General features: G+C 44.1%; 1 non-coding gene across 1 annotated transcript; it reads right to left on the reverse strand.

Annotated features, from left to right (window-relative positions):
- Window positions 1-34,447: 34,447 nt before the first annotated feature.
- Trnas-uga (transfer RNA serine (anticodon UGA)) lies at window positions 34,448-34,522 on the reverse strand. The gene has a single exon. It is a non-coding gene; the product is annotated as a tRNA-Ser (tRNA).
- Window positions 34,523-72,089: the final 37,567 nt, after the last annotated feature.

A 72,089-nucleotide genomic window follows, 5' to 3' on the forward strand; every position in this document is an offset into this window, starting at 1 on the left:
ACTAATGTCTGAAGTAGTGCTGGGCGGAACTGACACCGTGGCTGGCCTTAAATCCGTAAGGGTACGAGGAGGTGGAGATCTCTTCTGAACAACATGTCGCAAGGCATCTCAGATATACTCAATAATGTTCATGTCTGGGGAGTTTAGTGGCCAGCGGAAGTGTTAAAACTCAGAAGAGTTTTCCTCGAGCCACTCTGTACCAATTGTGGACATGTGGGGTGACGCATTGTTCTTATGCAGCACATTTTTTTTCTCGGCCAATTTTGGTTGAAAAAAACCGGAAATTTATTGTGGAATATTTTCAAACATTCCCGCTCCGTCTCGTATAGTTTCATTGACTTCCGACATGTGGCAGCGCTGTACGGAGCTGTTAAAATGGCGTCTGTAACGGATGTGCGTTGCAAACAACGGGCAGTGATCGAGTATCTTTTGGCGGAAAACCAGGGCATCTCAGATATTCGTAGGCGCTTGCAGAATGTCTACGGTGATCTGGCAGTGGACAAAAGCACGGTGAGTCGTTGGGCAAAGCGTGTGTCATCATCGCTGCAAGGTCAAGCAAGACTGTCTGGTCTCCCGCGTGCGGGCCGGCCGTGCACAGCTGTGACTCCTGCAATGGCGGAGCGTGCGAACACACTCGTTCGAGATGATCGACGGATCACCGTCAAACAACTCAGTGCTCAACTTGACATCTCTGTTGGTAGTGCTGTCACAATTGTTCACCAGTTAGAATATTCAAACGTTTGTTCCCGAACTTCTCCTTCTTCATGACAACGCAAGACCTCACACAAGTCTTCGCACCCGAGAGGAGCTCACAAAACTTCAGTGGACTGTTCTTCCTCATGCATCCTACAGCCCCGATCTCGCACCGTCGGATTTCCATATGTTTGGCCCAATGAAGGACGCAATCCGTGGGAGGCACTACGCGGATGATGAAGAAGTTATTGATGCAGTACGACGTTGGCTCCGACATCGACCAGTGGAATGGTACCGTGCAGGCATACAGGCCCTCATTTCAAGGTGGCGTAAGGCCGTAGCATTGAATGGAGATTACGTTGAAAAATAGTGTTGTGTAGCTAAAAGATTGGGGAATAACCTGGTGTATTTCAATGCTGAATAAAACAACCCCTGCTTCAGAAAAAAAAATGTGTTGCATTACTTACTGAACTGCCCTCGTAATTGCCCAAGTCCGTCGGAATGCTCAGTGGACACGAATGGATGCAGGTGATCAGACAGGACGCTTACGTACGTGTCACCTGCCAGAGTCCTATCTAGACGTATCAGGGATCCCATTTCATCCCAACGGCACACCATTACAGAGCCTACACCAACTTGAACAATCCCCTGCTGACATGAAGGGTGCATGGATTCATGGGGTTGTCTCCATACCCATACACGTCCATCCGATCAATACAATTTGAAACGAGACACATCCGACCAGCCAGCATGTTTCCAGTCATCAACAGTCCAATGTCGGTGTTGACGGGCCCAGGCGAGGCGTAAAGCTCGGTGTTGTGCAGGCATCAAGGGTACACGAGTGGGCCTTTGGCACTGAAAGCCCAAATCGATGAGGTTTCATTGAATGGTTAACACGCTGATATTTACTGATGGCCCATCACTGAAATCTGCAGAAATTTGCGGAAAGGTTGCACTTCCTCACGCTGTACGATTCTCTTCAGACGTCGTTGCTTCCGTTCTTTCAGGGTCTTTTACCGGCCTCAGCAATGTTGGAGATTCCTGATACTCACGGTACGCCCGTGAAATGATAGTACGGAAAATCGCCACATGATCACTACCTCGGAGATGCTGTATCCCATTGCTCCTGCGCCGACTATAGCACCACGTTCGAACTAACTTAAATCATGATACGTGCCATTGTAGCAGCAGTAACCGATCTCACAACTGCGCCAGACATTCGTCAGCGTTGCGACCGCAGCACCGTATTCTACCTGTTTATATCTCTGTATTTGAATACCCATGCCTATACCAATTTCTTTGGCGCTTCAGTGTACGCCACTTGGCAATAACACATCATACCGAAGTCACATATGTCCTCAAGTTTTGTAAAAACATTATGTGTTTTATAATGTACGGTTGCGACTAAACTCCTTGTAATACTAAGGGAACTGTGGATAAAACGCGGCGAGCGAAAGATTTTTTACGGAAACCAGGCTACAGTTATAAAAGTCGAATGACATGAAAGGGAAGCAGTAACATAAACAAAAGAAAACAACGACAATAGAATGTAGAGGAATTACATTAGTCGATACTAAGAGAATTACAGTAGGCCATGAGACACTAAATTTACTAAGTAAATTCTGAAGGTGGCAGGAGTAAAATACAGGGAGCGATAGATTATTTACAGTTTGTACAGAAACCAGATGGCGGTTATAAGAGTCGAGGTGCATGAAAGGGAAGCAGTGGTTGGGAAGGGAGTGAGACAGGGTTGCAACCTATCCCCGATGTTATTCAATCTGTATATTGAGCAAGCAGTAGAGGAAGCAAAAGAACAATTCGGAGTAGGAATTAAAATCCATGGAGAAGAAATAAAAACTTCCAGGTTGGCAGATGACATTGTAATTCTGTCAGACAGAGCAAAGGACCTGCAAGAACACTTGAACGGAATGGACAGTGTCTTGAAAGGAGGGTATAAGATGAACATCAACCAAAGCAAAAAGAGGATAATAGAACGCAGTCGAATTAAATCGTGTGATGCTGCAGGAATTAGATTAGGAAATGAGACGCTTAAAATACTAAATGAGTTTTGCTATTTGGGGAGCAAAATAACTGATGATGGTCGAAGTAGAGAGGATATAAAATGTAGACTGGAAATGGCAAGGAAAGCGTTTCTGAAGAACAGAAATTTGGTAACATCGAGTATAGTTTTAAGTGTCAGGAAGTCGTTTCTGCAAGTATTTGTATGGAGTGTAGCCACGTATGGAAGTGAAACGTGGACGATAAATAGTTTAGACAAGAAGAGAGTAGTAGCTTTCGAAATGTGGTGCTACAGAAGAATGCTGAAGATTAGGTGGGTGGATCACACAACTAATGAGGAGGTATTGAATACAATTGGAGAGAAGAGAAATTTGTGGCACAACTTGACTAGAAGAAGTAATCGATTGGTAGGGCATATTCTGAGGCATCAAGGGATCACCAATTTGGTGTTGGAGGGCAGCGTGGAGGATAAAAATCCTAGAGCCAGACCAAGAGATGAATATACTAAACAGATTCAGAAGGATGTAGGTTGCAGTAGGTACTAGGAGATGAAGAAGCTTGCACAGGATAGAGTAGCATGGGGAGCTGCATCAAACCAGTCTCTGGACTGAAGATCACAACATCAGTTTCGCTATTTGAAGATTAATAGCACGTTATACTGAGAATGTGGTGTCACCGCCAGACACCACACTTGCTAGGTGGTAGCTTTTAAATCGGCCGCGGTCCGTTAGTATACGACGGACCCGCGTGTCGCCACTGTCAGTGATCGCAGACCGAGCGCCGCCACACAGCAGGTCTAGAGAGACTTCCTAGCACTCGCCCCAGTTGTACAGACGACTTTGCTAGCGAAGCTACATTGACTAAAACGCTCTCATTTGCCGAGACGATAGTTAGCATAGCCTTCAGCTACGTCAATTGCTACGACCTAGCAAGGCGCCATAGCATTTGATAATTAATATTGTGAAGCCTGTACAGTAACGAGAGATGTTCACCAATTATGGAATAAAGTTAAGTATTCCAAGAGCTTCGTACTTCATTTGCTACTATAATTTCCATTAACTGTTCCAGACCTCACGCCAGTCTGCGTGAGCTTAATCGCGTGCCTTTCGGCTTCCTCCAAACTCCGTGAATTGGCTCCTGCCAATTCACAACAGAGAATGTACGTTTTGAGCCCAGGGAGTGTGGGAAAATCGGAACAGAAGAGAATCGAAGCCTTTGAGCTGTGGTGCTACAGACAGATGTTGAAAATTACGTCGACTTATGAGAGAAGAAAGGAGGTTTACCGCAGAATCGGTGAGGAAAGGAACGCATGGAAAACACAAAGAGAAGGAATAGGATGATAGGACATCTGTTAAGACATCAGAGAATAATTCCCATAGTGTTACAGGGAACTGTAGAGGGTAAAAACTGTAGAGGAAGACAGAAGGTGGAAAACATTCAGCAGGTAACTAATGACATAGGTTGCAAGCGCTGCTCTGATATGAAGAGATTGGCACGGGAGACGAATTCGTAGTGGCACGCATCAAACCAGTCAGAAGGCTGATGACTAAAAAAATTTTTAAGAAAAGGATTTTATTCCAGAATATTAATAATTTTCATCGATTCAATCAAGTATTATGTAGAAGAAACTGAGACCTCGATGGAGTAATGTCTGTCATACTTTCCTTCGTCTTTTAAATAAAACAAACGAGCTTCCTTCGAGTTTTTCGGACTCGTCTTTCTCTCGTCTATTTGTTTTAATTAAGGCGTCCGTGTTTGTGCTCTTAAACTGATTTCAATTAATAACAATATTTTTTGACATACACTGAGTAAAAGTTCATTGCTAATTGCGTAGTCTTTGACCATTTCCGCTGTCGCTACAAAGCATAAATTCGGTGACGTGATCATTCCACGCCTTCCGTGCTACCTGCTTAATTACAGCACTTGTTTTAGAACCTGCAGTCTGATTTGTTTTAAATGCGAAGTCTGATTAGTCTTACTGTAAAATGCGAAATATTTCGTCACACTATGCAGCAGTTTCACACGGCCACGCATCACCCAACTGTTCGCCTGACTCCATCAAAGGAGCAGGAATTTTATTCAGAATCTGTTTCAATTCGAAATTAATTGGAGTCATTTCCACACTCACTGCAGTTCTTGTAATACAGGTAATACATGTATATTCCACCACAGAACAATTAACATTCTACGAAATCTTTTCATAAGATTGTCATTGGCTATACATTGCGTAATTTGATCAGTCGCTAGTAAGAAAATTAGATTACGACATAGAACACTGAAAGCAGAAAATGAGTTTTGCTATTTGAAGATGTAATGCAATTTGAGGATGTAATGCAATCAGATCAGTCGATGATAAGGAAATTAGGAAATGAGACACTGAAAATTGTAGACAGTTGTGGTATTTCGACAGTAACATAACTGATAAATGGGTAAAGTAGAGAGGAAATAAAATGTATACTGTCAACTAACAAGGAAAGCACTTCTGCAAAAGAGTAGGATGTTATAATGTAATTTAAAATTAATTAAGCGGACCTTCTTCTGAAAGTACTTGTCTAGAGTGTAGTCTTCCATCTTTATTCGTGCAAAAGATACACTCTTTGAAATATGATGCACCGTGTAACCCGCGAGTGACGTAATTGTTTTCCAATAAGCCTCCATCCTCAGCTCGAGTTTTTGAGGAATTGAACTCCCACATATCAAATAGAAAAGCTAGTTCTTCTTGCATCTAAATTTTTTGCCGCCATATCTCCTCAACTAAATGAAACACGATAATGTAATTTTGCCGGTACTTTCAGTGCTATATGTGGATACGGTCTCAAAAATTTGTTGTGAATGAACGCCATGCCCAGTGCTGAAATTCTACAGCATGAACAGTGAAAATATAGTAAGCGATGATCTTTATTCCTTTCATTATTTTGTGAGGCCGTCAGCAAGAAAAAAAAACTGGAAAAGATTTGAAGTTGTGTGTGAACTTTGTCGGAAGTCTCCAAGTACTTTTATTCTCAGATCCTGGATGGTCACAGTCCGGGCTATCTGCGCACCATACGTTACACATCCTTAAGAATACAAAATTTCTGTACTTGACTGAATATGTTAAGCCTTTAACGCAAGGTTATACCTATAAAATAGTAGATAGTGACGGTATTTTACGTTTTTAAAGTAGATCAGTGATGACATGAAAAACTTGAAAACAAATTTGTTTTTCTCTTGAAAGCCGTTAGCGAGACAATCCGCTACTGGTGTCGTGCGACCGTTTTACGCATTTAGTAAAGTAAACGCTGTAGAGTTCCCTAGTTTTCTGCTCCATTCGTGTGTGGTGCTGATAAGTCTTCACGTGGGACCCACATTCCGAAATTTTTTACTAATGCTCATTTCGCGGTGTTATGTAGGGAGAATTAGTGTTAGAGCTCATTTTATTACTTCTCTTCAAATCACATTAATCATGGAATGGAAACACACAGCAACAGAAGGTACTAGCGTGACTTCAAACACTTTGTTACAGGAACTGTTCAAAATGTCCACCGTTAGCGAGGATACATGCATCCACCCTCCGTCGCATTGAATCCCTGATGCGCTGATGCAGCCCTGGAGAATGGCGTATTGTGTCACAGCCGTCCACAATACGAGCACGAAGAGTCTCTACATTTGGTACCGGGGTTGCGTAGACAAGAGCTTTCGAATGCCCCCATAAATGAAATTCAAGAGGGTTGAGGTCAGGAGAGCGTGGAGGCCACGGAATTGGTCCGCCTCTACCAATCCATCGGTCACCGAATCTGTCGTTGAGAAGCGTACGAACACTTCGATTGAAATGTGCAGAAGCTCCATCGTGCATGAACCACATGTTGTGTCGTACTTGTAAAGGCACATGTTCTAGCAGCACAGGTAGAGTATCCCGTATGAAATCATAACGTGCTCCATTGAGCGTAGGTGGAAGAACATGGGGCCCAATCAAGACATCACCAACAATGCTAGTACGGTAGAGCAATGAGTCGCATGTCAACACAAGCACCGAAGTCAACATTACTTTCCTTCAATTGGGCCAACTGGCGGTGAATCGAGGAAGTACAGTACGTACTGACGAAACTGAAAGTTTAGCCGTACCTTTCTGTAATACGAACATGGTACACATATCACTTACTGTATATGAGTGTAAGAACCACTTGTCTATTAAGGGGGCAGGGGGTAAGTGAAAAGCAAGTGTGGCCCACGGCGTAGGAACACCAGACTTTATTCATCCAATATTAGTGATTGAGAGCACTTAATGATAGGCAAGAAACTATACGCATAATTTCAGAACTTTCGAAACTTTTTCTTGCTGATTACCCCCGGAAAACGACGAAGGGGGAAAAAAGTTATCGCTTATGACATGCAGATAAACTGCCGCATCATGCACGGCATTAAAATTTGTTAGTTCTTTATTATTAATTTTATTCGCAACACATTTCGCGAACAGTATACGCATATGCCGCTGAATGTACCTACGAAATTATATCTTTGTACGACACATAATTCCGGAGATAAAATGGTTCAAATGGCTCTGAGCACTATGGGACTTAACATCTATGGTCATCAGTCCTCTAGAACTTAGAACTACTTAAACCTAACTAACCTAAGGACAGCACACAACACCCAGCCATCACGAGGCAGAGAAAATCCCTGACCCCGCCGGGAATCGAACCCGGGAACCCGGGCGTGGGAAGCGAGAACAATACCGCACGACCACGAGATGCGGGCAATTCCGGAGATATGATGTCATAAATAGTGAGCTGCGTGTAAACGAAACTGCACAACGAAATTCGCTATACAAGTGAAATATGTGTACAAATATGCGTGAAATATTTTTAGTTCAGGGTGAGTCACTAACTATTGCCACCAAAATACGTTCGAAAGTATAATAGAAGCTGAATAGTTAGTAAGGCAAAAGTTGCATGGGAAAACGGGGGCCATAATATGACGTTGATTTTTTGATGCTAGGTGAGGTTGTTTAAGAAATATGAAGGTCAACTTTTTTAAATGGGATGCTATAGTTTGGCATTTATTTTCTGATAGCGGCTATCGAGACCAACCCAATGATGTGTAATAGGAAAGTCTTTGAAGATCAACGAATATCCCAAATGTGGCAAAAAAGACCATAAACAGAAGGTGTTCGAAGTAATAACGATTGGTATCAATGCAGAGCTGTAATCTTCTTATCATGGATTGAGTGGTATTCCTCATCACATCGGCACTTACCGAAGCACATGCTGTGACAATTCTCCCTCGCGTATCTTCAGATGTAGTTCAAACATCTTTGTAAACAATGTCTTTTCCGAATCCCCACAAGCAAAAAATCCACAGGCGTCAAGTCTGGCGAACGAGCCAACACGTCACATCTTCTCCGCGTCCAATCCAACAATTTGGGAATTGTCTCTGCAACTCATCTCTAGCCATCTGTGAAAAATGTGCCGGACACCCATCGTGCTGTTTCCACATTCTGTTCCTTGTTCCTAAAGGCATTTCTTCCAACAACAGACCTAATGATTCTTGCAAGAATGCGGTTACTTCTTACCATTAAGATTTCCTTCGATGAAATAAGTGCCTATAATTCTGTCCTTCAGAATCCCATACCATACATTTACCGACCACAGTTTTTGGTGTGCGACTTGCCGCGTCCAACAAGGATTTTCAGTTGCCCAGTAATGCATGTTATGCAAATTAACATTTTCATGGTTCGTGAATGTAGTCTCATCAGTAAATAAAATCAAATTAATAAATGTGTGAATCTGAAGTTGAGACCTTCGGCAGAATCAATGCGACCCATACAATCCGTACCAGTTAATTCTTAGTGGAGAATGATGTGGTATGGACGATATTTACGGCGATGCAGAACACGAACAACACCACTCTGGCTAAAGCCAGATTCCCTTGCGATTTGACGCGAACTAACACAAGGATCTCGAACCACAGTGGCAAGAGTACCAATTCCCGTTTCCTCCTTAGGAACTTTCCTTGCCGGATATCTTTACGATGCGTTAAAGATCCAGTTGTTCTGAATTTATCATATACATATTTAAAGGTACGACGTGTAGGGTGAGAACGTTGAGAATATCTCCCAGCGTATTAGTCTCTAGCTCTCACTGAATTTCGTTGTCATTCTCCGTAAATGAGAAGCATATCGACTTGTTCTTCGAAGGAATACATGATTCACATTCACTTCATGCGACTGTAGTAATCTTAACGTTCCTACTGGTGTTGTATTGCGAAATCGTCGACTGGTGTTTACATGTCAATGGCACATTACACGGATACGCCGTATTCGGTGAATATTTACTATCTGCACGATATACGAAAGAGAATTGTCAGAGCATGTGCTTCGATAAGTGCCGAAGTGATAAGGAATACCAAGTGATCCATGATAAGAAGACAGCAGCACTACATCGATACCAGTGGTCATGTCTTCGAACACCTTCTGTAAATGAACGTTCAACCACCTTTTCAATCTTCTTTGACCTTCAAAGACCTTACTATTACACGTCATTCGATTCGTCTCGATAGCTGATTTCAGAAAATAAGTACCAAACTATAGCATCCCAAAAGAAAAAAAAAGTTGACCTTCATATCTCTGAGGCGACCTCACCTAGCAACGTCATATTATGGCCCGCACTGTCCCACAAACTTTCCAGATACTGTCATACTTTCGGAGTTATTAGGTGGCAATAGTTAGTGACTCAACCTGTATAAGTGAAATATATGCAGCCTGTGGGTACGTGGGCAAACCCCTGCGTAGAAAGCTCCTCATAAATACCTGGATGGATTTCAACCAAACTTGGGGTACATGTTGTTTAGAAATACTAGAGGGGTAAGAACCAGCAGCCTCAGAGCAGGGTAGAGTGATAATGTGGAGAGAGAAGGTGACAGGAAGAGATGGACAAATAGCCGGTTAGAGTGGCCGAGCGGTTCTAGGCGCTACAGTCAGGAACGGAGCGACCGCTACGGTCGCAGGTTCGAAACCTGCCTCGGGCATGGATGTGTGTGATGTCCTTAGGTTAGTTAGGTTTAAGTAGTTCTAAGTTCTAGGCGACTGATGACCTCAGAAGTTAAGTCGCATAGTGCTCAGAGCCATTTGAACGATTTTTAGATGGACAGATAGAGAGGGAGAAGGAGATAGATGAATACAGATAGGACTAGGAGGAAATGGAGAGGAGGAGGTGGAGAGTGAAAGGAAAGAGGAAAATATGGACAGAGAGAGAGGGAGCAGGAAGGTGGGGAAAACGAGACAGACAGAGACAGGGAAAAGAAGAAATTGACAAAAAAAACTGAAGGAGATGAAAAGAGAGGTGTGTGTGATGTCCTTAGATTAGTTAAGCTTAAGTAGTTCTAAGTTCTAGGAGAGTCATGACCTCAGATGTTAAGTCGCATAGTGCTCATAGCCATTTGAACCATTTGAAATTAGCAGTACCATAATGAAAAGACAGTATTCCGCATGTAAATTATACAAAGGTCTACAATTTCTCCTATATTTCTGTTTAAAATGCTATACAGATGTGATGTACTGTACGTAATACATTGAAAATATCTAACACACACAACCACAAAATGTCACTAACTAATACACTATCATTCCACTTGCCGGCCGCGGTGGTCTCGCGGTTCTAGGCGCGCAGTCCGGAACCGCGCGACTGCTACGGTCGCAGGTTCGAATCCTGCCTCGGGCGTGGATGTGTGTGATGTCCTTAGGTTAGTTAGGTTTAAGTAGTTCTAAGTTCTGGGGGACTGATGACCGCAGCTGTTAAGTCTGATAGTGCTCAGAGCCATTTATTATTCCACTTACGTACAATTTAACTTTCTAATATTTTACAGTCACAGCAAAGACAGTGTTCTTTACTCTTTTTATTAGTGGGTTTAAATTTAAAATACAATACAGTAACGGATATCACACTGTTCTACTTAATGTAATCAGTTATTTTTGGTTGAAATGGCTCTGAGCACTATGGGACTTGACATCTGAGGTCATCAGTCCCCTAGAACTTAGAACTAACCTAACTAACCTAAGGACATCACACACATCCATGCCCGAGGCAGGATTCGAAGCTGCGACCGTAGCGGTCGCGCTGTTCCAGACTGAAGCGCGTAGAACCGCTCGGCCACATCGGCCGGCAGTTATCTTTGGCTGCTCTTTGTATTTAAGATGTGCATTTGGCTATTCATTCGTTTTAACGCCTGATTTGGAAACAAACAATCTACAGGAAACAAGGGTACGAAAATAAGCGTCGTATGGTTACAAATATACAATTCGTTTAGATAGTGTCCCAAAACCGGATTACGCAAACGGATTTACCAACACCGCTTTTGGTTGGTCACGTAAACGTAACAAAATCTATTCTGGAAATCCGTTTCTTGCTGTCGGTTTTCCACTTTCGCAGTCGATTTTCGTTACCACGTAAACGCACAACTGTTTTTGATACGTGCTTGGGCTGTCAGATTACGACTTGTTTCAAACAATTTCATGTACTGCAGACAGAGTGATTTCTTGCACTGTGAACGAGAAGCAGAGATATGACACTGAGTATCAATCTGTCTACTTCTAACATTTAATTTACGAGAAATTGCTATTATTCCAATTAAATAAAGAACCGGAACAGCTGATTTCCACACGCCGTATTTTACTGGACTAGAAAATCCGCTTCAGGCCTTAACACGTAAACACGAGAGACAAAAACGGTTTCCGAAATTCCGTTTTCGTCTTCCGGAAGATGTGTCTCATGTAAACGTAGCAATAGTTACTCTTTCAGTGACGTCTGTGACCCGCACGCAGCGGCCTAGCGCACTATCACAGCTGCCAGGGGAACCCCCAGAGGTCGACAAACACTGTTTGGCGCCAGCCGTTACGTGTGGGGAGGTGTGGCTGGAAGTCCGACATGCTCGAACTAGGGCTCTTTCTAAAATATCGATACCTCGAAATTTTGACATGTCTTCCAAGAAATATCGATATTTAACTGCGGTATCCTATACATCCATTTGAAATGGCAATATCGAGAGCCGATATTTTAATTTCATATCATATTTCTTTCGCAATTTCTGGTAAATATTTGAAAGTGTTCTTTTGAAACATAATTTTACTTTCACTGTGTGAAGCAGTCTCATTACTTTTTGAGCTTTCATCTCGTCCAGTTTTTCTCTTCGACTGTGTGAAGCAAGTATAGGTGGCACAAAAAAAGAAGTCCTATTGAACTGATGGGTGGCAGTGTGAAAGGAATAAATGGATTTCCAAAAAAAATTTTCAACGCAACTAGTGTGCTATTTCCTCACCTCGGGAATCTTCAAAAACAGTAGCTGAAACTGATCAATAAAAGTTCAAACGACAAAATTGGTCTTTGCGATTGGTGGGTGCGTTGGAGGGTAAATACTAACGAAATCGCCGCGTTTGCAGAAATGAAACCGATATCTGTGAAACCAACGGAGCCACCGGGCACCTGTTATTGTACCAATACCTGCAGTTACCATCGTCAGCAAAGTGGTTATCTCAAAGCGTGAACGTCCATCGTTTTACTTCCAATTCTTGCCCGAGGACGGATAAGCTTGTTGATGTACAGAATATCTAAAAGTAAATCAATACTTAAATGTTGTTGTTGCGGTCTTCAGTCCATAGACCGGTTTGATGCAGCTCTCCATGCTACTCTACCCTGTGCAAGCTTCTTCATCACCCAGTACCTACTGCAACCTACATCCTTCTGAATCTGTTTAGTGTATTCATCTCTTGGTCTCCCTCTACGATTTTTACCCTCCACGCTGCCCTCCAATACTAAATTGGTGACCCCCTGATGCCTCAGAACATGTCCTACCAACCGGTCCCTTCTTCTAGTCATGTTGTGTGGCAAATTTTTCTCTACAATTCTGTTCAATACCTCCTCATTAGTTACGTGATATACCCATCTAATCTTCAGCATTCTTCTGTAGCACCACATTTAGAAAGCTTCTATTCTTGTCTAAACAATTTATCGTCCATGTTCCACTTCTATACATGGCTACACTACATACAAATACAGTTAGCAACAACTTCCTGACACTTAAATTTATACTCTGTGTTAACAAATTTCTCTTCTTCAGAAACGCTTTCCTTGCCATTGCCAGTTTACATTTTGTATCCTCTCTACTTCGACCAACATCAATTATTTTGCTCCCCAAATAGCAAAACTTCTTTACTACTTTTAGCGTCTCATTTCCTAATCTAATTCCCTCAGCATCACCCGACTTAATTTGACTACATTCCATTATCCTCGTTTTGCTTTTGTTGATGTTCATCTTATACCCTCCTTTCAAGACATTGTCCATTCCGTTCAACTGTTCTTCCAGGTCCTATGCTCTGTCTGACAGAATTAGAATGTCATCTGCGAACCTCGAAGTTTTTATTTCTTCTCCATGGATTTTAATACCTACTTCGAATTTTTCTTTAGTTTCCTTCACTGCTTGCTCAATATACAGATTGAATAACATCGGGGAGAGGCTACAACCCTGTCTCACTCCCTTCCCAACCAGTGCTTTCTTTTCATGCCCCTCGACTCTTATAACTGCCATCTGGTTTCTGTACAAATTGTAAATAGCCTTTCGCTCCCTGTATTTTACCCCTGCCACCTTCAGAATTTGAAAGGGAGTATTCCAGTCAACATTGTCAAAAGCTTTCTCTAAGTCTACTAATGCCAGAAATGTAGGTTTGCCTTTCCTTAATCTATTTTCTAAGATAAGTCGTAGCGTCAGTATTGCCTCACGTGTTCCAACATTTCTGCGGAATCACCGAGGTCGGCTTCTACAAGTTTTTCCATTCAAATGGTTCAAATGGCTCTGAGCACTATGGGACTTAACATCTGAGGTCATCAGTCCCCTAGAACTTCGAACTACTTACACCTAACTAACCTAAGGACATCACACACATCCATGCCCGAGGCAGGATTCGAACCTGCGACCGTAGCGGTCGCGCGGTTCCAGACTGAAGCGCCTAGAACCGCTCGGCCAACCGAGCCGGCTTTTTCCATTCGTCTGTAAAGAATTCGTGTTAGTATTTTGCAGCCGTGGCTTATTAAACTGATAGTTCGGTAATTTTCACATCTGTCAATACCTGCTTTCTTTAGGACTGGAATTATTATATTCTTCTTGAAGTCTGAGGGTATTTCGCCTGTCTCATACGTCTTGCTAACTTAAACATACACCTCTTAAACTGGCAGTGTCTTTACAATGTGCAGCCGATATTTTTATAGGCCGATGTGTCGATTTTTTTTCCATCGGTATGTCGATATATCTATACGTTTTCCCACCATATTGATGGACAATATGTCATTTATTTAACTATCGATACATCGGATTTCTGGTATTTTTAAAAATATTAACAGACCTAGTATGGACGACACATGGAAATGTAGTGTGAAAAGTTCGGTTTATCCATTAAATGTTACAGTGTTCGTGGAGGGCACTGATATAATATGTCGCGTGACGAGGGCCTCCCGTCGGGTAGACCGTTCGCCGGGTGCAAGTATTTCCATTTGACGCCACTTCGGCGACTTACGCGTCGATGGTGATGAAACGATGATGATTGGGACAACAAAACACCCAGTCCCTGAGCCGAGAAAATCTCCGACCCAGCCGGGAATCGAACCCGAGTCCTCAGGAATGACAGTCTGTCGCGCTGACCACTCGGCTACTGGGGGCGGGCACGGCGCTGAAAACTCATCAATACTTGAACCGAGTAATTAGCAAACATTGGTAGAAGCAATATTTATTTCATAAAAGTAACAACAAGCCGAAATGAGAGTAAATGTGAGTACATGTTGTTAGCTCTCAGTTTCTGTTTCTGTATGAAATTTATTCCAAATTTACGTCCTACTCTATACAAGGTCCACGTTTTACCAAAATAATGTACCCACAAACTATTACTCAACTACAACTCGTATGCTAACGTTTGACTAAATAGAACCAAAATTGCATTGAACTGTAACTAGTCTGAATACGACTTGTCTTTATATTCAATGCACAACTGAAGTAAAAGAATTATCCGGCCCTAATCAAAATGTCCATTTACCCGACGTCTTAACAACGTTGTTGCAGATTTCTCGAAACCGCAATAACAAATAGCAAGCAGGCAGCGTGTAAGTTAGATTTCTATTTTTAAACAAAATTTCCAAACAGCACTCAAAATGCAACATACACATGGTGCAAAGTGGTAATGCGTAATGATAAGCCTTCTTTAAACAGTGGGATGGGGAGATTGACTACTCCTATAAAACGATATTGCAAGACGACGATTTTAGAATGCTGTATGTGTTCAAAAAGAGCAAAACTTGGCGTGGTCTTGACACATAACATTGATCTGAACAGCAGTATGTTTAACAAAGTGAACAATGATTTAAAAAGGGTACAATGTGAACAGCAGATTTCTATAAAAACCAAACAGCGTAATCAGCTGATATTTACTGCATGACTCAGAATAGTGAGGTGGTGGTTCCCTCAGCTCTGAGCAAGTTAACTAGCTGACCATAACCATTCCGACAAACTTGCTGCAGCTTACCTCACACTTCCTCTCTCTCTCTCTCTCTCTCTCTCTCTCTCCCTCCCTCCCTCTGTCTCTCTCCCTGTTCTTTTCTTTTTGAAGCATTATTCAAAATGTACCGGGTGATCAAAAAGTCAGTATAAATTTGAAAACTGAATAACTCACGGAATAATGTAGATAGAGAGGTACAAATTGACACACATGCTTGGAATGACATGGGGTTTTATTAAAACCAAAAAAATACAAACGTTCAAAAAATGTCCGACAGATGGCGCTTCACCTGATCAGAATAGCAATAATTAGCATAACAAAGTAAGACGAAGCAAAGATGATGTTCTTTACAGGAAATGCTCAATATGTCCACCATCATTCGTCAACAATAGCTGTAGCCGAGGAATAATGTTGTGAACAGCACTGTAAAGCATGTCCGGGGTTATGGTGAGGCATTGGCGTCGGATGTTGTCTTTCAGCATCCCTAGAGATGTCGGTCAATCACGATACACTTGCGACTTCAGGTAACTCCAAAGCCAATAATCGCACGGACTGAGGTCTGGGGACCTGGCAGGCCAAGCATGACGAAAGTGGCGGCTGAGCACACGATCATCACCAAACGACGCGCGCAAGAGATCTTTCACGCGTCTAGCAATATGGGGTCGAGCGCCATCCTGCATAAACATCTTACGTTCCAGCAGGTGTTTATGAGCAAGGCTGGGGATGATGCGATTCTGTAATATATCGGCGTACCTCTCACCCGTCACGGTAGCAGTTTTGCTGTCCAGTGTCATCTGTCGGATATTTTGTAAACTTTTTTTTTTGTTCTAATAAAACCCCATGTCATTGCAAGCATGTGCGTCAATTTTTACCTCTCTATCTACATTATTCCGTGGTTTATTAAGTTTTCAGATTTATACTGACTTTTTGATCACCCAGTATATTCTTTCCGCATTTTAATATATACGTAATATTCATCCATGCTGTCCTTTACAATAAATCTTTCTCCATCTAACAGATATAATCAAAGGTCAACACAGCAGTACTCAATAAGTCCTTCACCTCCCACACTTCAACTAAGAATGTATCAGACTGCTCAGAGGCAAAGCCTGTGCCACAACAAGACTAAACGTTGTTTAACAGTTACATTGAAAGGGTACAGTACCGCCCGACATTGAAAATAGGTACAACATACTTCATTATTCTTGTCAGAACAACATATTTTTTGTAAAAATAACTCAATTTCAATTAATACAGCGAAGCCGGATACCAGTGTGGGAAAGAATGACAATTTATTTATTTAACTGATCACATTTGCACTCCCACAAAATAAATCCCTACATCCAGTTTGGTGAGATCTGTGAAATGAATGAATGTATGGTCGCCTGCTAACAGCAGATAGTGAATGTGAATATATGATCATCTTTGAGACGATCCTTTGGCTACCTTTGGTGGAACTAAAGAGATGAGATTTACCGGAGCTTTGAGTGCCTGAAATGTGGCTGACCAATACGGTAGCAAGGTGCTCCCCCACTTCGGCAGAGGTGCGAGAGGACCTGAAGAACGGCCATGTTTCAGCTCTCTGCCGCAGGATCTAGTGTTGGTAAGACCTGTCTTAGGTGTGCTCCGTAAAGACAAAAGAGTGGAGACATGGTATGCATGTGAAATACTTAAGAGTAGGTTGGAATAATAATTTCTCTATTTCAGGAACTTTTGTGGGGAGAATTAAATGTCAGACAGGTAATATTAAGGGGATCGTAGTAATCTTCGGAAGTGACCAACGGTCACAATGAAACCACGTGTAGTAATAAGTTGAAATACTTCTGAGTGCTTAAGTTAAGCTGAATTACTAGCGTGTCTACTATAAGTTGGAAATATTTAAGAAATGGCGTGTGCAGGACTTGAAATTAGAGACGAGTACATCCACGTGGTGAGTACTGTGTGAGTCTCAATCTGTGTATGAGACAAAGGATAAAGAGAAGTACTCGTCCATGGTATCAGTTGAGGACTCGCGTATGTGATGAATATGTTCTTAATATTACTTTGCGTGTTATGTTTCTGTGTGACGCTTGATTCAAACTATAATACTCTGAGAGAGAAGCAAGGTGAGTCAGCCGTCTATCCAGCAACGCCACTTGGCTTGCATTGCACAGGAAGACGTGCATATATCCTCCAGAGTTCATAGTAGGAAAGAAAAATTACGAAGTGGGGCAGTGTCGTGTGAAACTGGGATAAATACTAATTGAAGTGGGAAAGCTGAAAGTGATAATGTTGTGATTATTCCTTGTGTTGTATTCTCCATGTTGCAGTGTGGTGTATGTCGTGTAATTTAAGTATGTGTGGTTTGCATGGGAGAGTAGCAAGGTAGTTTCAGGGGTAGTGGGTTATGCATGTTCCTTTTGTACCGCTCGGTCTGGAGGAAAGTTTCGTGATGATGGTTGTGAGAGTCGAAGTGTGAGATATAGCAAAAGATCCACCATCCTATCCAGAAAGTGCACTGTAGCGTTAAATAATTAAGAGACCATAAGATAGAGAATCACCAATGTAAAGCCATACCCACTGGGCGGAATTTCTCATGTGTTATTGTTGTAGGTTATAGAATTTGTGTGTTTAGGTTATAGAATTTATCGGAATAAATAAGATAGTGAAAAGAAAAAGATTGGTGGCCTTTTCCTTCGAATAGTGTGTTGCCATGATACCCAGAATTTATAATGTGTGCGCCATTCATATGCAGTGCGATGGCCACGTGTTGATCAAAGCCATTGCATAAGAACGAAAATGTGGTATTGCCAGTGCGTAGTGAACAGTCAGAGTTGTGTAAATTACTAATAGTCAGATGTGCGTTTCCGTTGCGTAATATCCAAGCAGGAGAATAACTTTTAACTTAATTGTGAGTACTAGAGTTCATGTTACTTGATAAATAAAAAATGAATCCACTCGCTTGGCAGACCACACATCTTGCAGGCCTGACTGCTTGATGCCACAGTATGAGCAAGGCATGCGGGTGCCTCTCAACATAACGTCCTCCTTCTCTGGCGAGCACTTAGATAACTAACAAAAATCAAAATGACATGCCCACCTTACAGTGTACACAGAAAATTTAGGAGCATATACCGTGCCTTGTACTGGAGACAATAAACCTATCATGTCTCTGAAGTGCAAAGTTTACTTTCGAATCCTCTTCATGTCTATTAGATCTAACTGAGTGTGGAGATTTGTAATGGATAGTGAGTTGATTTTGGCACGGCATCTAGCGGTAGGCACGCGGTCCCGTTTTTGGTCTTCAGGTGCATGTTCCTCGGATTAAGATGTCCACTTTAGGCTGTGCAGCATGAAGATTGGTCCGATCGTCGTGGTTATATCTTCACAGCTGATTGTAGAGAGAAACATGGCCGTGGTAGATAGGAATAAGCGGAGTAGGCATCTTATGGTGCTACGTTGTCAGTAATCCCCAAATACGCAACAAACAAATGAAGATTGGAGGTTATGGCCTATATATTTCTACGAAAATGTAATAACAAATACGTCGTTATATACGATAAGTCGCAATAAGCGCCGTCGTACGGGTGCACAATCACCATCAAAGAGCCTTGCGGATAGTATAGCAAGTCCATGAACCACCACTTGTGCACTCACAAAAATTTTTTTTGAAATGTCCGTAGAACCAGAAATGCTGTTAACCAGTCCCTTGCTGATTTATCAACACACGTGCAAACGATAACAGTCCCCTTTTTTTTAACTTCTCACATATTATGCATATACTATGACCAACAGAAACGTGTGCAGTGAAATGAAACTTAATCCTAGGACGCCCAAGCCTTTTTTCTAACTTGGATGCCTAAGGAGGGGGCGGGGGGGGGGGGGTGTTCGGCGAGCCCACACGTATTAAATAAGTTTACTGACGAAAAATTACAACTTTCAAAACGGTTTATGTATTTTAACTAAGGCGCCGGTTTATAAATGTTGTTAATTGTTATAAATATTGGATTTAGTGAATAAAAAATTGACATATTACAAAACAAAATACAGATGCGTTCTTATACAATAGACTACTCTGAGTCCTCAACTTCAAGGCAAGAGACACACTTCACAATTTTTTCTGAATGTGTGTTACACACATGTTTATGACACTGTCCACAATACTGTTTTGGTTTACTTAGATTGTTGTACTTCTGCTTCTTTGTTTTAGCTTTTCTTACACAAATATGGCACCGACCTTTCCCTGCAGGAGGCTGACGTGCTTCTGTTGTCACTTATTTGATTTTCTTTTGTAGAATAGTCTCCATTGATTGAACAATTTGGTTAGATAACCCTCTTGCATTGGCACTTCTTTCTTCTACCTGCAATTTCACTAGTTCCATCCCAGCTTGCAGAAGACAAAGTTTCCGTTTGCTGTGTTTCTTTTCATTCCATCTTGGATGTTGCTGGATGAAAATAGTGGTTGCATTGATAGACAAATGTCGATGAGAGAGTAAAATACAGATAGAGGCCATCTCTTTGTTCCCCTCTTGCAGGTGTACATACGCGCCACTTTATCAGTGGTATCAACTCCACCTTTAGTGGAATTATAATATGCATTTATCTCGGTTTTATTCTTCTCTCCTCCAACAGTGCCTTTACCTTGGTGCATTGTTGACAACATCAGTAAGTTTTTACTTGGTTTCGTTTTTGCAGTGTAGGACACCAAAGTTACTGGAGGCCTACGTGTTGGGAACTGCACTAACTCACTGCAAGTTTACAAGATAAATAACAGCTGACTGACATCAACAATCACTTCCTCTGAAAGTAAACCGATTGTTGTGAATATCAAGATTACCAACCAACAAGAAACTAACTTGCATTGTTGTAGAGATGAGAAATACGAAATCCTACTAAGGGAAATTTTCTATAGCATGGAAGCCTAAGAGGGGGGGGCTATGTTGGACCCATAATAAGTTTATTTATTTTTTCTTTCAAAGCAGGAATTTTCTATAAAATATATTGACACTAACGTTTCATAAAATAGCCAACAAACAATAACTCAAAGGGAATATGTAGTATGAAAGTTACTTGGGCAAAAGCAGGGGACATAAAAAAATTGTGGGTTCAACGAACCCCCGCCTTAGGTGTCCTAGGGTTGATTTGAAGAAACTGTGTCTATACGGTTACAATGGTACAAAATACATCATTCGTTTTTCACACGCCGTAATTATCACGTGTTTCACACGATAACAAGAAAAGCACAATTTGAAGAGCAAAAACAAGAAAACACATTAACATTGCAGTGAAAATAATATCTAATTAATTGAAAGGATGGCTGCGAATTTTTTTGGTGCAAACCTACATGCATGCCACAACTGTTTTACAGTATAACAACGAAAAACTACAACTACAAAGAAGATTCTCTCTACAATTACTCTAGCAATAAACAATAGCTACACTAGTTACACAAACTACAAGAAAAAATCAGAAGATTCCAGTGAGGTATCCTCGGCTAAGGGTCGACATATGAAACATCCCTTAGACAACTTTATAAATGACAGTGCTGGAAAACCTCTACGTTATCTGATTTTCAAACAGCTGAGCAAAACTGAACGTACTCAGACATTTCTCTAATTACTTATTCTGATCAACACTAAACTGACACACAATATTTTTAGCGCAACGCAATCTGACTTTCAATAATCCCTACAAAAGAATGGCCCTGACTAACAATAATCTATACCTTTCATGAATCACTTACCTCAGAAAAATCTTCGTTACTCAAACTACTGCAATACAGCGAGCGCCAATACTGCAAGCTAAGTAAAAGATTCTAACTACGGAAGGCACTAACTACTGATAGGCATAGTCAGAAAATGAAAGATTTTGATACCGAACAAACAATGTATTTACCTTAATAGTGTTCAAAAGTCATAATATATATATCAGCTCATGACATCCAGTCTTACAAATTTCCTTTTTCTTACAGACACACGTCCAGATCGTCCGCACTCAAAACTCTGCCATCTCTCTCGCCACATCCACCACTGTTGCCGGCTCACCTCCAACTGCACAACGCTACGCACTGTTCACATCCAACTGCCCAACACTACACACGCAAATATTCCAACAATGAGTCCAATCAGCCACAGACTGCACACAGCACAGCCAGCGATTTTCATACAGAGCGCTATGTGGCGCTAGCAACATAGAAACCTAAACAGCCTACTTACAGTACTAAGCGACGTTTAAATATATAGCGTTTCCACAAGATTTAGACTGTACCATTACATTTCTCTGTTACGGGGAAGAAAACGGAATTATTTTTCAAAGGCTGTATATTTTAAAATTGTTTGCAAGACAACCTATCCTCTTCAAAATACTCTCCATTAGAATTAAAATATTTGTCCTACCAGTGCTTCCACTGTTCGAACCATTTTTTGTAGTCATATTTAGACATAACCGACAGCTCCTCCCTTGTTTTCTTATTGACTTCTTGTATGTTGTCAAATCGATGTCTTCTCATAGCCCTTTTCATGCATGGAAATAAGATAAAGTCGCACGGAATCAGATCAGGCGAGTAAGGTGCTTGGGGCAGCGAAAGCCTGCCATTTTTAGCCAAAAACTGTCTAACAGAACTGCCTGTATGTGCAGGTGCATTGTCTTAGTGGAAGAAGCAGTCACTTGTCTGCCACAAATCGTGTCTTTTTTTGACGAATACTGTTCTGCAATCTTCTGAAAACTTCTGTTCTTGGGGAAGAAACTCTTGGCATCAAAAAATGTAAATCAGCATTATTTCGATGTTTGATTTGACTTGCTGACTTTTGATGGATGGGGTGACACTGATGCCTTCGATTGGCTTTACTGTTGCTTTGTTTCTGGGTCGTAACCACAGCACCATGGCTCATCACCAGTAATGCCGATTGACAGAATATTTGGATCAGTTTCAAGCTAGCTGTTGCTTCAAAGCGCGACGTGTTTCAACTCCACGTTCTATTTGATTGTCGTTCAGAACCCGAGGAACAAACTTGGCGGCAACACTTTTCATTCCCAATTCTTCCGTTACAATTCGCTGAACCGAGCTACAAGATAATCTCTGACTATTGATCAGTTCTCCGTCGATGGTCTGTGAGCACAAGCTTTCGAATTTTTTTAAACATTTTCGTCGATTGGAGCAGCTGATGGACGTCCAGCACGAGATTCGTCATCACTCGACATGTCGCCTTTTTTTAAATCGAGGAAACCACGCGTACACTTGACTTTTTCCCATAGCGTCACCTTCGTAAGTCGTTTTCAACATTACAACAGCTTCAGCAGCATTTTTAGCGAGTAGAAAAACAAAATTTCACAGCTTCACGTTGTTCACTTGAACTTCCCATCATATAATAGGAAACAATGACAAAACAGCCCTAGCAAAAACAGTCACTGCAGATGAACAGAACAAGCCAGATCAACAACACAGAGGACGCTGAACTGGCAATGAGTTGCTCTACTCACTCATAGCGGCAAAAATGCGTACTACATAAGCTCCGCCCACAACAATGTTACTCCGGATTTTCTTTTTTCTGGTACCTCCTCGTATGTCTACATCTACATCCATACTCCGCAAGCCACCTGACGGTGTGTGGCGGAGGGTACCTTGAGTACCTCTATCGGTTCTCCCTTCTACTCCAGTCTCGTATTGTTCGTGGAAAGAAGGATTGTCGGTATGCCTCTGTGTGGGCTCTAATCTCTCTGATTTTATCCTCATGGTCTGTTCGCGAGATATATGTAGGAGGGAGCAATATACTGCTTGACTCCTCTGTGAAGGTATGTTCTCGAAACTTCAACAAAAGCCCGTACCGAGCTACTGAGGGTCTCTCCTGCACAGTCTTCCACTGGAGTTTATCTGTCATCTCCGTAACGCCTTCGCGATTACTAAATAATCCAGTAACGAAGCGCGCAGCTCTCCATTGGATCTTCTCTATCTCTTCTATCAACCCTATCTGGTACGGATCCCACACTGCCGAGCAGTATTCAAGCAGTGAACGAACAAGTGTACTGTAACCTACTTCCTTTGTTTTCGGATTGCATTTCCTTAGGATTCTTCCAATGAATCTCAGTCTGGCATCTGCTTTACCGACGATCAACTTTATATGATCATTCCATCATGTCGTTAAAAGCGGTGTCGCTACAAATGCAATCGACTAGATAAGTAAAGAAACATGAGAGGAGCACGTCAGATTTTAAGTTTCTCGTTTGAAGTAAGCAATAGATTTGGCAACTGAGAGCTGCTCAGAAAGAAAAATTATTGTAGCCCCGACTCAAATCACGCGAAAGTTCCTAATAGCAGAAAAGCAATCCGTGAGCGGGACAAGTGAAGTACGCCCATAGATGCGAACAGTAGATTCCCACAAGCGCTTTCCAGCTGGCCAGTCTATTGCAAAAGGCTCCGCCATTCACAAGTCTCCGGCCGGCCAGTGAACCTGGTCCTATTGTGCGTCCCGCGTGTATTGGTGCCACCACAGCTGGCTAATAGTCGTAGCGTGACTGACAGAAAGCGAAAGTGTCTGTCAGCACTGTGCAGAAAAGAAAAGAAATGGTGTCGAAACCTAAGTGGGCGTGTTGGGTAACAGTTAGCAGAACGAAGACAGGTGACACACTCAGCGTAATGTTGCTAACCTAGATAGAAAACTGTACTCTGCCAACACGTCACTTTCGCAAGTGGATTATAACTGTAGAAACGTATGCAACGTACCAGCTGAGGAAATGTTTTCGTACGGCGAAAACTGTCAATAAGATATCGACTTTTTCGATCATTACCTCCATTCTTGTAATGCGTTTGACTGTAATGCATCAACACTTACCAAGAAAACGACGATCTTAAGAGATATCAAGTGCTATTTGAAACTACATTCAGAATTTATTCGCAGGGAGGACGCAGCATCCTGTCATGGATACAGTCACCGTGAGATGTAGAGGTAACTTCAGGCGTGTCTCAGCCAAGTGGTTGAGTCGTGCACTTTGCGTATTGTATATCAGTTACCTCGCAGTCCATATCAATCTCTCTACATGAATGCGCGAGGTATTATAACGAGTGTACAGACTTCCGGTTAGTCAGTCTGCATCAGTCTGTACCAGCCTCCATTTGTCTGCGCCAGTTTGTACAACTCGAGAATTGTCTGTACCAGTGTATAGTCAAGTTTCAGTCTGCGCCCAATGATGCCGTTAGCTGTACTGTGTATTAACATCTACATCCACATTATACTCCGCAACCACCTAATCGTGTGTGGTGGAGGGTACTTTACCTACCCCTAACGGAGCTCTGAATGGTTGTCGATAAGGCTCTACATTGCCTCTAATTTCTCGTATTTTCTCCTAGTGGTCATTACCCGAGATGTATGTGGAGGGGGGGGGGGGGGGAATAATACACTACCCGCCATTAAAATTGCTACACCACGAAGATGACGTGCTACAGACGCGAAATTTAACCGACAGGAAGAAGATGCTGTGATATGCAAATGATTAGCTTTTCAGAGTATTCGCACAAGGTTGGCGCCGGTGGCGACACCTAGAACCTGCTGACATGAGGAAAATTTCCAACTGATTTCTCATACACAAACAGCAGTTGACCAGCGTTGCCTGGTGAAACGTTGTTGTGATGCCTCGTGTAAGGAGGAGAAATGCGTACCAAAACGTTTCCGACTTTGATAAAGGTCGGATTGTAGCCCATCGTGACTGCGGTATATCGTATCGCGACATTGCTCCTCGCGTTGGTCGAGATCCAATGACTGTTAGCAGAATATGGAATCGGTGGGTTCAGGAGGGTAATACGGAACGCCGTGCTGGATCCCAACGACCTCGTATCAATAGCAGTCGAGATGACAGACATCTTATCCGCATGGCTGTAACGGATCGTGCAGCCACGTCTCGATCCCTGAGTCAACAGATGGGGACGTTTGCAAGACAACAACCATCTGCACGAACAGTTCGATGACGTTTGCAGCAGCATGGACTATCAGCTGGGAGACCGTGGCTGCGGTTACCCTTGACGCTGCATCACAGACAGGAGCGGCTGCGATGGTGCACTCAACGACAAACCTGGGTGCACGAATGGCAAAACGTCATTTTTTAGGATGAATCTATGTTCTGTTTATAGCATCATGATGGTCGCATTCGTGTTTGGCGACATCGCGGTGAAAGCACATTGGAAGCGTGTATTCGTCATCGCTATACAGGCGTATCACCCGACGTGATGTTATGGGGTGCCACTGGTTACACGTCTCGGTCACCTCTTGTTCGCATTGACGGCACTTTGAATAGTCGACGTTACATTTCAGATGTGTTACGACCTGTGGCTCTACCCTTCGTTCGATCCCTGCGAAATACTACATTCCAGCAGGATAATGCACGACCGCATGTTGCAGGTCCTGTACAGGCCAGCACATTCTTCAGATCTCTCACCAATTGAAAACGTCTGGTCAATGGTGGCCTAGCAACTGGCTCGTCACAATACGCCAGTCACTACTCTTGATGAACTGTGGTATCGTGTTGAAGCTGCATGGGCAGCTGTACCCGTACACACCATCCAAGCAGCGTTTGACTCAACGCCCAGGCGTATGAAGGCCGTTATTACGGCCAGAGGTGGTTGTGTTGGGTACTGATTTCTCAGGATCTATGCACCCAAACTGCGTGAAAAGGTAATCACATGTCAGTTCTAGTATAATATAATTGTCCAATGAATACCCGTTTATCATCTGCATTTCTTCTTGGTGTAGCAAATTTAATGGCCAGTAGTGGATTATAGTTACCTCGCAGTCCATATCATTAGCAATCTCACACTTTTCTCAGATGATGCCGTTAGCTGTACACTGTATTAACATCTACATCTACATCATACTCCGCAGCCACCAAACAGTGTGTGGTGGAGGGTACTTTTACTACCCCCAACAGAGCCCTCCAACCCTGTTACACTCTCGAACGGCTCCTGGGAAGAATGTGTGTCGATAAGGTTCTACATTGCCTCTGATTTCTCGAATTTTCTCCTGGTGGTCATTACGCGTGATGTATGTGGTGGACGAGGGGGGGGGGGGGGGGGAATACGAGGTGCATTCAACTTCTAAGGCCTCCGATTTTTTTTTTCTCCGGACTGAAAAGACATAGAAACATTACGCATTATTTTAAAATGAGGCCGCGTTCATTGTCAATACATCCCAGAGATGGCAGCACCGTACGGCAGATGGAATTTTACCGCCAAGCGGCGAGAATGAGAACTGTTTTAAATACTTAAAATGGCGACGTTTTCCTTACTTGAACAGTATGCAATCATTCGTTTTCTGAATTTGCGTAGTGTGAAACCAATTTAAATTCATCGACAGTTGAAGGAGACCTGTGGTGATGAAGTTCTGGATGTGTCGAAAGTGCGTTCGTGGGTGCGACAGTTTAATGAAGGCAGAACATCGAGTGACAACAAACCGAAACAACCTCGGGCTCGCACAAGCCGGTCTGACGACATGATGGTGTCCATGTTCTGGGACAGCGAGGTCATAATCCTTACCCATTGAGTTCCAAAGGGCACTACGGTAACAGGTGCATCATACGGAAATGTTTTGAAGAACAAATTCCTTCCTGCTCTGAAACAAAAACGTCCGGGAAGGGTTGCGCGTGTGCTGTTTCACCAAGACAACGCACCCGCACATCGAGCTAACGTTACGCAACAGTTTCTTCGTGATAACAACTTTGAATTGATTCCTCATGCTCCCTACTCACCTGACCCGGCTCCTTGTGACTTTTGGCTTTTTCCAACAATGAAAGACATCCTCCGTGGCCGCACATTCACCAGCCGTGCTGCTATTGCCTCAGCGATTTTCCAGTGGTCAAAACAGACTCCTAAAGAAGCCTTCGCCGCTGCCATGGAATCATGGCTTCAGCGTTGTGAAAAATGTGTACGTCTGCAGGGCGATTACGTCGAGAAGTAACGCCACTTTCATCGATTTCGGGTGAGTAGTTAACTAGAAAAAAAATCGGAGGCCTTAGAACTTGAATGCACCTCGTAATATGTTGTCTGACTCTTCCTGGAAAGTGCTCTCGCGAAATTTCAATAGTAAACCTCTCCGTGATGCACATGGCCTCTCCTGTAACGTCTGCCAATGGAGTTCCTTGAGCATGTTCTGTAACGCTCTCGCAGCGGCTAAACTACTCCGACACGAAATGCGCCGTTCTTCGTTGGATCTTTTCTATCTCCTCTATCACTCCTACCTGATAGGGATCCCAGATAGATGAATAGCACTCAAGAATCGGTCGAACAAGCGCCTTACAAGCCACTTCCTTCGTATGAAACTAAATCTAGCATCTGCTTTTCTCACCATTTGTTTTATATGGCCATTCCACTTAAGATCGCTATGGATAGGTACTCCTATACATTTTACGGCAGATGTTGTTTCCAGCGGTTTGTCATCTGTAGTGTAGCTGGATTTGTTTTCTAGTGTATACGCAGTTACATTTATTTACGTTCCAGGTCAACTGTCAGTGCCTTCATCATTCGTTCACTCTCTGGAGGCCATTCTGCAAGACCTTACTATGTTGTATCGTTCCTACTCAGTTACAGACAACCGAACAGCCCTAGACAGATTCCGATACTTTGTATTAGATCTACATCTACATATATACTGCTCCGCTAGCCCCCCCCCCCCCCCCCCTCTGTTCCACTAGCGGATCACAAGAGGGGAAAACGACTGTCTGAGCGCCTCACTACGAGCTCTAATTTCCGTTATCTTTGAACGATGATCATTATGTGATTTGAAAGTTGGTGGTAATAATATATGCTCTACGAGGTGCATTCGAGTTCTAAGGCCTCCGATTTTTTTTCTAATTAACTCCTCACCCGAAATCGATGAAACTGGCGTTACTTCTCGACGTAATCGCCCTGCAGACGTACACATTTTTCACAACGCTGACGCCATGATTCCATGGCAGCGGCGAAGGGTTCTTTAGGAGTCTGTTTTGACCACTGGAAAATCGCTGAGGCAATAGCAGCACGGCTGGTGAATCTGCGGCCACGGAGGGTGTCTTTCATTGTTGGAAAAAGCCAAAAGTCACTAGGAGCCAGGTCAGGTGAGTAGGGAGCATGAGGAATCACTTCAAAGTTGTTATCACGAAGAAACTGTTGCGTAACGTTAGCTCGATGTGCGGGTGCATTGTCTTGGTGAAACAGCACACGCGCAGCCCTTCCCGGACGATTTTGATGCAGTGCAGGAAGGAATTTGTTCTTCAAAACATTTTCGTAGGATGCACCTGTTACCGTAGTGCCCTTTGGAACGCAATGGGTAAGGATTACGACCTCGCTGTCCCAGAACATGGACACCATAATGTTTTCAGCACTGGCGGTTACCCGAAATTTTTTTGGTGGCGGTGAATCTGTGTGCTTCCATTGAGCTGACTGGCGCTTTGTTTCTGGATTGAAAAATGGCATCCACGTCTCATCCATTGTCACAACCGACGAAAAGAAAGTCCCATTCGTGCTGTCGTTGCACGTCAACATTGCTCGGCAAGATGCCACAGGGGCAGCCGTGTGGTCGTCCGTCAGCATTCGTGGCACCCACTGGATGACACTTTTCGCATTTTCAGGTCGTCATGCAGGATTGTGTGCACAGAACCCACAGAAATGCCAACTCTGGAGGCGATCTGTTCAACAGTCATTCGGCGATCCCCCAAAACAATTCTCTCCACTTTCTCGATCGTGTCGTCAGACTGGCTCGTGCGAGCCCGGGGTTGTTTCGGTTTGTTGTCACACGATGTTCTGCCTCCTTAAACTGTCGCACCCACGAACGCACTTTCGACACCTCCATAACTCCATCACCACATTGCACGCTGTTCAAGTAAGGAAAACGTCGGCATTTTAAGTATTTAAAACAGTTCTCATTCTCGCCGCTGGCGGTAAAATTCCATCTGCCGTACGGTGCTGCCATCTCTGGGACGTATTGACAATGAACGCGGCCTCATTTTAAAACAATGCGCATGTTTCTATTTCTTTCCAGTCCGGAGAAAAAAAATCGGAGGCCTTAGAACTTGAATGCACCTCGTACATCCTCGGTGAAGATTGGATTCCGGAATTTAGTGAGCAGCCCCTTCTGTTTAGCGCGTCGTCTATCTGCAAGTTTGCCCTGTGGTGTCACCGCTAGACACCACACTTGCTAGGTGGTAGCTTTTAAATCGGCCGCGGTCCGCTAGTATACGTCGGACCCGTGTGTCGCCACTGTCAGTGATTGCAGACCGAGCGCCGCCACACGGCAGGTCTAGAGACACTTCCTAGGACTCGCCCCAGTTGTACAGCCGACTTTGCTAGAGATGGTTCACTGACAAAATACGCTCTCATTTGCCGAGACGATAGTTAGCATAGCCTTCAGCTACATTTGCTACGACCTAGCAAGGCGCCGTATTCAATTGCGATCGAGATTCTATTAATGTATCATCAAGAGCGATGTTCTACAAATGTGGATTAAAGTTAAGTGTTCCAGAAGCTACGTACTTTTCTTTATAGCATTCATTACGTATCCTGATTGAGACCTCACGCCAGCCTGCGTGAGTTTAAGCGCGTGCCTTTCGGCTTCCTCTCATTATGTCTAGGCTCTCTTGTCTAGACACAACATGCCCCACTTCAAACTTTCTATGAGATTTGTAACGCTCTCTCGAATCTTGTCGCTCTTCTTCGGACGTTCTCAATTTCTTGAATCAGACCCAACTGGTAAGGGTCCCATACAGACGAACAATACTCTAAGACTGGACGAACTAACGTATTGTAAGCTATTTCCTTTGTTGAAGGACTGCGTCGCTTCAGGATTCTACCAATAAACCGCAATCTAGAGTTCGCCTTGCCCGTTACCTGTATAATTTGATCATTCGATTTGAGATCATTTCGAATAGCCACACCCAGATACTTGACTGATGTTAACCGCTTCCAAAGACTGATCATTTATTTTGCACTCATACATTAATGGGGATTTTCGCCTTGCTACACGCAGTAGGTTACACTTACTAATATTGAGAGATAACTGCCAGTCATTACACCACGCATTTATTTTCTGCAAATCCTCATTGATTTGTTCACAATTTTCGTGTGATACTTCTTTCCTGTAGACTACAGCATCATCGGCAAACAGTCTAAGGCCGCTGTCAATACCATCAACCTGTTCGTTTATGTAAATCGTAAAAAGCAGAGGGCCTATTATGCTGCCCTGGGGCACACCTGATGTTACGCTTGTTTCTGCTGAAGTCAGCCCGTTCAAGACGACATACTGCTTCCTGTCCGTTAGAAAACTTTTGTATCCAACCGGTAATGTCACTGGATAGACCGTAAGCGCGCACTTTTTGTAGCAAGCGACAGTGCGGAACTGAGTCGAACGTCTTTCGAAAGTCGAGAAATATGGCATCAACCTGGGAGCCGGTATCTAGATCCTGTTGTATATCGTGCACAAAGAGTGCCAGCTGTGTCTCGTATGACCGCTGGTTCCTAAAACCGTGCTGGCTTCTGCAGACGAGCTTCTCAGAGTCTAGAAAGGTCTTAAATATATTGTGAACTGTAACGGTCCAATCACACTACCTTGGTGTACTGTAAATACACTCCTGGAAATGGAAAAAAGAACACATTGACACCGGTGTGTCAGACCCACCATACTTGCTCCGGACACTGCGAGAGGGCTGTACAAGCAATGATCACACGCACGGCACAGCGGACACACCAGGAACCGCGGTGTTGGCCGTCGAATGGCGCTAGCTGCGCAGCATTTGTGCACCGCCGCCGTCAGTGTCAGCCAGTTTGCCGTGGCATACGGAGCTCCATCGCAGTCTTTAACACTGGTAGCATGCCGCGACAGCGTGGACGTGAACCGTATGTGCAGTTGACGGACTTTGAGCGAGGGCGTATAGTGGGCATGCGGGAGGCCGGGTGGACGTACCGCCGAATTGCTCAACACGTGGGGCGTGAGGTCTCCACAGTACATCGATGTTGTCGCCAGTGGTCGGCGGAAGGTGCACGTGCCCGTCGATCTGGGACCGGACCGCAGCGACGCACGGATGCACGCCAAGACCGTAGGATCCTACGCAGTGCCGTAGGGGACCGCACCGCCACTTCCCAGCAAATTAGGGACACTGTTGCTCCTGGGGTTTCGGCGAGGACCATTCGCAACCGTCTCCATGAAGCTGGGCTACGGTCCCGCACACCGTTAGGCCGTCTTCCGCTCACGCCCCAACATCGTGCAGCCCGCCTCCAGTGGTGTCGCGACAGGCGTGAATGGAGGGACGAATGGAGACGTGTCGTCTTCAGCGATGAGAGTCGCTTCTGCCTTGGTGCCAATGATGGTCGTATGCGTGTTTGGCGCCGTGCAGGTGAGCGCCACAATCAGGACTGCATACGACCGAGGCACACAGGGCCAACACCCGGCATCACGGTGTGAGAAGCGATCTCCTACACTGGCGGTACACCACTGGTGATCGTCGAGGGGACACTGAATAGTGCACGGTACATCCAAACCGTCATCGAACCCATCGTTCTACCATTCCTAGACCGGCAAGGGAACATGCTGTTCCAACAGGACAATGCACGTCCGCATGTATCCCGTGCCACCCAACGTGCTCTAGAAGGTGTAAGTCAACTACCCTGGCCAGCAAGATCTCCGGATCTGTCCCCCATTGAGCATGTTTGGGACTGGATGAAGCGTCGTCTCACGCGGTCTGCACGTCCAGCACGAACGCTGGTCCAACTGAGGCGCCAGGTGGAAATGGCATGGCAAGCCGTTCCACAGGACTACATCCAGCATCTCTACGATCGTCTCCATGGAAGAATAGCAGCCTGCATTGCTGCGAAAGGTGGATATACACTGTACTAGTGCCGACATTGTGCATGCTCTGTTGCCTGTGTCTATGTGCCTGTGGTTCTGTCAGTGTGATCATGTGATGTATCTGACCCCAGGAATGTGTCAATAAAGTTTCCCCTTCCTGGGACGATGAATTCACGGTGTTCTTATTTCAATTTCCAGGAGTGTATTACCTGTACATCTGTCGATTTTGATCCCTTAGGAGCGACCTGTTGAGTCCTATCTGCAAGGAAGTCTTTAATCCAGTTGCAAATCTGCCCCGATACTCGAGAAACTCTTACCTTTTTCACCAAACATCAACGCGAATCAAGGAACACGGCATCAGCCTGAGCGCTGTTCTCTACAGCGTTGTGGATCTCATAGAGAACTTATGGAGAACTGAAAATAAATCTGTAAAACCGACTTGTCTCTTTGTCTTTGAAGACGCTAATCTCCAGACTACTAGATAGATTTTGAAAGCATTTTGATTGGTAACTTCAGCCTAGCTGGAGGCGCCATGTAGGCTGTATTTAAACTTTCTGGCAGATGAAAAATGTGTGCGTGCCGCACCGAGACTGGAACTCGGGACCTTGTGGCTAAGCCATGTCTCCGCAATATCCTTTCTTCCAGGAATGCTAGCTTCGCAGAAGAGCTTCTGTGAAGTTTGGTAAGTAAGAGACGAGGTACTGGCGGAAGTAAAGCTGTGAGGTCGGGGCGTGAGTCGTGCTTGGGTAGCTCTTATCGTACAGCACTTGTCTACGAAAGGAAAAGGTCCCGAGTACGAGTCTCGGTCCGGAACACAGTTTAACCTGCCAGGATTTTTCATATCAGCGCACACTCCGCTGCAAAGTGAAAATCTTATTCTATGCTGTATTTAATCAAAATCGGATAGCGGAAAAAAGATATTCATACATGTTATAAAAATGCACACGTTCCTAAAGTTTCTGCCCACGCTGTAAGGTGAGCGCGTCATTTTGATTTTTGTAGCTTATCGATGCGCACGTGAGACAGACAGAGCAAATTACGTTACTGTTACACAATCTTTGATCTTGTTGTGGGACAGCCTTTGCCTCTGCGCAGCCTCATACGTTCTTAGCTGCAGCGTGGTAGGTGATGGACGTATTCTGTAGTGCTGTGTTGACTTGTGGTTGTATCTGTCAGTTGAAGAATGATCTTTTGTAAAGGATGAATATGATGTATATATTGAAAGGCAAAATGAATAAAATTTTGAATAATCTAGCTTCTTTTAAGAGAAGTAGTTTGAGGTAAGGCTGTAGCACTGTGTAGCTATTTGGAATTTTTATTGGCAGATCTAGATATCAGCTAGAAACTAGCGATTCTCAATGCACTATCCTTTTTTGGTCCATGCTTGTACAAAGCCAGACCAACAGGCATTACATGAATTGACCAAAAAAGGATCATTGAGAAAGGCTAGGCCGGCATCGGTGGCCGTGCGGTTCTAGGCGCTCCGGTCCGGAGCCGCGCTGCTGCTACGGTCGCAGGTTCGAATCCTGCCTCGGACATGGATGTGTGTGATGTCCTTAGGTTAGGTAGGTTTAAGTAGTTCTAAGTTCTAGGGGACTGATGACCATAGCAGTTGAGTCCCATAATGCTCAGAGCCATTTGAGAAAGGCTAGTTTCTAGCTGTAATCTAGATCTGCCAATAAAAATTGCAGATAGCTGAAATCTACTATTTACAAATCTAAATAATGGTCGCTGCGTGCAACAGCCTCTGAATGGAGGGTAACCTGACTGTGTAGCTAGTTTGTCAGATGACTATTGTTACCTAATTAAATTTGTTCACTTGTTCAGAGCTCAGAGAAAGAGTCATCCATTAACATATTAACTGATTACGCTGTTTTGTTTTTATAGAAATTCTCTGTTCACATAGTAGCCTTTTTAAATAACTGTCCACACTGTTAAACATACTATTGTGCAGACCAGTGTTATTTGTCAAGATCACGTGAAGTTTTACTATTTCTTTTCGAAAACATGCTTCATTCTAAAATCGTTGTCCTGAAACATCATTTCTCCCCATCTCACTGTTTAAAGATGGTTTATCATTACGCATTACCACATTGCACCACGTGGTATGCAACAGTTTGAATATTAAACTTCCTGGCAGATTAAAACTGTGTGCCGGACCGAGACTCGAACTCGGGTCCTTTGCCTTTCGGAGGCAAGTGCTGTACCATCAGAGCTACCCAAGCACGACTCACGCCCCGTGCTCACAGCTTCACTTCTGCCAGTACCTCGTCTCCTTCGTTACAAACTTTACAGAAGCTCTCCTGCGGACCTTGCAGAACTAGCACCCCTGAAAGAAAGGATAATGCGGAGACATGGCTTAGCCACAGCCTGGGGGATGTTTCCAGAATGAGATTTTCACTCTGCAGTGGAGTGTGCGCTGATATGAAACTTCCTGGCAGATTAAAACTGTGTGCCGGACCGAGACTCGAACTCGGGACCTTTGCCTTTCACGGGCAAGTGCTCTACCAACTGAGCTACCCAAGCACGACTCACGCCCCGTCCTCACAGCTTCACTTCTGCCAGTACCTCGTCTCCTACGTTCCAAAGTTTCATATCAGCGCACACTCCGCTGCAGAGTGAAAATCTCATTCTGGAGTCTGAATATTGTTTGGAAATTTTATTTAAAAATACAAATTTCGCTTAGCCGCTGTCTACTTGCTGTTGTGCTTTCGAGAAATCTGCAACAATGTAGTCTAGACGCGAGATAAGTGGAAATTTTGATTAGGGCCAGATAATTGTTTTACTTCACTTGCGCAGTTAATATAAAGACAAGCTGTGTTCAGACCACTTACAGTCCATTTCGATTTAGGATGTGTTTAGTCAAAGGGTAGCATAGGGATAAAAAAAAAATTGTAAATTTTGTGGGACCAAACTGCTTAGGTCATCGGTCCCTAAGCTCACACACTACTTAATCTTACTTTAAGTAACCTACTCTGTAGGCAACACACACACCCATGCCCGAGGCAGGACTCGAACCCCAGACGGAGGAAGCCGCGCGGACAGTGACAAGACACCTGAGAAAGCGCAGCTAGGAATTTTAAGTTGAATAACGATGTGTGGGTACATTATTGTGGTAAAACGTAGGCGTCTTGTAGAGTGGGACGTAAATTTGGGCTAAATTTCATACGGAAACACACAGTGGGGAACTTACAACACGTACTCACATTCACTCTAATTTCGGCTTGTTATTACTTTCATGAAGTAAACATTGCTTCTACCTACCGATCTTTGCTAACGACTCGCTTCTAGTATTGGTGACTTCCCAGTCCCCTCCACGAACACTACAACATTTAACGGATTTGTCCAACTCCTCACGGAACGCGGGCGTGTGTCGTTGAACCACGTGTGACATTCGGCCACGCCTCCACACTACGCCTTGACTTCCCTGCCTCACGTAACAGTTGGCACCAAAACGAACTTCTCAGGCACCGGGGTTTTCCCTGGCGGCAGTATTGTTGAGATATGTCGTTACGTGTAAGGGACAGATTTCGTTGCTGAAAGAGTAACTACCACTACCTTTTCAAGCGTCACATCTTCCGGAAGATGATAACCGAATTTCGGAAGTCCTGTTTTCGCTGTCGTGTTTACATGTTAAGGCTTGAATCGGATTTGTTAGCCCAATAGAATATGGCGTCTAGAAGTCAGATGTTCCAGCTTATGGCTTAGTCGGCACAGTCGCTGTTCCTCTTAAATAAAATATTAGGAGTATCATGCATCTACGTCTCCATCACAGTGCAAAAAATCACTCCGTCTACATTAGATGAAAGTGTTTAAATTAGGTCGTGATCTGACAGCATAAAACGTTTCAATAACAGTTGTTCGTTTACATCGTTGCGGAAATCGGTCGTAGAAGTGGAAAACAGGCAGCAAGAAACGGATTTCCGGAATCGATTTTGGAGTGTTTACGTAACCAACCAAAAGTGGTATTGGGAAATTGGTTTACATTATATAATTGGCCAGCAACTATTTTTATGTTATAATTGGTAGTCTGGTTATATAATCATGTAATAATTTCATTTTCATAATATGTAATGTCTAATTTTTCTGAATTTGTAACATCTTTGAACCTTAAATCTAAGGTCTTTAAACTGCACCCGTCGGCATAAGTAAACACTTTATACACTACTGGGCATTAAAATTGCTACACCACGAAGATGGCATGCTACAGACGCGAAATTTAACTGAAAGGAAGAAGATGCTGTGATATGCAAATTAATGATTAGCTTTTCAGAGCATTCACACAAGGTTGGCGCCAGTGGCGACACCTACAACGTGCTGACACGAGGAAAGTTTCCAACCGATTTCTCATACACAAACAGCAGTTGACCGGCGTTGCCTGGTGAAACGTTGTTGTGGTGCCTCATGTAAGAAGGAGAAATGCGTACCATCACGTTTCCGACCTTGATGAAGGTCGGATTGCAGCCTATCGCGAGTGCGGTTTATCGTATCGCGACATTGCTGCTCGCGTTGGTCGAGATCCAATGACTGTTAGCAGAATATGTAATCGGTGTGTTCAGGAGGGTAATACGGAACGCCATGCTGGATCCCAACGGCCTCGTATCACTAGCAGTCGAGATGACAGACATTTTATCTGCATGGCTTTAACGGATCGTGCAGCCACGCCTCGACCCCTGAGTCAGCAGATGGGGACGTTTGCAAGACAACAACCATGTGCACGAACAATTCGACGACGTCTGCGGCAGCATGGACTATCAGCTCGGAGACCATGGCTGCGGTTACCCTTGATACTGTATCACAGACAAGAGCGCCTGCGATGGTGTATTCAACGACGAACCTGTGTGCAAGAATGGCAAAACATCATTTTATCGGATGAATCCAGGTTTTGTTTACAGCATCATGTTGGTCGCATCCGAGTTTGGCGACATCACGGTGAACGTGCATTGGAAGCGTGTAATCGCCATCGCCATACTGGCATATCATCCGGCATGATGGTATGGGGTGCCATTGGTTACACGTCTAGGTCACCTCTTGTTATCATTGACGGTACTTTTAACAGTGGACGTTACGTTTCAGATGTGTTGCGACCTTTGGCTCTACCCTTCATTCGGTCCCTGCGAAACCTTACATTTCAGCAGGATGATGCACGACCGCATGTTGCAGGTCCTGTACGGGGCTTTCTGGATACAGAAAATGTTCGACTTCTGCCCTGGCCAGTACATTCTCCAGATGTCTCACCAATTGAAAACGTCTGGTCAGCGGTGGCCGAGCAACTGGCTCGTCACAATACGCCAGTCACTACTCTTGAGGAACTGTGGTATCGTGTTGAAGCTGCATGGGCAGCTGTACCTGTACACGCCATCCGAGCTCTGTTTGACTCAATGCCTAGGCGTATCGAGGCCGTTATTACGGCCAGAGGTGGTTGTTCTGCGTACTGATTTCTCAGGATCTATGCACCCAAATTGCGTGAAAATGTAATCACATATCAGTTGTAGTATTATATATATTTGTCCAATGAATACCCGTTTGTCATCTGCATTTCTTTTTGGTGTAGCAATTTTAATGGCCAGTAGTGTATGTTGTGAGTGTATCTGCTTCTGAAGTTATTACCATCTGCTGATCAAAGGCGTAATGTGGAAATACTTATCCTTGCCACGATGTATAATATACAGTAAATGTCTAAATAAAATCTAGATTTTTTAGTAAAAAAAATTGTGATGAATATAAAATGGAAGCGACGTAGATACTTTATCTGTATGTAAGTCCTGTAAAACTATACTTGGCAACACATCTCTTTCTTATTTGAACAGTACACTATGCAATATTGCTGACATTCTCCCTATATTAGTCAAGAATGATGTGTTATTATACTGTGTTTCCGAATGTTGGACTATAAAGACGCGAAGCCGCAATGCATAGTCTACTTCGTTGCGGGCTGAGCCTAGCGTGGCTCGCGCTCGTGCCATCTCTTATTTAACACCCTCTTTTTGTCGTACTACCGCCTCGTTATGTTAATTTTCAATTACTGGCGCCACTGAGTTGCTGTCATGTCTGCCCGTGAGCGGCAGCAGCAGCGCTTATCGATATACGCTCTCTTCAGTCCGGAATCGCGGGACTGCTACGGTCGCAGGTTCGAATCCTGCCTCGGGCATGGATGTGTGCAATGTCCGTAGGTTAGTTTGGTTTAAGTAGTTATAAGTTCTAGGGGACTGATCACCTAAGATGTTAAGTCCCAAGAAGATATCTCAAGAAGATATGTTCTGTGCTGGACTGCTATTATTTGCTGGTCGTCGTCTGTCGTCCAAGAGTTTGAACGCGCCAGAAGTGCATTTCGGACCGAGCAATAAGGCCAGTTGGAAGGCGCGAGCAGTGAAGTTCGGACCTGGTAGTCGGACAGTTGGGATGCGGCAGAAATTCGGTCGGCTTGGAGCGGCAGTGAGGTTTGGATAGCGTTTGACTCCCCCGACCATTGCCGGCACACATGGATGCGGACGGTCTCGGTGGATAGTCGGTTGGTCGTCTTTCCTAGCCGATCGCTTATGAGTTGGCGGTGTGTCTCAACTCGTGGTTCGTCTTGGGGATTGCACAGTCACTGCTTTTAGCACTGGTCGCGTTCTTCATCCAAGTATCTGTGAAATTGTGTGTAGCCTGGCCAGTTATTTCAGTGCTGTCTCCATGTTGTAGTGTAGCAGTTGGTCGGTTGGCGTAGTCGCGTCGTAGCACCAGTTGGGTATGCAGCGCCGGGGAATCGCGGATAGCCATCACTCGCCGATGATTGCCGACCCACGTGGTTTGAGTGGGGGAGGACTTTGGCTGTTTAATATTTTTTTTGTGGGATCTAAAATTTAAAAACCTCTCTCACACCGGTCTGATTTAGCTTCGCTGGTCAGGATAGTAAAAACGTGCGTATGTTAAGGGAATTTTCATTCACAAAGCAGGCTTATCACATTCACACAGTTCAGTACTGTTCTATCCTGATTAAATTGAGCTTAACTTAAATTCCATATGGCAGTGAAGCCATTTCGAAGTCTCGGTGCGACGAAAATTGACAGTCGATCTCGTGAAAACATTTGTAATAATTATTAACTTTCGGTGATCACATGGGGAAGACCGGAGATCTGCTGGTAAGACCGTGTCAGCCTATTTATTTGAAGTAACTGGATATCTTGAGCATACAAAACGGCAGGTTCAATTGGTTCAAATGGCTCTGAGCACTATGAGACTCAATTGCTGTGGTCATAAGTCCCCTATAACTTAGAACTACTGAAACCTAACTAACCTAAGGACAGCACACAACACCCAGCCATCACGAGGCACAGAAAATCCCGGACCCCGCCGGGAATCGAACCCGGGAACCCGGGCGTGGGAAGCGAGGACGCTACCGCACGACCACGAGATGCGGGCAAAACGGCAGGTTCGTCCAGTGTAAATCAGACGTTCCCCACTGATCCCGTGCAACACAGCGTAGTAAGCAGACACTGTCAATAATAATCAGTTAAATAACACGCGAACACACTTACTTTAGTTTAGTTAATGTATTAAATTCCTTCTCATACAAAATCTCATCAAGATGGCGACTAGCTCAACAATACATACATATACATCCTCTTCCTTTCCCGGCTAATCGGCAAGCCTTTCTTCATTCTTTTCATAAGAGAAAACATAGATAGCAGAGAAGCTATTCCATGGAGTAAAGGGACGCTCCAAGGAATAATTGCGCTTGAAACTACTTTGCACTGATAATCGGTAAGATAAGAAGAGATATTTCGAGATATGTACTGAGTTATATAATTTATAAAATTTCTGAAAATATCGCGGTTAGACGTTACAGCGGGTCGTCGTCGGTCGTCTTGTCGGACGACGTGTATTTGGCCGGCGATCGCTTATGGGTTGGCTGTGTGTGCCGACTCGCGATTCGTCCTTGTTTTGCTCAGTGACTGCCGTTAGCATAGTCTAGTTCTCCGTGCAAGTGTTCGTGAAACTGTGTGTAGTTTATGTGGATTTGAATGACAAGTTATTTAAAGGTTGTCGACGTACAGGGTCTGAATTGGTCGCTTGGCGTGGAGTAGCGAGGAAGGGCAAGATAGCGATCAAACGCCCGACGATTGCTAACACACACGTTTGAGTGGCAACGACCTTGGTAGGTCGTCTGGTAGGTGTATTTGGGTCGTCCGCCGCTTATTGGTAGCCTGTGATACGTTCTGGTTGTTGTTCCAGTCTCCGCTGTTGGCATCGTTTGAGTGTTAGTGCTAGTGTGGAGTGGAACTGATCTTGATCATTGGTCTGTTGATTGTCTGTCTGTGGGTTGTGTTCCCAGCGGATTGAAAATGGTTGGGCCGACTGCCTGTCTCACCTAAGGGAGCGTTAGTGTTTGAATTTCAGGCCGACCACCGAACATCTGTGTGCCCTTGGGTGTACTGCCTTTTTCTATTGTTCTTGTTGTTTGTACTTGTATGGCTTGTAGCTGGTTTTGTTTAAAATTAATATTGTTTTGCCCTTAAGGGGGATAGGACGTCAAACGGGACGACTTGGAGCAAGGGAGACACCACACGAATTTTTAATTTCCACTGTCTACAACTTTAAAAATAAATTCATAAAACTGTGTCAGAATGACCAGAAAGGATTCAGGATTTACACTTACAGTGATGGAAGATCAAAAATATAAGAAAATAATTTATTTTTTTACATTTGTACTTCACATTGTTTTCACTTACCATTGACTGCATTTGTTGCTATAGGTACACTTTTCTTCATAAGTAAGGGAGATTCTTCGATGAATTTTGCACAACATACAAACCATACTTACAGCTGTATGAAACTCTAGCATTTTCCAAATCTATTAAAAACTGTGGTAAAAATTGTGGTAATTAACTATAAATTTTGAGTTTTTTCTAAACATGAAGTTCAAAATGTAACAGTACATTCATTTTTTCATAAATTAAATAATTTCTAGAGTTCCATACACCTGTAAGTATGGTTTTTATGCTGTGAAAAATTCATCGAAGAATCTCTCTTACTTATGAAGAAACGTGTACCTATAGCAACAAAACGCAGCCAATAGAAGTGAAAAAATGATGAACTTTAACATGAAAAAAAAACAATTATTTTGTTATTTTTTTGAACTTCCACTGCTATGATTGTGAATCCTGAATCCTTCCCGGTCTTGCTGACGAAGTTTTATGAATTTATTCGTAAAAGTATAGACAGTGGAAATTAAAATGTCCTGTGGTATCTCTCCTGCTCCAAGACGGCCCGTTTGACGCACTACCCCCCTTAAGGCGTAAGGTTCTTTAGGCCTTCAGCCTAATTTAAAGAACTGTTTCACATAAGATATTTGGCATTTAAAGCGTTTAATGATGCTGAATTTTAAGTGTTGGCCTTCAGCCGATTTTGAGTTGTTTTGTTCTTAAGGCCATAAGCCTAAATTAAATAACTGTTTCACGTAATGCCTTCACTATTTAAAAAAATATAGTTATGGAGTTTTAAGTGTTAGCCCTTCAGGCTATTTGAATTTAACTTATTTGCTCATGAAGTGTTTGATTCTTTGGGTCTTCAGCCTAACTAAAGAACTTAAGTTGAAACTTCCGGGCTGAGAGGCCGTGCTCGATGTACACTACTGGCCATTAAAATTGCTACACCACGAAGATGACGTGCTACAGACGCGAAATTTAACTGACAGGAAGAAGATGCTGTGATATGCAAATGATTAGCTTTTCAGAGCATTCACACAAGGTTGGCGCCGGTAGCGACACCTACAACGTGCTGACATGAGGAATGTTTCCAACCCATTTCCCATCCATAACAGGAGTTGACCGGCGTTGCCTGGTGAATCATTGTTGTGATGCCTCGTGTAAGCAGGAGAAATGCGTAGCATCACGTTTCCGACTTTGGTAAAGGTCAGAATGTAGGCTGTCGCGACTGCGGTTCGTCGTATCGCGACATTGCTGCTCGCGTTGGTCGAGATCTAATGACTGTTAGCAGAACATGGAATCGGTGGGTTCAGGAGGGTAATACGGAACGCCGTACTGGATCCCAGCCGCCTCGTATCACTCGAAGTCGAGATGACAGGCATCTTATCCGCATGGCTGTAACGGATCGCGCAGCCACGTCTCGATCCGTGAGTCAACAGATGGATACGTTTGCAAGACAACCGCCTGCACGAGCAGTTCGACGACGTTTGCAGCAGCATGGACTATCAGTTCGGAGACCGATGCTGCGGTTACCCTTGACGCTGCATCACAGACAGGAGCGGCTGCGATGGTGTACTCGACGACGAACCTGGGTGCAGGAATGGCGAAACGTCATTACCTCGCATGAATCCAGGTTCTGTTTACAGCACCATGATGGTCGCATCCGCGTTTGGCGATATCGCGGTAAACGCACATTGGAAGCGTGTATTCGTCATCGCCGTACTGGCGTATCACCCGGCGTGATGCTATGGGGTGCCATTGGTTACACGTCTCGGTCACCTTTTGTTCGCATTGACGGCGCTTTGAACAGTGGACGTTACATTTCAGATGTGTTACGACCCGTGGCTCTACCCTTCATTCAATCCCTGCGAGACCCCCACATTTCAGCAGGATAATGCACGACCGCATGTTGCAGGTCCTGTACGGGCCTTTCTGGATACAGAAAATGTTCGACTGCTGCCCTGGCCAGCACATTCTCCAGATCTCTCACCAACTGAAAACGTCTGGTCAATGGTGTCCGAGCAACTGGCTCGTCACAATACGCCAGTCACTATCTTGACGAACTGTGGTATCGTGTTGAAGCTGCATGGGCAGTTGTACCTGGACACGCCGTCCAAACTCTGTTTGACTCAATGCCCAGGCGTATCAAGGCCGTTATTACGGCCAGAGGTGGTTGTTCTAGGTACTGGTTTCTCAGGATCTATGCACCCAAATTGCGGGAAAATGTAATCACATGTCAGTTCTAGTATAATATATTTGTCCAATGAATACCCGTTTATAATGTGCATTTTTTTCTTGGTGTAGCAATTTTTAAGGCCAGTAGTGTATCATTTACTGGTTCTTAACTTGTTCAAATAGTTCAAATGGCTCTGAGCACTATGGGACTTAACTTCTGAGGTCATTAGTCCCCTAGATCTTAGAACTACCTAAACGTAACTAACCTAAGGACATCATACACATCCTTGCCCGACGCAGGATTCGAACCTGCGACCATAGCGGTCGCGCGGTTCCAGACTGTAGCGCCTAGAACCGCCGGCCACCCCGGCTGGCTGTTCTTAACTTATACTGATTGATGTTTGCTTGGTGTTTGCAGTGTTTTCTGCGGTCTGTTTGTGTTCCAGTTTTTCTGCGAGTTGGGATGTGTGCGACCGGCGCCACGTTCTGTTTCTGTGCACAGAAGCAGTGACGTGTCGTCTGATGGGAAGTGACTCCCGGTCGGGCCCCGGCGTTTAGGTGTTGTTTTGGACGGCTGGTCTGCTGCTTCCAGCATTTTAAGTCACCTTTTGCCCAGGACAGCCTGGAAGATAGCAAGAACTATGCCGCTTACATGAAGTCATTAAAGATCACCGAACTCACGTTGAGCGAACAGTAGGGCTGTACAAAAATGACTGACAAGGCACAGTGCATCTTGTAGAGGGTGTAGTATAGACGTATTGGAATAATTAATGTCGGGTGATGGTTTTAAAGTCATTCACGCGACGTGAAAACTTTGTGGAAACGTGTCAATGTACTGGAGGCTAGTTTATCCCAGGGAAGTATTCAGAGTTGACCGCGGCCAGCTGGGGATCGGCGAAGGGAAGCGACAATAGGCAGCTTAGGGTGGCTCAAGCTGTGAGAAAGCGGTAACGGGGTGCAGCCTCCAGCTGCCTTAAGATGAGTGACTGTGATGGGGTGGTTGAGCCCATGCTGGTGTACCGTGAAGCAGACGGTAAACGGTACGCCTGTTGATAAATGTCCGTCGTCCCGTTTTCAGTTAAACATACGAGAAAGCCGCGCAAAGCTTCGGTGGAGCGGTCAACAGAGGTCAAAATATGCGTGTTCGTGACTATAGCAACTTCACGCTGAATTCACGGTCCGCAGAGTCCGAAGTAAATCAGGTAAAGAGCGACAGCATGAAATACGTCGGCCTCGGATGGGAAAGTAGGACCGAGGAATTTGAATTACTCTCTTGGGAGTCGGAATTTCGGAAAAATTGGTGTTTTATGCAGATGATAACCTTGATGGGTGGCCTGGGAGGAGATAAATAGCAGAAGTCGAGAGGAAGGGAAATTTTGTGGGAATTTGTTCACTTCCCAGAGCAGACGTTGGTCGGCACTGGGAAGCGACGCATAATTAACGCGACTTGTGCTGCAATTGGCGTAAGTGATTTTGCTGGAGGGGAAACCGAGGCGAAGAGCGGACTGGAAGAAGTCCCGGTAGAGGTCTTTCGTTCCCAGCTTGCCTAGAGTGCGGACGTGGCGTTCTTTACTCAGACTGCCTGAGAGAGTGTGAGCATCTCTGCAGTTTAGGACTTGGCAAACGGAACGACTGAGCTTGGAGATAGAAAGTTTTGGTTCAGCTACGAACTGAGCAAGATAGCTAGGAGTGACTAGACAAGCGCAGCCTTGCAGCACCACGCGGTCGGCCGACGTCCGCATAACGACGACGCTCCGCCACGCTGTATTCGGTGATGTTGCGCCCGCTCCGGCCACTGATTAATTTGCTGGATCACGTCGGCAAAGTTTCCACGAGGGTTTCATGGGCCGTGTATTGTAGAATTCTTCTCGCATTTCGCATTACGCCTGGGTCAGTCGATAGAAATTAATTATGATTTATCGCGCTTTACTCCACGTAAACGCAATTTATTCCCACTGCCTGTTAGGAGATTCATGTAATGTGATGATTGAAGGTCGTGAGTTAATATAAATTTGTGCTAATCGACTGGATCTATTTTCAATCAAGTAGCTGAAATCCCAAGTCACTATCTTAATTAATTTAATGTTAAACATTTGCATCTGGTGTTCAATAGCTGAATATAACATTAATGTGCACCCCTTTTTAAGCAAAAGGGATCAATTCTGAATCAATTAATGTCAACACTGCCACCGCAGTTCAATCAGGAGTCACAGGGCTTCGTTACTTTCTTTGCGTTATCTGTTATTGCGGCAGTTTTGCACTCTCTGTTGATCTGTTAGTCAATTATCTGGGGTGAACACACGCCAAAACCAGATAAGAGACAGGTGGGGTGTTACAATTTAACATCTCTGATGTAGTTTAAAAAACTTAAATTGGTTTGCCAGTGAATTATATTAAATGTAACGTATTTTGCTGGTTGTGTTATTGCTCAAAAAAAAAATTATCTGAGCCACCTTTTTACATTACTTCAGATTGTAGTTTATTGTTCATTAAGTAATTATAAATGCTGCTTGTTGGACAAGGAAGCCATTGGTCATTTAGGGGATTGTTTTAAGACGGCCACATGTTGATTGTATGTTAGCTGTTTTTATAAATATGGTATTGAATAAATTATTAATCTAATAGTTGTAGTGTTTAAGGAGTGACATTATAGGGGCCTTGACCTTCCATGCTAATCCCGACTTCCTAAGTCACACTCTTCTCTTTTCGGCTTTACTTACTGTATGACGTGCAACGTGTTTCCCTGTACTTGGTAAACAGAGTTCCTGGAAAGTCGGCCACTATTTATACGCTCTGTAATAGGTTAAAGTCACACTAGCCTTTAGCACATCCTCTTGCGGTTCGGTAAATTTGGATTTCCCAGCCGTATCTTTCGTGGTAGTCACTTGCAAACGTGTCGATAACGGCGTGCAAACGTAATTTTGTTGTTTTCTCTTTGTGTTCGCTATTCTTAATGCGAAAGAGTCCTTGCGCCACATTTGAGACTGGCCGAAAGCAGCCGCACAGAAACGTTTACTTTTACTCTGCGTATTTCAGTCTGGCTGGAATTAAAAATGAACATCTCAAAAACAATGGCGCCTTTCTCTTCTAACTTCTGCATTTTTCCTCTGCGAATCACTGTGATGTGTGCGGCAGAAGGAGCTTCTTATTGTCTAGATGTCTATTCACACCTGTATTCCTCAAGCTATCTTATGGTGTGTAACGGAGGGCACTTTGTGTGTCAATGTCGCTGGTTCACTATCCTGTCATCGTCACCAGCAGCCCGTGGGAAGAACGTCTGGAATATTTGTAATCTTTCCTTCGTGGTCTTTCCGCGAGTTACACGCAGGCGGAAGCAATATGCAGGGTTATTCCGTGATGATAAAAACTTTCAGGGGTGATGGAGAAGGATAAGCAGAAGAAGTAATAGGAAAATAAAGGACAGAGAAAAGGAAGGAATAGATCACTAATGACCTACTAAATATGATGGAAGAAAGATGGAAATTAAAAAATTCTGTGAAGAAGGAAGACCAAGAGAAATACAAGAGTCTTGAAAACAGAATCAACAGAGAGGCAAAACAAGCAAGAGAAAAATACCTTGAGGAACTCTGTATTTCAGTTGAGGACAACATGAGCAAGGGAAATATCGACAAGGCCTATAAATGTGTGAGACATTGCTTTGGAGACAGAAGAAACAAGTGTAGGGCTGTGATGGATGAAAATGGCAATATGTTGGATGACGATGATGAAGTTGCAAGAAGATGGAAACAATATATAGGAAAACTGTACAGCGGACCAGACCTGTCTGAAAACATCATGGAAGAAGAAACAGAAGTAGATGCACACAACATAGGTGAACCTATATTAAAGGTAGAGTTTGAACTAGCTCTGAAAAAATCGAAAAACAACAAATCGCCTGGTATAGACAATATCCCAGCCGAACTTCTGAAATCTGGAGGAGCAAAACTGAATCAGGAGTTGTATAATCTTGTTTTCAACATGTAAGAGCAGGGTAAAATTCCTACAGACTTTGAGAAAAACATTATGATCCTCATTCCAAAGAAGGCAAATGCTACAAGATGTGAAAATTATAGGACGCTCAGCCTAGTTACGCACGCCTCTATAATATTAACCTCAATTATCCTAAAACACATAGAACAAAAAGTCGAAGCTACACTCTCCGATGACCAGTTAGGATTCCGGAAAGATAGAGGATCCAGAGAAGCAATATTTGCTCTAAAACTAATAATAGAGAAACGACTAGACAAGAACCTGAAAACATACATAGCTTTCGTAGATGTAGAGAAAGCCTTTGATAATGTTAAATGGGATAAGATGTTTGAGGTACTCAAAAAATTAGGAATAGACCATAAAGATAGAAAAATGATATGGAACCTGTACAAAAACGAGACAGCAGTTATCCGTGGACGGACAAAACAAGAAGAGGTGCAGATACGGAAAGGTGTCCAACAAGGTTGCGCACTATCCCCTGTTATCTTTAACCTGTACATTGAAGAGGCGCTGAAAAAAGTAAGGGAAAATTCACAGACAGGTGTAGTAATTCACGGCCAACGAATAGATATGATAACATATGCCGATGATATAGGTGTCCTGGCAGAAAGTGAAGAAGATCTTGTAGTCGTACTGAATAGAATGGATAAAGTTATGGGTGAAGAATGAGAATTAATAAAGCAAAAACAAAAGTAATGGCATGCGACAAAGAAGATCAAGTGAAAGTCCAAATTCATGTAGGCAATGAACTGCTTGAACAAGTTGATAAATTTACTTATCTGGGCAGTAATATTACCAGGGATGGAAGGAGCAAGGCAGAAGTGAGAAGTAGAATAGCTCAAGCAAAGGCTGCTTTTAACAAGAAGAAAAACATCTTAACATCTAAGAGCATCAGCCTTGAAATCAGGAAAAGATTTTTGAAATCATATGTGTGGAGTGTGGCATGCTATGGGTGTGAAACATGGACTCTCGGGACAGAGGAAGACCAGAAACTAATTTCTTTTGAAATGTGGTGCTATAGACGCATGCTCAAAATAAAATGTATCGACAAGGTCACAAAGGAAGTGGTTCTGGAAAGAACAGGTGAGAAGAGAAGCTTCTGGAGTTTCATTGTTAAAAGAAGAGTGCAATTTACAGGCCATCTGTTAAGACATAAAGGACTCCTGAACACAATCATAGAGGGATATGTCGAGGGAAAAAGACCGAGAGGAAGACCACGGCTGAGGTACATGGATCAAATAGTGAAAGATGTGGGATGTAACACCTATAAAGAAATGAAGAGAAAAGCTGAAAGACACACAATGGAGACAAGCTGCCATTGTAGCTGTTGCAAAGCAATCCTTGGGTTGACCACTACGGAAGAAGAAGGAGAAGGATGACTGTATCAGTATGAGGTAAGCGAGCTTTCTGCGAAAAAGGCGAGTCGAAAGGTATAAGTTTGTAAGCGAAAATCGATATGATAGTTCTGACAGCAAAATACACGTATCAGTACCGTATCCCGGTTTCTGGAACATATCCACTCGTTACTCCTCAACAGAAGTAGTTCCAACATTTCACTTGGAACTGAAGGTTCGTGAGCAGTGGATAAGCAGATGAGATTCTGTCGCACCTGATCTCCCCCACTTGATTTCTTCTTGTGGAACCATGTGAAACGTCTTGCGTACCAGACGACTGTCGAGACTAAAGACGATCTGCAGCCAATAGCTAATCAGATGACACAGGAGATATTAGAGCGGGCAAGAAAGAACATTGTGCGACAATGCAGTCCCAGCGATGACGGTGGCGGATGATATTTTGAAGAACTGTTGGAGATGTAAGAGCTCGTCAGACTTGTGCAGGTAGATGGAATTTTTTTTACTGTACAACCGGCTTAGGATTTTTGGTCTCTTTGCAGTTATCCCTAGTACGCCATTATTAGTCAATCAACAGAGTGAATTTATCAGAGGGTATTGGGCAGTATGCAGTCGGAATTCTACATCTACACTCCTGGAAATTGAACCAAGAACACCGTGAATTCATTGTCCCAGGAAGGGGAAACTTTATTGACACATTCCTGGGGTCAGATTCATCACATGATCACACTGACAGAATCACAGGCACATAGACACAGGCAACAGCGCATGCACAATGTCGGCACTAGTACAGTGTATATCCACTTTTCGCAGAAATGCAGGCTGCTATTCTCCCATGGAGACGATCGTAGAGATGCTGGATGTAGTCCTGTGGAACGGCTTGCCATGCCATTTCCACCTGGCGCCTCAGTTGGACCAGCGTTCGTGCTGGACGTGCAGACCGCGTGAGACGACGCTTCATCCAGTCCCAAACATGCTCAATGGGGGACAGATCCGGAGATCTTGCTGGCCAGGGTAGTTGACTTACACCTTCTAGAGCACGTTGGGTGGCACGGGATACATGCGGACGTGCATTGTCCTGTTGGACAGCAAGTTCCCTTGCCGGTCTAGGAATGGTAGAACGATGGGTTCGATGACGGTTTTGATGTACCGTGCACTATTCAGTGTCCCCTCGACGATCACCAGTGGTGTACGGCCAGTGTAGGAGATCGCTCCCCACACCATGATGCCGGGTGTTGGCCCTGTGTGCCTCGGTCGTATGCAGTCCTGATTGTGGCGCTCACCTGCACGGCGCCAAACACGCATACGACCATCATTGGCACCAAGGCAGAAGCGACTCTCATCGCTGAAGACGACACGTCTCCATTCGTCCCTCCATTCACGCCTGTCGCGACACCACTGGAGGCGGGCTGCACGATGTTGGGGCGTGAGCGGAAGACGGCCTAACGGTGTGCGGGACCGTAGCCCAGCTTCATGGAGACGGTTGCGAATGGTCTTCGCCGATACCCCAGGAGCAACAGTGTCCCTAATTTGCTGGGAAGTGGCGGTGCGGTCCCCTACGGCACTGCGTAGGATCCTACGGTCTTGGCGTGCATCCGTGCGTCGCTGCGGTCCGGTCCCAGGTCGACGGGCACGTGCACCTTCCGCCGACCACTGGCGACAACATCGATGTACTGTGGAGACCTCACGCCCCACGTGTTGAGCAACTCGGCGGTACGTCCACCCGGCCTCCCGCATGCCCATTATACGCCCTCGCTCAAAGTCCGTCAACTGCACATACGGTTCACGTCCACGCTGTCGCGGCATGCTACCAGTGTTAAAGACTGCGATGGAGCTCCGTATGCCACGGCAAACTGGCTGACACTGACGGCGACGGTGCACAAATGCTGCGCAGCTAGCGCCATTCGACGGCCAACACCGCGGTTCCTGGTGTGTCCGCTGTGCCGTGCGTGTGATCATTGCGTGTACAGCCCTATCGCAGTGTCCGGAGCAAGTATGGTGGGTCTGACACACCGGTGTCAATGTGTTCTTTTTTCCATTTCCAGGAGTGTACATACATACTCCGCAATTCACCATACGGTACGTGGCGAAGGATTCCTCGTACCACAACTAGCATCTTCCCTCCCTGTTCCACTCCCAAACAGAATGAGGGTAAAATGACTGCCTATATGCCTCTGTACGAGCCCTAATCTCTCTTATCTTATCTTTGTGGCCTTTCCGCGAAATTTAAGATGGCGGCAGTAAAATTGTACTGCAGTCAGCCTCAAATGCTGGTTCTCTAAATTTACTCAGTAGCGATTCACGAAAAGAACGCCTCCTTTCCTCTAGAGACTCCCACCCGAGTTCCTGAAGCATTTCCGTAACACTCGCGTGATAATCAAACCTACCAGTAAGAAATCTAGCACCCCACTTCTGAATTGCTTCTATGTCCTCCCTCAGTCCGAATTGATAGGGATCCCAAACGCTCGAGCAGTACTCAAGAATGGCTCAAATGGCTCTGAGCACTATGGGACTCAACTGCTGAGGTCATTAGTCCCCTAGAACTTAGAACTAGTTAAACCTAACTAACCTAAGGACATCACAAACATCCATGCCCGAGGCAGGATTCGAACCTGCGACCGTAGCGGTCTTGCGGTTCCAGACTGCAGCGCCTTTAACCGCACGGCCACTTCGGCCGGCCAGTACTCAAGAATAGGTCGTATTAGTGTTTTATAAGCGGTCTCCATTACGGATGAACCACATCTTCCCAAAATTCTACCAATGAACCGAAGACGACCATCCGCCTTCCCCACAACTGCCATTACATGCTTGTCCCACTTCGTATCGCTCTGCAATGTTACGCCCAAATATTTAATCGACGTGACTGTCTCAAGCGCTACACTACTAATGGTGTATTCAAACATTACAGGATTCTTTTTCCTATTCATCTGCATTAATTTACATTTATCTATATTTAGAGTTGGCTGCCATTCTTTACACCAATCACAAATCCTGTCCAAGTCACCTTGTATCCTCCTACAGTCACTCAACGACAACACCTTCCCGTACACCACAGCATCATTAGCAAACAGCCGCACATTGCTATCCACCCTGTCCAAAAGGTCATTATATAGATAGATAACAACAGCGGACCTACCACACTTCCTTGGGACACTCCAGATGATATCCTCACCTCCGATGAACACTCACCATCGAGGACAATGTACTGGGTTCTATTGCTTAAGAAGTCTTCGAGCCACGTTATACGGAAGTTGGGGTCCTTAGTTTGAACGCTGCGTGAGGCTAAGGCGGAACTTGAGTAGATTTTCGCTCATAACACGTAGCTATAATTAAAGTGCAGCCAGTGTGGATTTTAGGGCAGCGAAACTTGTTAAATATTCTATTTCTTTAATTCGGAACCGACGTGTGCGGGAAAAGAAATAGCTACAATTTTGGCCATCAGGTGCAAATCTGGGGCTGCGAATGCAAGAGAGACATTTAGCAATGTTTCCATATGTAATGGATTAGGAACGGGACATGACCGGAAAGGGTCAAACAAGGCCATAATGTTGATTTATTATTAAACAACGCTTACAAATTTTGTTCAATATGAGCACCGCAGACGTTGGCGATATGCTGTACAGCGCCAGAAATGCATCTGGCGGCCAACAGTGGAACAAATTTTTTTCCAGGCTGATTCCGTCCTATAATAATGCACTAGGATACCTGCTAAGTTTCGCCGCCGAGCGATAATTACAGCCCATACTGGACCTCTGTCAGTAACTGCACTTTTATTACACTGAAGGGCCGAAGAAACTGGTACACCTGCCTAATATCGTGTAGGGTCCGCGCGAGAACGCAGAAGTGTCGAAACACGACGTGGCACGGACTCGACTGATGTCTGAAGTAATGCTGAATAGAACTGACACCATGAATCCTCCAGGGATGTCCATAAATCCGTAAGCACGGTGCAAGTGATTCCAGATATGCTGATGAACGTCGGACGAAGAACCCGAGACAGAAGCCAATAGGCAGTTTGTCAACAAGTGGCCACGAAAATCTTAACAATTTTGGATTTCAGATATGCTCAGTAATGTTCATGTCTTGAAGTTTGGTGGCCAGCGTAAATGTGTAAACTCAGAAGAGTGTTCCTTGAGCCACTCTGTAGGAATTCTGAACATATCGGGTGACGCATTGTCCTGCTGGAATTGCCCAAGTCCGTCCAAATGCACAATATACATGAAGGGATGCGGGTGATCAGACAGGATACTTACGTACGTGTCACCTCTCAGAGTCGTATCAGAGGTCCCCGTTAGCTGAGGGGCCCGGGTTCGATTCCCGGCTCAGGCAGGAGATTTTTCTCTCCTCAGGTACTGGGTGTTGTGTTGTCATCATTTCATCCCCTTCTCCAACGCGCAAGTCGCCCAATGTGGCAACGAATGCAATAAGTACTTGCCCTCGGAGGCCGAAATTCCCGAATGGGAGACTCCAGGCCCACAATGCCATACACTCATTTCCAGGAGTCCCATATCACTCCAACCGCACAAGGCCCACACCTTCACAGAGCTCCACCAGCTTGAACAGTACGCTGCTGACACGCAGGATCCACGGATTCGTGAGGTTGTCTCCATACCTGTACACGTCAATCTGCTCGATACAGTTTGAAACGACTGTTTGTGTGGTGTCACTGCCAGACACCACACTTGCTAGGTGGTAGCCTTTAAATCGGCCGCGGTCCGTTAGTATACGTCGGACCCGCGTGTCGCCACTATCAGTGATTGCAGACCGAGCACCGCCACACGGCAGGTCTAGAGAGACTTCCTAGCACTCGCCCCAGTTGTACAACCGACTTTGCTAGAGATGGTTCACTGACAAATTACGCTCTCATTTGCCGAGACGATAGTTAGCATAGCCTTCAGCTACGTCATTTGCTACGACCTAGCAAGGCGCCATTATCAGTTACTATTGATGCTGTAAAACATGTACCGTCAAGAGCGATGTTCACCAATTATGGATTAAAGTTAAGTATTCCAGAAGATACGTACGTTTTTTGCTAGTCTCAATTCCTTGTCCTGTTCCAGACCTCACGCCAGCCTGCGTGAGTTTAAACGCGTGCCTTTCGGCTTCCTCATAGTGGGTTGGCTGTCTTGCCAATCCACAACAGTTTGAATACACATGCGTACACCAGTTTGTTTGACACTTCAGTGTATAACCACGCAGTCGCTCCACTTTTATTATATCTGCGTCGCTTCGGATTTAGGGTGCCTTATCCTTCTCCAGCATCCCGGAGTCTGTGTAACATCATTACAACATCACTCTATTGTGGGTGACGTACCTTGAAACGGAAATTCAATAGTAACCGCACCGTGAAGGAGTACGCAACTTCCACTGGAGTTCGATAGGCATCACCGTGATGCTTTGGCTCCTACTAAAGGAACCTGTGGCGAAACGAGCTACTCTTCTTTGGATGTTATCTATTTCATGTATCAAGTCCATGTGGAACGGAACCCAGACCGACGAGCGATGTTTAAGTACTGGCCAAACGACTGTTTTGTAAGGTATCTCCTTTGTGGGTAGAACACAGTTTCTGAGGACTGGTCTTTGAAGTACCGAAGTGCCACGAAAATGTCCGTGACACTCGCTATTTGTAATCGTCGACTCATCGATAACTGAATGGCAGCAACTTCTGCATACCGATCAGTTGGTGTGATAGAAATGAGACACAAAAGTAACAACGTTTCACGAAATCGTATTCGAGGGACGTTCATGTTTACGTGGTTCATTTGCAGTACTACACGCATTCCGAGTAGCTACAATGTGCAGTGGAAGATAAGATGTCGCAGTAACGAACACTGTAAATGACGTTGTATATCGGCGTTGGTATTTCTTTTACTCTTCTGTAGGAGTAACTTAGTGGTCATTTGCCAACTTTACCGAAAATTTGAAGTAAGTTCCTAATTTCTAATTTCTTCATTTGAATAATTATGACTTCTCTTAGCCTACGGAAGCTATATTTGTTTTAGACACTGCCTAGAAGAAGAAAGCTAACGGATCGGAGTAAAAGACGCGGAGCTAGATAGAAGCAATTTTTGCGTTGATAAAGTAATGGAAATGTGGACATTCATAATGATAACGCGTCTATTTTATTGAACGATCATAATACACTACTGACCATTAAAATTGCTACACCAAAAAGAAATGCAGATTATAAACGGGTATTCATAAGACAAATATATTACATTACAACTGACATGTGATTACATTTTCGCGCAATTTGGGTACATAGATTCTGAGAAATCAGTACCCAGAACAACCATCTCTGGCCGTAATAACGGCCTCGATACGCCTGGGCATTGAGTCAAACAGAGCTTGGATGGCGTGTACAGGTACAGCTGCCCATGCAGCTTCAAAATGATATCACAGTTCATCAAGAGTAGTGATTGGCGTATTGTGGCGAGTCAGTTGCTCGGCCACCATTGGCCAGAAATTTTCAATTGATGAGAGATCTGGAGAATGTGCTGGCCAGGGCAGCAGTCGAACATTTTCTGTATCCAGAAAGGCCCGTACAGGACCTGCAACATGCGGTCGTGCATTATCCTGCTGAAATGTGGGGTCTCGCAGGGATTGAATGAAGGGTAGAGCCACGGGTCGTAACACATCTGAAATGTAACGTCCACTGTTCAAAGCGCCGTCAATGCGAACAAGAGGTGACCGAGACGTGTAACCAATGGCATCCCATACCATCACGCCGGGTGATACGCCAGTACGGCGATGACGAATACACGCTTCCAATCTGCGTTCACCGCGATTTCGCCAAACTCGGATGCAACCATGATGATGCTGTAAACAGAACCTGAATTCATCCGAAGAAATGAGGTTTTGCAATTCGTGCACCCAGGTTCGTAGTCGAGTACACCATCGCAGGCGCTCCTGTCTGTGATGCAGCGTCAAGGGTAACCGCAGCCACGGTCTCCGAACTGATAGTCCGTGCTGCTGCAAACGTCGTCGAACTGTTCGTGCAGGTGGTTGTCTTGCAAACGTATCCATCTGTTGACTCACGGATCGAGACGTGGCTGCGCGATCCGCTGCAGCCATGCGGATAAGACGGCTGTCATCTCGACTTCGAGTGATACGAGGCCGCTGGGATCCAGCACGGCGTTCCGTATTACCCTCCTGAACCCACCGATTCCGTATTCTGCTAACAGTCATTGTATCACGACCAACGCGAGCAGCAATGTCGCGATACGATAAACCGCAATCGCGATGTTACATTCCGACCTTTATCAAAGTCGGAAACGTGATGGTACACATTTCTCCTCCTTATACGAGGCATCACAACAACGTTTCACCAGGCAACACCGGTCAACTGCTGTGTGAGAAATCGGTTGGAAACTTTCCTCATGTCAGCACGTTGTAGGTGTCGCCACTTGCGCCACATTTTGTGAACGCTCTGAAAAGCTAATCATTTGCATATAACAGCGTCTTCTTCCTGTCGGTTAAATATCGCGTCTGTAGCACGTCGTCTTCGTGGTGTAACAATTTCAATGGCCGGTAGTGTATTAATAAATGAAATTGAAGTACAAATTTATAAAAATTTATTATACAAGGAAGCCATTGGAAATTATATAATTCGAAAGAAATTCTGCACAGATGTGCACAAGAAAATCGTGTGTAAACAGGCATTAAGAGAGATAAAAGGAAGTAGTCGTAGATAAGAAAAGTTGTCGTGTGTCTCCCATTGCTACCAGTTTCTTCCACACGTACTGATCTGGTGCTGTGCTAGAAGTGACAGAGAAAAGTGACAAGGTTTAGTGAAATCGCACTCTTGCCACCTTCATATTTAAATGTTGCAGACGGTTCATTTGCAGTAACACGTGCATAACGGCCAGTTACAATGCCACAACATCTACGTCGTTGATGTTGTGAGCAGTGTAAAACGAAATTTGTTAATGAAGCCATCGGCGGCAACAAACGTTGTTTATTAGGGACATTTTTTTCCCTTACTTTCGTCTAAGAGTGAAAAGAACTACGTGTTACTTTGGCGATGTCACCACAAAATCTTAATTGCTCTTAATTTTCAGTTTCTTCATTATTATACAGAAACTATATTATATTTTTTAGGCTATGGCTCGCAAAAGAACAGTAACGGGTCGGACTGAAAGACGAAGAGCTAGAGAGACGCAATTTTTGAATAGACAAAGTAACAGGAACAGTGTGGACGTTGATGATGACATTTCTGTTGCTATTTTGGAAGGTACAGGTACGTTTAAACATCCACTGAACATAATTCCAAATCATTTTGAGAGTTACAACTACGATTTGATGAGTTTACAGTCCAGATTTTCTATTGCAAAACACTCCGCATCTGAGCCTACTTTACGTGATAAGATGGCATTCACATCTTGTTGTCCGAAGGAAAAAGTTATTTTACCACAGTTAACACAAAACTTATTTTTCAGTGCATTGTATCAAGGACTCACTTTAAATGATCGAATAATTAAAGAGAAATCAGAGAATTATTTCAAGACTACTGGTAGTTACAATGGAGCATTTGCTGCATTGAGCCTAAATATCAGTCACAGACTTACGTGGAGTGTAGCACTTTGATACATACATATCCCTTATATATATACGGCTTTACTAAATATAAGTAACGCTCCACTCCTTCTTTTAATTCTTTACCTGATATTTCTTGAATAAAATATTCATATATGGCACACAGATTTTGTTTGGTCAATCCTCTTAAGTTTTCTATTAGTTTGTATAAGTGTTTTCCTGTTATTTATGCGAATAATAAAGTTTTTGTATTTCTGTTTTTTCACTACAGTTTACCAGCATAATTCTTTTTTAAAACAATTTGTAGTTGCAAATATTTCCTCTTTCTCATTCAAATAATTTTCTTTCTTAATATATATATATATATATATATATATATTAGAGAACTTGATAGTTTGTTTACACTAAAATCATCCAAATCAAGAACTCGCTATTTTTAGACTTTCTTCATTTATAACTTTTTTATGTTATCAAAAACTTTTTTTTCTGTATAAATGGGTGTGCTAGTGAAGAAGTTTAACAAAACAAGCAGGTGTAATTTGTTTAAGGAAGTTAGTGAACCGCAAGTAAATGTGTTGTATAGTAATACTAAATATGAATATTTGAATACTAGATATGAAGAAGAAATCTGCATAGAGGTCAATAATGAGTTTGATTATTTTGTCACAACCATCATCAGTGTTCTGCCACAAGGCAGGTTTTCACATGGTAGTTCTCCAGGCTTTCCGGTCTTCTGCCGTCCTCTTCAGGTCTGCGTAATTTCCTCTTCCCTTTATGTAGTCTGTCATCTTGTATCTCCTTCTTCCTCTCAGTCTTCTCCCACAAACCAATCCTTCCGAACAATCTGCTAGCAAGCACTCCCTTCAGAATGAGTGTCCCAACCAGTTCTTTTTCCTTTCTCTTACAACGTTCACCAGACAGCTTCTCTCACCAACCCTTTCCAATTCTCTTCCATTACTCACTCTTTCCATCCAGCTTATTTTCACCATTCTCCTCCACATCTACATCTCAAATGCTTCTAACCTTTTTTCATCCTCTCGTCTCAGTGTCCATGTTTCTACCCCATATAGTGCCACACTCCAGACAAAACATTTGCCAAGCCTTTTCCTTAGTCCTTTATCTAAGTTACCACATAAGAGTCTCCTCTTTCTGTTGAATGCCTCCTTCGCTATGGCATTTCCAGTTTTCACTTCCTGGTGACATCTAAATTCTTCAGTTATTGTGCTTCCAAGACATTTAAATGCACTTACTTGGCTAATGGTAGATTGTCCTATTTTAATGTTGGACTGTCTGCGTCTTGTACTGATGACCGTACTGTGTTTATTTACATCCCATATTCCAAATAAGCTTCATTCAGATCTTTCAGCATGTTATTCATTGTCCACCCACTTTCTGCCACTAATACTATGTCATTAGCAAATCTTATACATTCTATTCTCCTTCCACCAATACATATTCCTCAAACTGAGGTACGAAGGATTGAAGAAACTTAAAAATAACGATAATCAATTTCTTGACCTAGAACTTCTGGTTCCAAAATTTAACTTTTGGATCGAAAATTTTCCTTCGATATGCTGTTACTTCATCCACTTCTTACGAGTTTTGTGAAAACATTTTGTTCAAAGTTTTTTATCGATTAATTTTGGAACTCTGCAGTACAGATCCTGCCACAGATCGACACGCCTGCCCTCTATTTAACGCCTTTTTTGTGTCCAAAATTATTAGTTTGCCGAGATTATTTTAGCTATGAATGGCGGTTGTTGGTTGCCTATTCTTTTTGATCATTTAACAGTATTTTGCCTGTTTTCGTTATCCATTCATTTTGGTTAATTCCCCGAAGAAAAGTGATTCACAAAAAAATGGTCATAAAAAATCCCCCAACTGCACCAACGTACTCCCATACACTACTCCGCACTAATTTCCGGTTGTACGACTGCCTTCTCAAAAACATCGCCGACCTATACAATTTCAGACTCTGAAATATTTGCATCCGAATCCGTCCTTCCCACCGTCAGTCCGGCAATATGGCCGAGGTCGACAAGGATACGATTTTCAGTATATGGATCCGTCTCCATCATTGTCGGTTTCCCGATTTTTGTCATAACCCAGTTTCCAGAATACTGCAATATTTAAACGCTAGTCACAAGATCTCAGTCAACGCTTGCAACAAGTAAGCACTGCAGTAATTACTACGTAAATCATACAGACAAGATGGACGCTCACGAAACAAAAGATTAGAACGGCAAGCACTCCATTTTTCCGCTGCGCAACGTAAAAGCTGCAGTGTTCAAAAATGGTTCAAATGGCTCTGAGCACTATGGGACTTAACTACTGAGGTCATCAGTCCCCTAGAACTTAGAACTACTTAAACCTAACTAACCTAAGGACATCACACACAACCATGCCCGAGGCAGGATTCGAACCTGCGACCGTAGCGGTCACGCGGTTCCAAACTGACGCGCTTAGAACCGCACGGCCACACCGGCCGGCAAGCTGCAGTGTATGACGATTTATTTTAACAGCGCTCTGAATTATTTTACAACTAATGAAAATTTACTGTTCAAAATACGAAATGGGTCATGAGTTGCCCAGCCAAACAGTTGAGAAAGCTGTAAAAACATGTAAAACAGGCGAAAAGCGTTGGCGTTTATTACCGTTTATTTACAATGTTGTATGGTAACACAAATTTTCTTTTTGCCCCAGAAATGAAATTCCGTCTTTCATAGTGTTTTACAACTGCGTGATGTTCTGCTTCGCTGAGCAGAACTGGTACTACCAATGTTTTTTTGGATAAAATACATGAAATACACTCAACGGTTTTTCGGATGAAATATATGAAACAGAAAAAGTCAACATGTAATACACATACAATTGTTTTTCGTGGTCTCACTTTGGCAGCCATAAAATGACTATTTAACTCTTTTTATTTTATTTTATTTTATTTTTTAATTTTCTGATTCCTCGGGGGGATAACATACCATTTTAACGTGGTGGACCATCTAATTGTTATAACTGGGGCCAATGTCTGAGATGCCAGCGTTGTTCGAAGACTAATGACCAGATCACTGGTAACATCTCTTGCATGAAATAAATGCAAAATGCGTTAATATGAGGAACGCTAATTGCTATGAGCAAAGACAAATTAATAACTCAACGCAATATGCGGTGTGAAACGTATTAAGAAACAGAGAAAGTCAGGTAATTATCCACGCTAGGCGTAGGAAACTTAAAATAATTACAGTAGTTTTAAACTGATATCACATTTAATTACTTTAAGTCAGCAAACATTGAATTTTAAACATAAATTATACAGAGTGTTACAAAAAGGTACAGCCAAACTTTCAGGAAACATTCCTCACACACAAAGAAAGAAAAGATGTTATATGGACATGTGTCCGGAAACGCTTCCTTTCCATGTTAGAGCTCATTTTAGTTTCGTCAGTGTGTACTGTACTACCTCGATTCACCGCCAATTGGCCCAATTGAAGGAAGGTAATGTTGAACATGTGCCTTTACAAGTACGACACAACATGTGGCACGATGGAGCTCCTGCACATTTCAGTCGAAGTGTTCGTACGCTTCTCAACAACAGTTTCGGTGACCGACGGATTGGTAGAGGCGGACCAATTCCGTGGCCTCCACGCTCTCCTGACCTCAACCCTCTTGACTTTCATTTATGGGGGCATTTGAAAGCTCTTGTCTACGCAACCCCGGTACCAAATGTAGAGACTCTTCGTGCTCGTATTGTGGACGGCTGTGATACAACACGCCATTCTCCAGGGCTGCATCAGCGCGTCAGGGATTCCATGTGACGGAGGGTGTTTGCATGTATCCTCGCTAACGGAGGACATTTTGAACATTTCCTGTAACAAAGTGTTTGAAGTCACGCCGGTACGTTCTGTTGCTGTGTGTTACCATTCCGTGATTAATGTGATTTGAAGAGAACTAATAAAATGAGCTCTAACATGGAAAGTAAGCGTTTCCGGGCACATGTCCACATAACATATTTTCTTTCTTTGTGTGTGAGGAATTTTTCCTGAAAGTTTGGCCGTACCTTTTTGTAACACCCTGTATAGCACAGCTTTTTACTACGATAGACTACGGAAGAATGACAAAACAAGAGCGAGTGATGGCGTGTTCTTAGAAAAAGCAAGAGAAACATTTTTATACTTTTGTCTGTATTAGTGACAGGTCATTTCAAGTTCAGTGAGCATCGATAAAATTTCTACTATGGTCTCACAGAATACTTTTATTATTACAGTGCATTGAATAACTAGAGATTGTGAGATATCTTTCTTCTTCCTGACACAGACTATTAAAGGAAAATACATGCTCACGTGGCTGGCTCTGTATAAAAATTAAAGAAAATACACTGAAGCGCTAAGGAAATACAGAGATAAATAAACAAGCAGAATACGGCTCTGCGGTCAGGAATCCATATATAAGACATCAACTGTCTGCCGCAGTTGTCAGTTAGGTTACTGCTGCTACAATATCAGCTTATCAAGAGTTAAGTGAGTTTGACACGGGCGATGGGGCACTGAAGCCCCGGGTAGCTGGGATTTATCCGTACGACCATTTCACGAGTGTACCGTGAATGTCAGGAATCCCGTAAAACATCAAATCTCCGGCATCGCTGCGGCCGGTAAAAGATCGTGCAAAAACAGGACCAACGACGACTGAAGAAAATCGTTCAACGTGACAGAAGTTATGCCCTTCCGCAAAAAGCTGCAGATTTCAGTGCTGGGCCATCAACAAGTGTCAGTGTGCGAACCATTCCATGAAACATCTCGATATGGACTTTCGGAGCCGAAGGCCCACTCATGTACCCTTGATGACTGCACGCCACAAAGCTTTACACATCGCCTGGGCCCGTCAACACCGACGTCGGACTGTTGATGACTCGAAACATGTTCCATGGTCGGACGAGTCTCATTTCAAATGTTATGAAGACAACCTCATGAATCCATGGACCCTGTATGTCAACAGGGGACTGTTCAAGTTGGTGGAGGCTCTGTGTTGGTATGGGGAGAATGCAGTTGCAGCTATATGGGACCCCTGATACGTCTAGATACGACTTTGACAAATGACACGTACGTAAGCATCCTGTCTGATCACCTGAAATCCAATTATGTCCATTGTGGGTTCGTGCGGACTTCGGCAATTCCAGCAGGACAATGCGACATCCCACACGTCCAGAATTGCTACAGAATGGCTCCAGGAACACTCGTCTGAGTTTAAACACTTCCGTTAGCCACCAAAGCCGCAGACATGAACATTACTGAGCATATCTGGGATGCCTTGCAATTTTACTGCCTAGGTAGCAGAATTCCTTAACTGCGTCTGCTTCGTTAGCGCCAATTCTGATTTCTCGCTGTTCTCACTTCTGCTACTTCTCATTACTTCCGTTATTCTTCCATTTATTCTCAGTCAGTACTCTGTACTCAGGCAAATCCTGCAATTCTTCTTCGCTTTCACTGAGGGTAGAAACGTCATCAGCGAATCTTATCACTGAAATCCTTTCACCTTAAACTTTAATTCCACTCTTGAACTCTTGTTTTATTTCCGTCACTGCTTCTTCGTTGTGTACATGGAACAGTGGAAACGAAAGACTACTTCCCTGTCTTACACCCTTTTCAATGCGAGCACTTTGTCCTTGCTCTTCCAGTCTTATAGTTCCCTCTTCGTTATCGTACATATTGTATATTAGCGATCCATCCCTATGGCTTACCCCTATTTTTCTTAGAATTTCGAACATCTTGCACCACTTTACACTACCCGACACTTTTTCCAGGTCGACAAACCCAACGAACGTGTCTTGATTTTCCTTCAGTCCTGCTTCCACTATCAACCGCCTGTGTGGCGCCTTTACGTTTTTCCAAAATTCTGTGGTACATCTTTCTTTTTTTCGAGTACGATTTGCTTTATTTCGTCCAGGAGGTTAGCGTAGAAGTTGTGTCACATTGAGATATGGGAGGATAAGCTATCAGCAATATCTCTTTTGCATCCCAAGAAGCTGACGCCACGAGCTTAGTCTACCGTAGGCCTACTTCTTCCTTTGGTGGTGGTAGTGGGTGCGACAGTTTAATGAAGGCAGAACATCGTGTGACAACAGACCGAAGCAACCTCCGGCTCACACAAGCCGGTCTGACGACACGATCGAGAAAGTGGAGAGAATTGTTTTGGGGGATCGCCGAATGACTGTTGAACAGATCGGCTCCGGAGTTGGCATTTCTGTGGGTTCGGTGCACACAATCCTGCATGACGACCTGAAAATGCGAAAAGTGTCATCCAGGTGGGTGCCACGAATGCTGACGGACGACCACACGGCTGCCCGTTGGCATGTTGCCGAGCAATGTTGACGCGCAACGACAGCACGAATGGGACTTTCTTTTCGACGGTTGTGACAATGGATGAGACGTGGATGCCATTTTTCAATCCAGAAACAAAGTGCCATCAGCTCAATGGAAGCACACAGATTCACCGCCACCAAAAAAATTTCGGGTAACCGCCAGTGCTGAAAAAATGATGGTGTCCACGTTCTGGGACAGCGAGGTCGTAATCCTTACCCATTGCGTTCCAAAGGGCACTACGGTAACAGGTGCATCCTACGAAAATGTTTTGAAGAACAAATTCCTTCCTGCACTGCAACAAAAACGTCCGGGAAGGGCTGCGCATGTGCTGTTTCACCGAGACAACGCACCCGCACATCGAGCTAACGTTACGCAACAGTTTCTTCGTGATAACGACTTTGAAGTGATTCCTCATGCTCCCTACTCACCTGACCTGGCTCCTAGTGACTTTTGGCTTTTTCCAACAACGAAAGACACTCTCCGTGGCCGCACATTCACCAGCCGTGCTGCTATTGCCTCAGCGATTTTCCAGTGGTCAAAACAGACTCCTAAAGAAGCCTTCGCCGCTGCCATGTAATCATGGCGTCAGCGTTGTGAAAAATGTGTACGTCTGCAGGGCGATTACGTCGAGAAGTAACGCCAGTTTCATCGATTTCGAGTGAGTAGTTTATCAGAAAAAAAACGGAGGCGTTAGAACTTGAATGCACCTCGTAGAAGGTCAGGGATGAGGAGCCGTGACTAGCTGCGCTAGCGACTGCGGATCCATGGTTCTAACACCCCAATCTAGGTGGTACCACAGATTCTCCATTGGGTTTAAATCTGCAGAGTCTGGTGGCCGGTGGTGTACGCTAAACTAATCCCAATGCTATCTGAACCACGTACGTATACTGCGAGCCGTGTGTCATGTTGCGTTGTTGTGCTGGAAGACGGCACAGTGCCGAGGAAAAACATGCTGCACATAGGGCTGGACCTGATACGCAAGGATGTATGTTGGTGTTGATCCGTTGTTCGTCCCGCAACGACGAGATAACCCAGTGAACAGCACGAAAACACTCCGCAGACCATAATGCTCCCTCCTCCTCTGGCCCGAGCCCTTCCAGCGATTGTTGCAGGGTGTTTGCTTTCAGTCGTTTCACGCCGTACGTGTTAACGGCGGTGTGTCATGTGAAAATACCACCTGTTGTCGCTCAGTGGACGCCCAGTTGGGGTAGTGGCACTTAAATCCCAGCCTTCGTCGTGGATGAATTAGCATTCAGCACAGATGTGCGAACCGGGAACCTGCTGTGGGGGTCTATACGCAGCAACGTTGCGCTGAATGGTCGATGAGGAGACAGTGTTGGTAGCTCTGGGCTCGTTTCGGCACACAATCACTCTACAGTTGCACACGTATTCGCCTGTACACATCTCTTCAGCCGTTGGTCACCCCTGTCATCTATAGACCGTGGTGCACTACAGTTGCTTCAGCACCCATTTTCGATAGTGCCATTTTGCATGGTACACTTTAACCTTGATGGCACACAAACAGTCTACAAAGTTAGCCATTTCGAAAATGCTTCACCCATGGCCTGAAAACCAATGATCATGCCCTCTTGGACATCACATAAATTGCTCCGTTCCTGCAGTATGACAACCACTGCACTGTTTTCCGCAACTCCCCATGGTAATGTTAATGCGACTTGACTGTGTGCATAGTTCAGCGATAACTCTTAATCTGTCACACAGTGCAACACTGGGCAATTATAAAGTGCATGAAAGACTTCAAAGAATCGGTACAGGAAAACGGCCAATAGTAAAGCCGTCGGCGCACTGGCCGTGCTGTCGAACGTCAACGTGGAGCGTGCCAAGTTCAACGTGCTGCTGAACGCTCGGGAACGATGCGACTTGTACATACGGTACGTGGGCCCCAACGTGGTACACGCGATCGCAACGCATTCCGGCGGCAGTTGCGGTAAGTTTCTAGTTCGTAAATCACACTGTTTACTAAACGGGCGCGCGTAAAATTCCCACGTTGTTGTTGTTGTTGTTGTTGTCTTCAGTCATGAGACTGGTTTGATGCAGCTCTCAATGCTACTCCATCCTGTGCAAGCTTCTTCATCTCACAGTAACTACTGCAACCTACATCCTTCTGAACCTGCTTAGTATATTCATCTCTTGGTCTCCCTCCACGATTTTTACCCTCCAAGCTGCCCTCCAATACTAAATTGGTGCCGGCCGTAGTGGCCGTGCGGTTAGAGGCGCTACAGTCTGGAGCCGAGCGACCACTACGGTCACAGGTTCGAATCCTGCCTCGGGCATGGATGTGTGTGATGTCCTTAGGTTAGTTAGATTTAATTAGTTATAAGTTCTAGGCGACTGATGACCTCAGAAGTTAAGTCACATAGTGCTCAGAGCATTGAGTAAAAATTAGAAGTAAAAATATCAATAATTTTTCTCGATTTTTGGTAACAGCGTTCAACATCAACTTTTCTTTATGTAGCTGTATAGATGAAGTTACATTATTAAGTTCATGAAACGGTTTTCAAAAATTGTGTAGGTAAATGGCTAAACATAAGGAAAGCATTTTGTGTGCTGGAATTTTCCAGAATCGTTAGTGAGTCAGAAAACAGGTCTCTGCGCTAAGTTCAGCGGCAGTTTTCAGCAGTGTAGGGAAATGATACGAGAAATTCGAGCAGGCTGATTGTACGATGCAAAAGGCTCGGGCTCACCGAGCATGTCAGAACAGGGAGTGGACCTTATCGGGGACGTGATGCTGCGATGTTCCAGAAACTCCACCCATCGAGCTAGAACAGCTTCCAACATTTCTTAACCAACATTGTGGAAAATCCTTTCTAAACGATTAAGAGTGATGCTGCAGTAACTGCAATTCCTGCAATCTGTATGCCATGACGACAAACAGTTCCGCATCGATATCCAGTACCATCTTGAAAACGTTGACTGGACGAGGAAATAACTCAGCGGTCACGATTCCACTTTTCATTTTCCAGGAAATGTAAACACTTGCCAGTTGGGGACAGAGAATACAAATCTGTGACTGTGAAAGAGTTAACGTATTCCATACTCTGACCAACAGGAGTCGATAGACCGTTGTTGTTCTCTGACAATTAACGGCTCAAGCCACAACTGCAGGGATTTCGTCTTTCAACATGGTCGCGACCCCCCACAGCTCCACACTTGTCTACAAGGCCACAGTTCGCGCAGGGTACGGTGGCCGATTCGCAGTCACCAATTTTCGTCCAGAGCACTGGGCGAGTTAATCCGTGAGGTCGACAAGTGTTTTCCCCCTCTCGGCCAGTCGCCGATAACAAAATCGACACGTACGCCCTGCAGTCTTTAAGAAACGTTTTTACGAAAACTACACAGTGAAACAATTTCGTTTTTGCATTACTTATAGCTTTACATATCGGCTTCATGGCGGTGTGCCCATCATTTCGTTAATGGTCACATTATTGTGATGTGTGCGTAAAAATAAGAAACAGCGCAAATTCGGAAACGTTTGCAATGAAAAATAGGGAACACTATGATTCTGCGTTTCGTGCATATTACATAAAATGTTGCTGTGTGTGAAATTTAGTTAACATATTTAATTTTTGTTCAGATTTGGGTGGAGGTATCTTTCTGTCAACAGCCTCGAGAAAATTGATCTAATGTCACAATTTTCGTTGGCGAGCGGTAGCAATAAAGCCAGAGTGAATGTCCACAAGATTCCTCATATTTCGTAAACTGTTTGTAGGTTGGAAATTAGATTTTGGCAAATGAGAGCATACAAACGGGAGAGTATTTTGCCATATAGTTATTATTCAAAACTACATTATCTACTTGCTACATACTATTCTGACGAAGTAATACAATTGTTATGGGCCATCGATTGGTGTTGTAACAAAAAATGCTGTCGGTATTCGAACAACGTGGGTAAAGACATTACCTGTTTATTTTTGTACCGAGGATGTAGGTTTTCACAAGCTACTGACCTTCTGACCTTACTTTTTCTTCGTTCGTCGAATATATTAGGCAAAAAAAAAAAAAAAAAAAAATACAGAACACTACTGTTTCAGAATCCTCTCGCAGCTGCGTCTGCACAACGTATTATGAGACTGTGTAATCTTCGCCGTATTTTGGCAAAAGAAGGAAAGTTTAACAAGGCAACCACAGAGATGTGTAGGGTCTTTTTCCAATCCATATGTGGCATACAGCAAACCAGTGCTTGGTTAAAAACAGTCTTGGTTACAATTTTAGTTTTTTATTTTTCAACGACGCATTTCTCCTTATTCAGGCATCTTCAGGTAATCTACATAGAAAACGGAGAACAGTTCATCTATTTAAGGATCGCGACCGCGTTGTGCAGACTAGGATAACCTATAAGCATGTATAAATAGATCAACTATTGAAAGAACAAATACCTGAATTTGGTATTTATTAGAAGAATCCTGTAGTCAGTGTAGCCACAGGGCATCGTCGAATATATCAGGCCACCATCGCCTTCGTTAATTTCAGTAAAGTCCGCCGCTCGTGGTCTCGCGGTAGCGTTCTCGCTTCCCGAGCACGGGGTCCCGGGTTCGATTCCCGGCGGGGTCAGGGATTTTCACCTGCCTCGAGATGACTGGGTGTTTGTGTTGTCCTCATCATTTCATCATCATCCAGGAAAGTGGCGAAATTGGACTGCGCAAAGATTGGGTAATTGTACGGGCGCTGATAACCACGCAGTTGAGCGCCCCACAAAACCAAACATCATCATCATCATCAATTTCAGTAAAAACTAGAAATATAAAATACACTCCTGGAAATTGAAATAAGAACACCGTGAATCCATTTTCCCAGGAAGGGGAAACTTTATTGACACATTCCTGGGGTCAGATACATCACATGTTCACACTGACAGAACCACAGGCACATAGACACAGGCAACAGAGCATGCACAATGTCGGCACTAGTACAGTGTATATCCACCTTTCGCAGCAATGCAGGCTGCTATTCTCCCATGGAGACGATCGTAGTCCTGTGGAACGGTTTGCCATGCCATTTCCACCTGGCGCCTCAGTTGGACCAGCGTTCGTGCTGGACGTGCAGACCGCGTGAGACGACGCTTCATCCAGTCCCAAACATGCTCAATGGGGGACAGATCCGGAGATCTTGCTGGCCAGGGTAGTTGACTTACACCTTCTAGAGCACGTTGGGTGGCACGGGATACATGCGGACGTGCATTGTCCTGTTGGAACAGCAAGTTCCCTTGCCGGTCTAGGAATGGTAGGACGATGGGTTCGATGACGGTTTGGATGTACCGTGCACTATTCAGTGTCCCCTCGACGATCACCAGTGGTGTACGGCCAGTGTAGGAGATCGCTCCCCACACCATGATGCCGGGTGTTGGCCCTGTGTGCCTCGGTCGTATGCAGTCCTGATTGTGGTGCTCACCTGCACGGCGCCAAACACGCATACGACCATCATTGGCACCAAGGCAGAAGCGACTCTCATCGCTGAAGACGACACGTCTCCATTCGTCCCTCCATTCACGCCTGTCGCGACACCACTGGAGGCGGGCTGCGCGATGTTGGGGCGTGAGCGGAAGACGGCCTAACGGTGTGCGGGACCGTAGCCCAGCTTCATGGAGACGGTTGCGAATGGTCCTCGCCGATACCCCAGGAGCAACAGTGTCCCTAATTTGCTGGGAAGTGGCGGTGCGGTCCCCTACGGCACTGCGTAGGATCCTACGGTCTTGGCGTGCATCCGTGCGTCGCTGCGGTCCGGTCCCAGGTCGACGGGCACGTGCACCTTCCGCCGACCACTGGCGACAACATCGATGTACTGTGGAGACCTCACGCCCCACGTGTTGAGCAATTCGGCGGTACGTCCATCCGGCCTCCCGCATGCCCACTATACGCCCTCGCTCAAAGTCCGTCAACTGCACATACGGTTCACGTCCACGCTGTCGCGGCATGCTACCAGTGTTAAAGACTGCGATGGAGCTCCGTATGCCACGGCAAACTGGCCGACACTGACGGCGGCGGTGCACAAATGCTGCGCAGCTAGCGCCATTCGACGGCCAACACCGCGGTTCCTGGTGTGTCCGCTGTGCCGTGCGTGTGATCATTGCTTGAACAGCCCTCTCGCAGTGTCCGGAGCAAGTATGGTGGGTCTGACACACCGGTGTCAATGTGTTCTTTTTTCCATTTCCAGGAGTGTAGTAAAATCATTACTTTTTCTAGATGTACGCGAGAGGCACCAAGATCTGCATAACGTGTTCCCATTCACAGGAGCCAGTAACAGAGTAAGATGGGGGCTCCGGTAGTAAGCATAGTGCGCCCCAGTGTCGTGTGCTAGCACTGAAGCCTAATACAGAATCACCTCAATAGGTGGCGCTGCGATGCAGCAGTGATAAGTATGAGAGATCATAAACTGGATATGCATACCCACTCAAACTAATAAATGTAATGCACATGAAACATTGATACGATGGAATCACTAGGGGCAACACCTGTGCAGTAAGTTATCCTAAAATTTTGACGAAGTAAAATATAAATGAAGGTGGTAAATTTAAAATGAGAAAACAAGGTGTATAACACAACACACAGATCCAGTACATAAACAGATGTTTCGTATCATATACCACTAGAACGCCAGTTTTCTTTCTCCTCTCTAGTGGGAATTAGTGAAGTTCGGTGGCAGGAGGAACAAGACTTCTGGTCAGGTGACTACAGGGTTATAAACACAAAGTCAAATAAGGGTAATGCAGGAGTAAGTCTAATAATGAATAGGAAAATAGGAACGCGGGTAAGCTACTATAAACAGCATAGTGAACGCATTATTGCGGCCAAGATAGATACGAAGCCCACACCTACTACAGTAGTACAAGTTTATATGCCAACTAGCTCTGCAGATGACGAAGAAATTGAAGAAATTTATGATGAAATAAAAGAAATTATTCAGATAGTGAAGGGAGACGAAAATTTGATAGTCATGTGTTACTGGAATTCGAGTGTAGGAAAAGGGATAGAAGGAAACGTAGTAGGTGAATATGGATTGGGACTAAGAAATGAAAGAGGAAGCCGCCTGGTAGAATTTTGCACAGAGCACAACTTAATCATAGCTAACACTTGGTTTAAGAATCATGATAGAAGGTTGTATACATGGAAGAACCCTGGAGATACTAAAAGGTATCAGATAGATTATATAATGGTAAGACAGAGATTTAGGAACCAGGTTTTAAATTGTAAGACATTTCCAGGGGCAGATGTGGACTCTGACCACAATCTATTGGTTATGACCTGTAGATTAAAACTGAAGAAACTGCAAAAAGGTGGGCATTTAATGAGATGGGATCTGGATAAACAACAACCACTAGAACGAGAACATTAAAAACACAGGATCGTAACGTCAGATAAAGTGGCCGCCCATATAACTTTCAATACTGCGTCATTCGGAGCTAGAACTTCTAACAAAATTACTTTTTTAAAAAATACAAGTAAAATTATTAGGCTTACAAAAAATACACACCAACGTGGAAGACGTACGTTATGCGGGTAAGCTTCCCCCCCCCCCCTTTTTATAGCTACATTGAAATGTGTAAAATGCGTCATCATTTAAAGCGACAAACTCGCCACTGCCGCTCAACTTAGCGCAGAGACCTGTTTTCAGACTCAATAACGATTCTGGAAAATTCCAGCACACAAAATGCTTTCCTTACGTTTAGCCATTTACGTACACAATTTTTTGAAAACCGTTTCATGAACTTAATAATGTAACTTCATCTATATAGCTACATAAAGGGAAGTTGATGTTTAACGTTGTTACCAAAAATCGAGAAAAATTATTGATCTTTTTATTTCTAATTTTTACTCAATGCTCTGATGTTGAGATGGTCAGACGCTATATGTTTTAAACAACAGGTTTTCTGTTAAAACCGGTCGCAAAAACGAAAATGCTTTGCTGTGTGAAAATGAGGTTTTTTTTTCTTTCTCGCAGTGAGTTTTAATGACGATAGCAGAACAAAAAAAATGGTTCAAATGGCTCTGAACACTATGAGACATAAGTGATAAGATCATCAGTCCCCTAGAACTTAGAACTACTTAAACCTAACTAACCTAAGGACACCACACACATCCATGCCCTGCGGTCATAACGGTTTCGCGGTTCCAGACTGTAGCGCCTAGAACCGCTCGGCCACCCCGGCTGGTGATAGCAGAACATAGAAACCTTAGTGAGACCCGGTATGAAGGAAGGCAGGACTGGGTTACAATTGTGGACGGTGCTGTTGTTTAGTTTCTTTTTTCTTCAATCATGTACACTTTATTTGGAAACATCAACAAACAAAAGGTGACAATAAATTAAGAAGTGTTCCATGGCTGAAGCCCTTAATGACAACAAATTCAAAACTATTTCAGGGCTGAAGGCTACAATAGTGGTACTTTAAAATTTTCACGGCTGAAGGGCTGAATAGCAATCCTTTAAGAACCAGTTAAACATCTTCAAACTTGAAATTACAGTTTTTAAAATTAAACAAAAAAACCACAATCAAATCTGAGCAACCGAGGAACGGGGAGCAGGGGGGGGGGGGGGGGGGGTTTGCAGACGTTACTAAGCGATGAGACAGGCAGCCAAGAGTTGCATTTACTTCACGACCTGGTAACTCAGACTAGTGGCAGTTTAAACGCATCACCAATAATCATTTGCCGAATCTGCCTAACGTCTGATGACCAATGCAGCGATGGAATAAACCCAAGCCGGAACCGGCGGTCAGAACTACCTCTTCAGGCTCCGGGGTTTAGAATATCCGGAAGTAGAAAGGAACCACTACTACTCGAGTAGGGGAAAAAAATAAAACAACACCCGGCCGACAAATCAAGGAAGCTGTCAAACTACACGCCTTACCGAACAGCAGCGGCAAGGTGAGGAAAGTACACCTCTGTAACATACACTAAGCTCCAGGGCGGATAACTGGGGCGTTAGCGGCCACTAGGAAGGAAAAATACCTCTGGCTGAACTCCACACATAAGAACATGTAAAAT

Source organism: Schistocerca cancellata, chromosome 12 (genome assembly GCF_023864275.1).
Source record: "Schistocerca cancellata isolate TAMUIC-IGC-003103 chromosome 12, iqSchCanc2.1, whole genome shotgun sequence".
Classification (NCBI taxonomy): Eukaryota; Metazoa; Arthropoda; class Insecta; order Orthoptera; family Acrididae; genus Schistocerca; species Schistocerca cancellata.